The 59,039-nt window shown below is 41.1% G+C and overlaps 4 protein-coding genes across 4 annotated transcripts; all 4 read right to left on the minus strand.

Moving 5' to 3' along the window:
- Positions 1–19,250: 19,250 nt before the first annotated feature.
- LOC115978168 lies at positions 19,251–21,456 on the minus strand. Its single transcript, XM_031100191.1, has 5 exons — positions 21,375–21,456; positions 21,189–21,251; positions 20,501–21,053; positions 20,117–20,329; positions 19,251–20,018 (listed from the first exon to the last, which is right to left on the minus strand). Exons 3-5 carry the CDS (start codon positions 20,502–20,504, stop codon positions 19,414–19,416), a joined length of 822 nt encoding a protein of 273 aa, XP_030956051.1. The 5' UTR covers positions 20,505–21,053; positions 21,189–21,251; positions 21,375–21,456; the 3' UTR covers positions 19,251–19,413.
- Positions 21,457–26,413: 4,957 nt separating this feature from the next.
- LOC115974935 (ATP synthase subunit b', chloroplastic) lies at positions 26,414–27,456 on the minus strand. The gene has a single exon (XM_031095515.1). It carries the CDS (start codon positions 27,192–27,194, stop codon positions 26,529–26,531), a length of 666 nt encoding a protein of 221 aa, XP_030951375.1. The 5' UTR covers positions 27,195–27,456; the 3' UTR covers positions 26,414–26,528.
- LOC115974933 lies at positions 27,232–33,615 on the minus strand. The gene is made up of 5 exons (XM_031095514.1): positions 33,060–33,615; positions 32,676–32,775; positions 31,516–31,615; positions 29,495–29,583; positions 27,232–28,229 (listed from the first exon to the last, which is right to left on the minus strand). The coding sequence occupies exons 1-5, from the start codon at positions 33,289–33,291 to the stop codon at positions 27,908–27,910; spliced, it is 843 nt and encodes a 280-aa protein (XP_030951374.1). The 5' UTR covers positions 33,292–33,615; the 3' UTR covers positions 27,232–27,907.
- A 1,734-nt stretch (positions 33,616–35,349) lies between these two features.
- Positions 35,350–43,896, minus strand: LOC115974936 (UDP-N-acetylglucosamine transporter UGNT1). The gene is made up of 10 exons (XM_031095516.1): positions 43,452–43,896; positions 39,873–39,949; positions 39,076–39,237; positions 38,838–38,971; positions 37,022–37,152; positions 36,867–36,911; positions 36,686–36,783; positions 36,345–36,452; positions 35,949–36,005; positions 35,350–35,823 (listed from the first exon to the last, which is right to left on the minus strand). Exons 1-10 carry the CDS (start codon positions 43,615–43,617, stop codon positions 35,749–35,751), a joined length of 1,053 nt encoding a protein of 350 aa, XP_030951376.1. The 5' UTR covers positions 43,618–43,896; the 3' UTR covers positions 35,350–35,748.
- Between the last annotated feature and the right edge of the window lie 15,143 nt (positions 43,897–59,039).

A 59,039-nucleotide genomic window follows, 5' to 3' on the forward strand; every position in this document is an offset into this window, starting at 1 on the left:
AACGTCGTCACTCTTGAGGAGCTGAAGGGTCTGAATTGTATTCCTTCTCATAAGCTTGTGATTCGTCATGTCCATAAGCTCATCCAGGTACACTCTTGAACTTTACCGTTGTCACTAAAATATCTTTTCTTGTGGTGATTTCTATTCTGTCCCTTATTGTAGTTGTATTTTTGTTTAAGGTCCTGGAAGAAGCTATCCATCTTACCATTGAGTACCTGACTAGTGAGGAGAAGGTCGTCATGGCCAACTCCAAAGTTAACGCCCTAGAAGCTAAGGGTTCCACCTTGAGGAAGGAGCTGATAGCAGCGATGGACGGCGGGAACCAGATGAAGGAAAAGATCAAGGCCCTGATAGACGAGTTGAAGGCCGAGAAGCTACTGATGGAGCAAAAGGACGAATAGCTCCAGGCAGCTAAGCGTAAGGTTTCTGAATTTGTCATTAGACATAAATCCTTCGAGAGACTTATGTTATTGACTTTGTCGTTAGACTTATATCCTTTGAGGGATTTATGTCTTTGGCTTCGTCGATAGACTTATATCCTTTGAAGGATTTATGTCTTGGCCTCGTCAATAGACTTATATCTTTTGGAGAATTTATGTCTTTGGCCTCGTCAATAGACTTATATCATTTGGAGAATTTATGTCTTTGTAAGCTGTTAGTGCTTTGGAGGAGACTTTTATGGGTTGAATAACTTTTGAATGATTCCTTTATTACATTCCTTAAAAATAAAACAAAGATTTTATCAACGATTACAAGTGATTATCCTCTTACTGGTGATACCTCTTTAAGTGTTCAACATTCCAAGGACAAGGTAACTTGTTGCCGTCCAAAGATTCCAGGTGATAGCTTCCTTGTCTTGAATAGTGGGTGACTTTGTAGGGGCCCTCCCAGGTAGGGCCAAGCTTTCCATGAGCTGCGTTCTTCGTTGCAGACGTAACTTTCCTTAGGACGAGGTCTCCTATGTTGAATTTCCTAAACTTTACTCTATGGTTGTAGTATCCTAACATCTTTTGTTGGTATCTTACCATTTTTCTGGATGCACCTTCTCTTATCTTGTCTAGGCAATCCAGGTTCTTCCTCAGCTATTCCTTGTTGGTTTCTTCATCGAAGAATTCTCTCCTTATGCTGGTGACCCCTACTTCAACGGGGATTACAGCTTCCGTGTCGTACGTAAGGTTGAACAACGTCTCTCCCGTTGGGGTTCTAGTCGTGGTTCTTTAGGCCCAAAGGACACTTGGCAATTCTTCAGGTCATGCACCCTTTGCCCCCTCCAGTCGAACTTTGATGGCCTTCAGTAAGGTTCGATTGGTCACTTCTGTTTATCCATTGGCCTGTGGGTGTCCTGGTGATGAGAAGTGGTTTTTGATCTTGAGTCCCGAGTAGAAAGATCTGAATGCCTAGTTCTTCCACACAAAACCTTGTACTTTTGTCTCCGTGATTGTTGCCAGAGCCTCTGCTTCTACCCACTTTATGAAATAGTCAATTGTTATGAGTAAGAATTTTACTTGCTTTTTACCTTGGGGTAGGGGGCCTACTATGTTGATCCCCCACTGCGCGAATGGCCGTGGAAAGGTTATGACCGTCATCTTTTCTCCTGGGGTTCTGTGGATGTTCCCATACTTTTGGCACTTGTTACACCTTTTGATGAAATTCTTTGCTTCCTTTCACATTGTTGGCCAGCAGTAGCCCATCCTGGTAATCTTGGATATAGATCTTGGTCCTGCGTGATCTTCGCAAATGCCTTCGTGAACTTCTTCTAGGATGTACCTCGCTTCGTCCTCTTCGACACACTTTAGGTAGGAGAGAGAAAATCCTCTTTTGTAGACAGCATCATTTAGAAGTGTGAATCTGGTAGCTCATTTTTATATCTTCCTTGTCTCATCTGGATTTGATGGTAGGTGGCCATCCTTTAGGTAGGAGATAATAGGTGTTGCCCAGCTCGTGCTCCCTTGTATCGCAAATGTATGAAACTCTTCTATACTGGGGAATTTTTGTACCTCTATCCTGATCCCCAGTAGGTCGTCTATAGCTTTTGACGATGCTTGTCTCGCCACTTCATTTGCTTCAATGTTCAAACTCCGTGAAACTTGTATAAACTCCACTTGTTCCAGATCTCTGACAAGCTGGTGCATCAACTTCAAGTACTTCTGCATCCTCTGCTCTTTTGCTTCATACTCCCCTTTGATCTGCCTGACCACTAGCCTAGAGTCACTTTTTAGGCGTACTTTTTTGGCCTCCATGGACTTAGCTAATCTCAGTCCCGTTAGTATGGTTTCATATTCAGCCTCGTTGTTGGTGGTTGGGAACTAGAGCTGGACCCCATACTTCAAGGTGTCCCCTTTAGGAGAGGTTATGATGACTCTGACTCTACCCATGCCTTTGGCTGACGACCCATCGGTTTTCCCCGTCCATGATTCTGTTATGTCTGTCGGGCTGTCTTCAAGCATTGTGAATTCGACGATGAAATTTGTTAGTACTTGGGCCTTTATTGCTATTCATGGTCTGTATTCAACGTCGAATTAGCTTAGTTCAATTGCCCATTACACCATTCCTCCTATGGCATTTGGTTTGTTCATTGCCTTTTTGATGGGTTGGCCCGTCATAATGAGGATGGGGTTTGCTTGGAAGTATGGACGAAGCTTCTGAGAGGCATCGATCAAAGAAAAAGTGATCTTCTCAATGCTTGGGTACTTCGCCTTTGCTCCTTGAAAGGCTTGGCTTACATAGTACACGGGGCGTTGGATCCTTGATTCTTCTCAAATGAGGGTAGCACTTATTGCCGTGGCGGAGACAACTAGATAGAGGAACAGGTCTTCTCCTTCTACTGACGGGCTCACTAATGGCGGGTTGCTCAAATAGCGTTTTAGCTCCTAGAATGCCGCTTCACATTCGTCGGTCCACGTGAAGGCCTATTTGAGGGTCTTGAAGAACGGAAGACATTTATCCGTTGCCCTTGAGATGAAGCGGTTCAATGCTGCTACTCTTCTTGTCAACCTTTGTACCTCCTTGACGTTCCTTGGTGAGGTCATCTCCAGTATAACTTTCACTTTCTTCGGATTAGCTTATATGCCCCATTGTGACACCATAAAGCCGAGGAACCTCCTCGAGGAGACTCCAAATGCACATTTAGCTAGGATCAACTTCATTTGGTACCGTCTTAGAGTTTCGAAGGTTTCCTCAAGGTCGTCCAAATGGCTTTCCACTTCTCTACTCTTAATCAGCATATCGACTACGTATACCTTCATATTTCTCCCAACTTGTTTGTTGAACATCTGGTTTATTAACCTTTGGTAGGTAGCTCCTGCGTTCTTCAACCCGAATGGCATGACTCTATAACAATAGAGTCCTTGACTGGTGATGAAGGCCGTCTTCTCTTGATCTTCTTCCGACATCTGGATCTGATTGTACCTCGAGAATGCATCCATAAATGTTAATAACTTATGCCCTGCTGTGGAATCAATGAGCTAGTCAATCCGTGGCAACGGGAAGCTGTCTTTTGGGTAGGCTTGATTTAGATCCGTGAAATCAACGCACATCCTTCATTTCCCATTCGCTTTTTTCACCATGACGACGTTGGCCAACCACTTTGGTTAGTACACTTCACTGATGAACTTGGCGACCAGGAGCTTGTTTACTTCGTCCATGATGGCCTTGTTCCTCTCGGGTGCAAAGACTTTTCTTCTTTGTTGGATGGGCTTTTTCCCTAGATCCACGTTCAGCTAGTGTTGGATGACATTCTCTAAGATGCCGGGCATGTCCTCATAGCTCCACGCAAATACGTCCAGGTTTCCTTTCAAGAACTCCACTACCCCTTTCTTCATACCTAGACTAAGATTTGCCTTAATATTTGTTACCTTCGTAGGCTCTCCTTCTACCAATTCTACCATCTCCAATGCTTCTATTATCTCGGGGCTCTTTTCTTCGATGATCCATGTGTGGTTTTCTTTTGACGCCAATACTGCCTGAACACTATGGGCCAAAACCTAGTCCCCCTTGATTACTCCCACTCCATTTTCTGTAGGGAATTTTACCTTTAAATAGTATGTCAAGGTCACAACTTTCCAACGTGTTAAGTGTGGGTCATCCCCTTGATTACTCCCACTCCATTTTCTGTATGGGAATTTTACCTTTAAATAGTATGTCAAGGTCACAACTTTCCAACGTGTTAAGTGTGGGTCATCCAATGATGACATTATAGGATGAAGGACAGTCCACCAACAGGAAATTAAGTTGCTTCGTTATTTGCTGGGGGTATGCGCCTGCTGTCACTGTTAAGGTCACTATTCCTTTTGGGTACACCTTATCCCCATTGAAACTGATGAGGGGGGATTCAAATGGACGAAGCCTACTCGAGTCCACTTTCAACTACTAGAAGGCGGAGAGGTAAATGATGTCGGCGGAGCTCCCATTGTCTAATAGAATTCTTCTGCCCTTCTATCATTAGCATGATGACCAGGGGGTTATCATGTGGTTGCTTTACTCCTCTGGCATCTTCCTCCGAGAAGACCATGTCTGTAGATTCTCTTCTTCAGTGTTTTGTTGGTAGTATCATATGGACGTTGTTGACCTACCTTTGCTGCGACTTCTTGAGGGATTTGAAGGAACCCCCCCATCGTTGGACCACCATTGATCATCCTTATCTCACCTATTGCATCCTTTGGCCCTTCTCGTGGTTTGTCATCATCCTTTGGCTTTTCTCCTGACCTAGTTTGGTATTCTTGCTTTGGTCGTCCATACGTGTTTTTCTTGACGAACTTCTGTAGTTTCCCTTTCTGGATCAACTCCTCTATCTGCTCCTTGAGGTCCTTACATTCGTCAGTATAATGCCCGTGGTCTCAGTGGAAGTGGTAGTACTTTTCTTATTTTGGGCACTAAGTGAACCATTAAACGGCTTCGGCCATTTCAGCTGGCGATTGTCCTTAATTTGCATTAAGATCTGGTCAATGGGCATTACCAGGGGTGTGAAATTTACCATTTTACGAGCCTTGTCATCCCTCCGCTTGCCTTTGTCGTTATTGGAAGGATGATTTCTCTTTTCCCTTTTTTGCCCCTTATCGTCGTCTCGGGGGCCCGTCTTTAATGTTCAAGGTCCGCCTACTTCTACTGCTGCCAGAGCGTCCTCCGCGCTCATGTATTTTTGAGCCTTCATGAGCAAATTTGTCATTGACACTAGGGGACTCCTAGGAAGTGTCACTACGAATTCTTTGGACCTCAATCCTGCTTTGAACATCGTTAGCTGCACTTGATCCTCTGCCTCGTCCACTTCCAGCACTTCCCTATTAAATCGCTTCACATAGGATCTTAAGGACTTTCATTTCTCCTTGTCTGATCGTCAGTAAATGATTTGCTAGTCTTTTCTGATGTTGTCCTCCAAAGAAGTGACGCACAAACAAGCTGCTGAACTGGTCAAAATCGTCAATGGAAGACTGCGCCAACTTACTGAACCACACTCAGGCTGCTCCTTTGAGGGTAGTTGGAAAGGATCGACACACTATTTCATTCGGGGTCTGCTGCAGGCTTAAGGTCATCTTAAAGGTGGTGATGTGATCCAGTGGATGTTTCAACCTGTTATACGACTCTAGCTGTGAAAGTCAGAATTTCGGCGAGGGTGGGTGATCGAGTACCCACTGTGTGAACGGAGAATCTGTCATTCTCACCATCCTGTCTAAGTTCTTGGCTGTTTTTCCCTTCATTGCATTCTTGAGTTTATCCATCTCTTTTCTCATACTTCTAAGGAGGTCGTTGCTAGCCCCATCGGACTGCTCTGTCCTCCTTGAGCCATCTCTCCCTTGGCTCCCTTTTGGATCTTGCACTTCGTCTTCATTCCTGTTGTTTTCGACCCTTCTCGATGAACTGTTTTCTTCCTGTTGCAGTCGCTGCCTCATCTCCTGGTTTTGCTTTGTTAGCTCTTCCACAATGGCCATGAGAGCTTGGACTTGCAATGCTAGGGCGGCTGACTTTGGTTGTGCATTGGACTCCATCTGTATAACAGTAAGGGTAGAGCAGCATTTCTGTCCTTAGGATTAGGAGAAAGAAAACTGTTTCCCACAGACGGCGCCAAACTGATGAAGCTAAAGTCGTCAATCGTTCAGGTCATCCAGATAGCCTCGGTGCAACTTGCAAGAACACAAGGGAAGATAACAAGAATGGGTCACCGGTGTGGTGCCTGCCGGCGAGCCTCTGATGATGAAGTCAGAATGAGAGAGAGAATAAGATTGAATATCTTTAGCTGGTAAGAATAACTTAGTTTTTCGTACCCTTTACCTTTGGTGGAGCGTGGTATTTATAGGTCCTTCTTTTTCTAGCCATTGGAACCACTATTAATGGTTGTTTAATTCTGGGTAACGTTTTTAGTATTCAATGTGGTGGAAGGGGAATCTCTTGATATTTAATGTGTGAGTATAGGAGCCTCTGAGCTGTCGCCTTGCTTTGTCAAAACTGTAACGGTTTTGGTAATAATGTCAGACTTTATTGCTATACCCTCGTCCTTAGTTGTATCTGGATGAACTATTTCATCGGGCTCATTAGAAATTGTTCAGACTTGATCCTTTCAGTGGGCTTGTTTTAGATGGACTTTAGCTTCGTGTGCTTGAGCCATGCTTGGAAACCTTAGGCCTTCTAACTTTGGTAAGAGCATTCACATAAGTGCTTGTATAATACAAAAAGTACCACATTTTAGCTAATCAAGTCCAAAATTCATCCGCATCAAGTTATGCAGAATTATATAAAAATACATGATTGTTACAGTTACTGTGTAAATTTATACTGACACTATTCATTTTGCATTTAGTTTTATATTTTTTTCTTTACGTATCCCAAGGATGAAGCAAAAGAGTGGATGATGGTTGTGTGTGAAGATAGAAAAACAATTTTAAAAAAATCAAGAAATTTTGATATTTTAGTGAAATGTAATGTAAAATAGATAATTTGATGTATGATGTTTTAAAAAGTGAGTATGTAAAAAAAAAAAAGGTTCTTATATTAAATAGACATGAATTTTTATATGAATTGACATGAATACTCTTAAATTGCATGCGCCAACAAGCGATAGATTTTTCATGGTCAATGGGTTAAGTTTGAGCGTTTAAGACTTCTTAATTTTTAAACGACAGTTGGATTACATGTGTTCTTTTAAGGCCTTGGGTTTCTTACCTGTTTATTATGGACTAAATTCAACCAATGGCTTTTGTAGTCATAATGGGCCCAAGTGTTGGGCTTGGATTTATTAGCAAACAAGGTTTAAAAAATTATGATGGACGTAAGTGTTGGATTTGGATTCATCATGGTTCAAAAAATAACCAAACAAATATTGATGCACATTATAGGTTGGACTGATCTAATAGTGGGTTCTAATGGGCTTCTACATGTAGGTAGAAGGTATGTTACTCGAACATGGTGACGTGGAGCTCTCTTCTCGCATTCATGGTGGGATCCACAATGAATATGAGAGGAGAAAGTACCATGTCACTGTGCTCCGAGAGCACCCAATAATTTTCCAATTGAGAGAGTTCATACTCATATTAATGAGTGGAACAACTTTAGGCTAGGATTTTTGACAGGTAAAATGAGAGGGCTAGAAGAGCATATTTTAGGGTGAAGAAAGCCAAGCCTAAAAGGCAAAAATTTTAATATTGATTACCATCAACAATAGTGGCCCAATTATACTTAACTCATGATGTTTTAAGACATTATACCTAATTAAATAAGTCAAATAAACTTTTTGATTTTTATGGGAGTCAAATAAACTTAAAAATAAGTGACATGTGGTTGATGCTCATTTTGTGAAGCCCAATAGAAGGAAGAAACCCAAAAATATGGGCAAAGAAGAGTTAGAGAGTGGATAAAAAAATCATTAAGCTCAAATGGCAGGAATAATGAATCATAAACCCGTAAAATAAACAAATGGGCCTTGAGGAAGCAAACAAGCCTAAAGGAGCCCAGAAAGGAAGTAGCAAACCCATGGACAGTATGTGATGTAGAAAAGTGAGAATGTGCCACATCAAGCCCGAAGTAATGCAAGTAAAGAAAGTAAGAGGTTGATGGAAAGCCCATGAGTCCCAAGGATGAAGGATAAGATAATTGGGCCAGGAAAGCCCAAAGGAGTTAGTAAAAGCCCATGGGAAAGCAGAATTAGAAAAAGGGCCAAGGATGCCCAAGGAAATCAAATGGGCCAAGGATGCCCAAGAAGAAATAAATGAGACAAAGGAGCCCACAAGCAATGTAATAAAAAAGCCCAAAATAGCATGAGTATGAATCCAATGACCATATTGAGTCATTGAGAGATAAATAAGCAATAGGCCCAAAGAGGCCCAGCAGGCCTGGGTCAAATAACATCACAGCGAGAGTGACAAAGTGGTACGGCAGGAAATTGTAGCAAGAATATGGAAGGAGTAAAAGAATAGGCTGAAGGAAGAAAAGCCCATAAATCAGGCAAAGCCTAGCCCTTAAAGGGAGCAGGCCATAAAGAATGGGAAATCAGAAAATAACTCACGTCATAAGAAGTCAAGGATGGGCGGCAGAATGTGCAGATGAGCCTCAAGAACATAGCAAACGCATGAGCAGTGGACAAGTTTCGGACATACACAGAAGTGGAGCACGCGTAAGGCCCAGACATCACCATCCTGTACTCAGCCAATACAGGAAGTGGTGGGTCATGAGTCTGAGGTAAGAGGGGATATGGTATGGCGGTGGGGAGAGGGAAAAGCCTATTCTGGGGTTCTCGCTCAAGTTCTTATAGGGGAAATGTCCTGCTGGGATGACATACTACCCAAAAGAAGTAAGGATGAGCTGGAAACACTAGGTACATGCCATGAGGGATAGGGAGAGAGAGAGCACCCATACCATAGCAGGTAGGAATGCCACGGCAAACAAGCAAACAAAGTAGTCTTTTTTGTCTGGTGATGGAGAGTGACATAGACAGCACAGGTAAGTGATGGTGGCTGGACAACTAACAAATCAGTGGTGGTCGGTAAGGACACCCAGATCAGACAAAGGTGGTTAAAGGCTAAAATGGTAAAAACCAGTCATGGCAAGCAGTATATAAAGGACCCTTATTGTGCACAAGAAAAGAGGGGAGGGGGGACGGCAATATAGGAACTAGGAAGAGAAAATCACAACCTACTAGATGGGTAAGTACTAAGAAAAGAAAAGAAGGGAGAAAAGAATCAGACATAACAAAAAACAAGAAGAAAAGAGAGAATTAGTAAGAGAAAACGGAGAGTGTAGAATGACAGGCATGCACCAATAAGTTAATCCCTTCTCTCCCTCTAAAGGCATACTTTCTGCCAGAGGCAAATGATTTTTTTTGGCACAAGCCATTTAGGCTCGTTTCCTTTAAAGTGATTAATTTCTATGATAAGATCTTCCTGAAAGATTATTCACATTGAGAAAAATGGTTCCCTCGTTGGTCTTGGTCCTGCAACATAACTTGGCATGACGGATTGATCTTTTTTTCTTTGATAACTCATTTCTTCCTCATTTACTTCCGCCATTTTCTTTATAAGGTGTTTCTTATCATTGTGGTCCTCATTTTAATTGGGGATCCTTTGTTTATTCTATCTAATGGCAAAAGTACTTTCTTTTATTACTATTATTACATTTGCTTGCCATAACCCTTCCATAGCAGCTCCGCCTACCATGGGCATGTAACCAAAGTTTTGGCAAACGGGGCATAGTTTGTGCACAAGCCGGACTAAAGTGGGTTACAGTTAGACCGGTCTTAACTCCCTTATCCAGAACTCTTGGGTCCAGTACAACAGGAGGTAGCCTAGCCCAAAATCATAAAAAGGTCCACCACATTTAAATTGACGACTTCATTGGGGAGTTAGGAAGCAGATAGGGACAGAAGCCCTCATAAACAAATGCCCCCAAAATCCAGAACACCGCAAAACATGAGCATCATGCCTTTGTAGGCAGAGTCCAAGCCAACAACGCCTCACCAACAGTAGCCTAACCAGACAGAAGTTGTAAATAGAATGGGGGCTGAGCCTCAACCACAACTAAGAATCCCCACTGACAATGCCAACGTCTTCATTGAAGTGTTGCAGTCATTGCAGCACTTGCAGCAGCAAATGATGGAAGAAATTCGTCAACTGAAAATAGAAAAAACAAAGGAGAAAGGGAGCCAGCATGACTCGAAGCATGCAGCAGACAAAGAGAAGACACCAGCAAGAGGTGTTCCACAGAATGCGGAACAACGTTTCATCACTATGGCTGAAGTAGTAGCCCCCCTGGAGCAGGAGACGGCCAGAGCATCTAAGGAGTGATTCTATGCACAAAGACCTCTTTATCCATTAAAGATACTCAGCAAACCATACCCCAAAAGGTACGAACCACAGGTCTTTGTGCAGTACGATGATAGGAAGGGAAGTGCTGTTGAATATGTGAGCAAGTTCATTGATACTCTTGGCCTTTGTGCGGCAGACGATGACTTATGCCTTCGGGAATTCTCTAAATCACTATGTGACCGAGCATACACTTGGTACATCGGCCTAAAGCCAGGATCAATCCCAACTTGGGATGACATGGTGGATGTATTTTGCACCAAATACTTCCATGGAGAAGAAACAGTAACACTTGCAACCCTACAAGCAACCAAGCAAAGAAATGGTAAGGATTTAATGGAATACATCAAAAAGGTTTAAGGATATAGCACTTGATTGCAATGATCATTGTGAAGAAAGGACATTAGTGGAAATGTGTATGAAAAATATGATCAAGGAGTACAGAGTTGTCTTGGAAAACTTGGAAATCTCCTAGTTTGTGCAGTTGTTACAAAAGGCTAGAAGGACTACCCAGTCAGTAAAGCCAAGTTCCGACAAAAGAAACGCTCCACAAGCTATGGCAGTATCCACTGGCGAACAAAAGAGGAAGATTGATAGAAGGGAATATGATACTCCTCCACCAATACCATGTACCCCAAAGGAGCTAGATGTGCTTCTAGACAAATGGATAGTAGACGAAGTCTTTAAGCCTAATCAAGTTTCCAGAGAGCTCACAGAGAAAGAGCGGAGGGACCCACGCTTCTGCCGTTTGCACAATTACGTGCAACATCCTATCGCAGAGTGTTGTGTGCTTTGCAGATTGGTGCACTGCAGGATCAAAGAAGGGACTCTAGAATTATCCCAGTTGAAAGTTCAAAGAAATCCACTCCTAAACCACAAAGGGAAGGGTATAGCAGCAGTTGTGATTTGTGCGGATCCAGGGGAGGACGAAGAAGGGAATCCAGCCCTGCTTGCCGCAGCAATTACCACATTGCAGAAACCTCCAAGTTTAAGAATCTATTCGACCAATTGGGGCTCATGACAAAGGAGCAAAGGATAGCCACAGAGGCCCTGGTAAGCATTGCCTCTAGAGTAGGAATAGAATGTTTAACGGCAAAGGTAGCAGATGACAGAGCCCTCTTACAGGAATCAAGTGAGATCACTTTTAGTGATGAGGATATGGAGGTGGGGTGCTTAAACCACAAGAGGCCCCTTTATTTAGCAGCATCTATAAACCAAATCCCTATCAAGAGAGCCTTGGTGGATACAGGCCCTTCCGTAAATCTCATTCCATTAAGCACTTTATAAGCGGCAAGAATTTCAGAAAGAAAGATTCATGGGTGCTCAATGGAAGTAATAGGGTTTGGAAGAAGGGGTGAATACATCGCAGGCCATATTTAGCTGTGGTTAAAGGTGGGCCCCAGAGCCTCCCTAGCTCAGTTCCATGTGGTAAAAACGGAAGTCTCATATCATGTGCTTTTGCGGAGGCCATGGTTGCATAAGCACCAACTAATCCCATCCACCTATCACCAGTGCGTGAATGGAAGATTGAATGGCAGAATGATATGCATAGTAGCAAATCAATCGCCATTTGAGCAAGCAAAAGTTCATCTAGTAGAAACTATGTTCTACGACCAATGGGCACCATCTGAAGAGAACTCAGTATCAAAACCGTGAGGCACCTTCGTACCAAGGTGGGAAGACGTCTAGAGCAACCTCGAACCTGATCTAAGGGAGTTACTATCACAGAAGAAGAAAAGGAAGGAAGCACTCATTGCAAAGTCAGACGACACACCGCAATGTGTCAGGGTCCGAGGACCTAATGGCAAGATTGTATACAAATTATGAAGGTGTGTGGGGCCCACGTGTGAAATGCAAGTGGGCCCCAGACAAAAGTGGTAGCACAAAAGCATGGTATGCTGCATGGCTTAGGAAGGTTTGGTGGAAGAAACTGGCAAAGAAAAAGATAGGGAATTTGTGGCAGAAAAAGATGCATAAGTTGTGGCAGAAGAAAAGTTGGAGGAAATTAACCTGGGACTTAACCCACAGGAACCAAGACTCATCTTGATTAGTTTGAGAATGTCAAGAAAGGAGAAATCAGAATTGATACTGTTGTTGAAAGAATTCAAAGATGTCTTTGCGTGGGATTACAGTGAAATGCCATGATTGGATCTTGGGCTAGTAGTGCACGCATTGAATGTGGACCCCAAGGCCAAGCTGGTGGCCTAGCCTGCTAGGATATTCCACACCGAGATAGAAGGACAAATAGTTAAGGAGGTACAGAAATTGTTGGCAGCAGGATTCATTAAGCCTATTCAACACTCGCGCTGGTTATCCAACATAGTACCAGTGAAGAAGAAGAACTGGCAAATAAGGTGTTGTGTAGATTTCAGAAATCTCAATAGAGTTTGCCCAAAGGCTGAATTCCCATTGCCAAACATGGATTTACTAATAGATTTTGCGGCAGGAAGCGCCATGTTTTCATTCATGGACAAATTCAGTGGGTACAATCAGATCAAAATGGCGCCAAGGGATGCAGAGAAAACTGCTTTCAAAACACCCATAGGCAACTTCTACTACACTGTGATGCCTTTTGGGTTGAAAAATGTAGGTGCAACTTATCAACGAAAAATGATTGCTATATTCCACGATATGATGCATCAGGAATTAGAGGACTATGTGGATGACATAGTGGTAAAATCAAAGAAGCGAGAAGAACACGTCCAAGTGTTGAGAAAGGTATTTGAGAGGTGTAAAGCTTTCAAACTGAGGATGAACCCCCTCAAGTGCGCATTTGGAGTGTCCTCTGGGAAATTCTTGGATTTCCTGGTTCACAGTAGAGGAATAGACGTGGACCCGGCCAAAGCTACGGCCATAGCAACCATGAAACCTCCAGCCACATTAAAGGAGTTGAAGAGTTTCTTGGGGAATGTCTCATATATTCGAAGATTCATCCTTGGATTGGCATCAATTACTTCTGCTTTTGGCAAATTACTCAAGAAAGGGCAAAGCTTTTAGTGGGGAGAAGTACAGCAGATGGCTTTCAAAAGGCTACAGCAGATTATGATGAACCTCCCTATTGTGCAAGCCCTAATCCGCAAGAAGCCATTGTTGCTCTACCTAGCCACCAACCTATATGCCATAGGTGCATTGATTGCCCAAAGGATGGAGGTGGCATTGAGCAACCAGTTTACTACATCAGCCGTGCTCTAAAAGATACAAAAACTCGTTACCCAAGGGTAGAAAGGGCATGCCTGGCTATTGTATGTGCCTTGCGAAGGCTACGCCATTATTTCTTAGCTTACAAGGTGTGGCTGATGACTAAGTCTCACGTAATCAAAGCTTTGTTGCGGTAACCGATTATCTTTGGCAGAATATCCTAGTGGTTATTACAATTGTCATAATACAACTTGAAATTGAGAACGCCCAAGGCAGTAAAGAGCTAGGCTATATCAAATTTGTTAGCGTGGTTTCCAGGAGAAAAAGAATTCTCGCTGGATGATGAAGTCCCAGGAGAAGTAGTCATGGTAGAAGAAGTCAGAAAGTAATGGGTAATAAAATTTGATGGGTCGTCTACCACCCAATTAGGAGGAGTGGGAGTAGTTTTGTATCATGACGAAGACAAGGCTGTGGCACTATTATTCAAATTAGAATTCCTTTGTTCAAACAACACGGCATAATATGAAGCCTATCTAACTGGGCTAGCCATGGCCCTCGAAATGGGAATCAAGCATTTAAGAGTAATGGGTGATTCGAACCTAGTGGTCTGCCAGACCAAAGAGAGCTTCTCCTTAAAGGAACCTAGCCTAGCCCCGTACAGAGCAATGACCCAGAAGATGGAGGAACAGTTTTCAACTTTTGGAATAGAGCATACTCCAAGGAACGAAAACCAGTTTGCGGATGTGTTGGCCGCATTAGACTCACAAATAATTTTTGAAGGGGATAGCACCAAGATAGAGTCATCAAAAGGAAAAAGTCTATTATTGAGATGTTGAAGGAAAGGTTCTAGGAGGAACAGTGTGAAGGAGATTGGAGGATTCCCATAAGGGAGGCCTTGATGAAGGAAGAAGATGCTGCAGAACTAAAGGTGCTAAAAGATTATGCCCTGATAAGAGGAGAATTGTACCACAGGATGCCAGGTGGGGTCTTGTCTAGATGCGTAAGGTAGAAAGAGGCCCAAAGAAAGTTGAAGGAAGTGCATGACAAGACTTGCGGATCCTACGGAAAGGTCAACCTTTATTGCAGACTTCAACGGGTAGGTTTCTATTGGCTAAGTATGGGTAAAGACGGAGATCAAGTCCAAACCCAATGCGAGATTTGCTAGCTTGCAGCAAACAGAGAGGAAAGGTACGTTGTGTTCGTCAGTGAAGACTGGAGAAGTCCATTCATGCAGTACTTAACAGAAGGTATCCTGCCACAAAAGTACAGTGAAAGATACAAGCTTAAGAGGTTGGCAACACATTACTTTTTGCATAACACAATCCTTTTCAAGAAAGGGTATGATGGGGATCCCTTAAGATGTCTAGGTCTTGAGGAAGCAAAAGGGATGATAAAGAAGTGCACTCAGGAGAGTGTGGGGAACACCAGGGGAATAAAAAGCTGTACAAATGCCTGCTACAAATGGGTTACTATTGGCCCACTATGAAGAAAGATACAACATAATTTGTAAAAAAATGCCATAGCTACCAAGTACAAGCCAACCTGATTCACACTCATCCGCAGAACTTACACAACATGGTCACCCCATGACCCTTCCATACTTGGGGGCTTGATTTGGTGGGACTAGTTAACCCACCATCACGTGGATACATATGGATCCTGGTGGCGACGGAATACTTAACCAAATGGGCAGAGACAGTGCCACTCCTTAAAGCCAAAGGAGGAGCAGTAGCAAACTTCATCAAAGAAAACATAATTGTGAGGTTTGGGGTACCCCATAGGATTATCGGTGACAAGGGCACACCCTTTGTCAACAGTGATGTGAGGAAGATGCTGGAATTCTACCAAGTCAAGCACTATCATTCATCGCCCTACCCTCAAGGAAATGGACAGGCAGTGGCGACAAACAAGACCCTCATAAAGATCATCAGCAAAATGAGCTAAAAGTATACAGGAGGATGGGCAATGCACTTTCTAGACGCTCTTTGGGCTTATAGAAATTTGCCAAAGTCAGCCACAGGGTTTCCACCCTTTTCCTTAGTCTACGGGACAGAATCAATGAGCTCGGCAGAAGTGATGACTCTGTCTTTAAGAGTTATGTAGATGCGAGAGAAGGAAAATGAGAAAGGGGTTTTAGTGGCAGAAAGGTTTGAAGACCTAGAAGGGCTTGATGAAAGAAGGGAAAAGACCTAAGAGTGTAACCGCAGATATAGACAAAGGATGATTGAAGCCTATGGCAGAATGACTAAAGAGAGAGTGTTCACGGAATGAAAACTCGTGTTAAAGGTAGCAAGCTATGTCAGGCGAGGCATGGCAGGACCGTTTAAGTTTGCACCAAAATAGGAGGGACTCCTTATGATAAATGAGGCACATCTAAGTGGGTATTACTGTTTGGCCTAGATGGATGGCAAAGACCTGATGGATCCCATCAATGGGAAGTGGCTGAAACGTTATTATGCTTAAGAGAAAAAGTTATGTAGTTCTCCCTTTTGTTTAATGTTTTTTTTATGTTTCCATCAAGTGACAATGTCACAAGACATGATTGTAACATGCTTTTAATAGTATGTAATGAAAGAAGTATGAAGCATTACAAAAGCATACCATGTCATAGCAATAGCCAAAAGTAGTAGTAGAGTGTAGCATCATAGTTACAAACCTAAATTGTGGTAGTCATATTATGGAGGGCCTTTTTGTAATGTTGGGTTGGGCTGCCTCCTGCCGTACTAGACCCAAGTATTTTGGATTAGAGAGTTGAGACCGGTTCAACTGCAACTTACTTTGGTCCGGTTTGTGCAAAAACTATACCTCGTTTGCCAAGAACATGCCCATGGCAAGCAGAGATGATTTGGATGGGTTATAGCAAGCAGACATGATAGTAATAATAAAAGAAAGTGTTTTTGCCTTTAGATAAAGTGAACAAATAATCCCCAATTAAAATGATAATCACAATAATAAGGAACATCTTGTAAAGAAAATAGTGGGAATAAATGGGTGAGGCACGAGTTAGCAAAAGAAATAAAAAATAGAAAAGATTAATCTGATGTGCCAAGTTATGTCACAGGACCAAGACTAAAAAGGGAAAATTGTTTTTCCTCAATGCAAACAATCTCCTAGGGAAAATCCTATCGTGGAAATTAATCACTTTGAGGGAAACGGGCCTAAATGGCTTGTGCCCAAAAGAATCCTTAGCTTTTGGTAGAGAGCAGGACTGTTAAAGGGAGAGAGAGGACAACTTATTGATGCATGCTTGCCATTCTATACTCCCCTTTTTCTATTCTTTCTAGTTTTTCCTTTCTTTCTTTTCTTTTCCTTTTCTTTCTCAGTGTTTACTTATTTGTTGCAATTCTCTCTTAGAGGTTGCTATTACCGTGTTCGTGATGGTGATCGTGATGACTCCCTCCCTTTTTGTTGTGCACAGTAAATGTCCTTTATATAGTGTCTGTCGTGACCGAATTTTACCATTTTAGCCTTTAACAACCTTTGTTTGATCAGGGTGTCCATGCCGACCACTTACTGGTTTGCTAGTCGCTCAGCCATCATCACTTACCTATGCTAGTCGTGCCACCAGACAAAGAAGACTATTTTGTTTGTTTGCTTGCTGTGGCACTCTTATCTGCTACGATGTGGGTGCTCTCTCTCTTCTTATCTCTCATGGCATGCACCTAGTGGTCCCAACACATCATTACTTTCTTTGGTTGGTATGTCATCCCAGCAGGACATTTCCCCCAAAAGAGCTTGAGCAAGAACCCTAGAATAGCTTTTCCCCTCTCCTCATTGCTAGACCATGCCCTCTTACCTCTGACCCATGACCTCACCACCTCCTGTATTGGTTGGGTACAGGTTGGGGATGTCTGGGTCTTGTGTGTGCTTCACTTCCATGTATGTCTAAATTCTGCCTGCTGCTCATGTGTTTGCTGTAGTTTGGAGACTTGTCTTCACATTCTACCATCCATTCTTGGCTTTTTATGGCGTGAACCATTTTCTGGCTTCTCATTCTTTAGGGCCCGCTCCCTTCGGGGGCTGGGCTTTTGCTTGATTGTGGGATTTTCCTCCTTCATCCCATTCTCTTACTCTTTTCTATAGTCTTTGCATTTCCTGTCGTATTGCTCTGCTGTTCTTGCTATGGTATTATTTGACCCAAGCTTGTCGGGCCTCTTTGGGCTTGTTGCTTATTCTTCTTTAAATGACTCGGTGTAGTCACTTGGGCTTTTTCGTTACATTGCTTGCGGGCTCCTATGTCCCATTTTCCTTTTGGGCATCTTTGGCCCATTTACTTTCCTTGGGCATTCTCGACCCTTTCTAATCCTGTGTTCCCATGGGCTTTTATTACTAACTCCCTTGGGTTTTCCTGACCCAATTACTTTATCCTTCATCCTTGGTGTTCATGAACTTTCCATTAACCCCTTACTTTCTTTATTTTCATTACTTCGGGCCTGCTATGACCCATTCTCACTTTTCTACATAATATACTACCCATAGGTTTGCTACTTCTCTCTTTCTGAGCTCCTTTAGGCCCGTTTGCTTTCTCAAGGCCCATTTGTTTATTTTATGGTCTTATGATCCATTATTCCTGCCGCTTGAGCTTAATGGCTTTTCTATCCAATTACTAACTCATTTCTGCCCATGTTGCTGGGCTTCTTCTTTCTATTGGGCACTTAGGAGAGTGTGGGGAACATCAAGGGAAGAAAAAGCTGTACAGATGTCTGCTACAAATGGGTTACTACTGGTCCACTATAAAGAAAGATACAGCAGAATTTGTAAAAAAATGCTACAGCTGCCAAGTACAAGCCAACCTAATTCACACTTATCCGCAGAACTTACACAGCATAGTCACCCCATGACCCTTCCACACTTAGGGGCTTGATTTGGTGGGACCAGTTAACCCACCATTGCGTGGATACATATGAATCTTGGTGGCTACAGAATACTTCACCAAATGGGCAAAGGCAGTGCCACTCCATAAAGCCATAGGGGGAGTAGTAGCAAACTTCATAAAAAAAAAACATAACTGTGAGGTTTGGGGTACCCCACAGGATTATTGGTGACAATGGCACACCTTTTTTCAACAGTGATGTGAGGAAGATGTTGGAATTCTACTAAGTCAAGCACCATCATTCATCACCCTATTACCCTCAAGGAAATGGGCAGGCGTAGGCGACAAACAAGACCCTCATAAAGATCATCAGCAAAATGAGCCAAGAGTATACAGAAGGATGGGTAATGCACCTACCAGACGCTCTTTGGGTTTATAAAAATTCGCCAAAGTCAACCACAGGGTTTTCACCCTTTTCCTTAGTCTACGGGACAGAGGTAATAAGCCCGACAGAAGTGATGACTCTGTCTTTAAGAGTTATGCAGATGCGGGAGAAGGAAAACGAGAAAGGGGTTTTTGTAGCAAAAAGGTATGAAGACCTAGAAGGGCTTGATAAAAGAAGGGAAGAGGCCTAAGAGCATAGCCACAGATATAGACAAAGGATGACTGAAGCTGATGGCAAAATGACTAAAGAGAGAGTGTTCGTGGAAGGACAACTTGTGTTAAAGCGGACTACGTCAGGCGAGACATGGTAGGATTGTCTAAGTTTGCACCAAAATAGAATGGCAAATTATCGTTTGCACCAGATGGATGGCAAAATCCTGATGGATCCCATCAATGGGAAATGGCTGAAACGTTATTATGCTTAAGAGAAAAAGTCATGTAGTTCTCCCTTTTTATTTATTTATTTTTTATGTTTCCATCAAGTGACTATGTCACAAGACATGATTGTAACATGCTTTTAATAGTATGTAATGAAAGAAGTATGAAGCATTACAAAAGTATACCATGTCATAGCAATAGCCAAAAGTAGTAGTAGAGTGCAGCATCATAGTGACAAACCTAAACTGTGGCAGTCATATCAAACTTGCCAAATAAGCGTTATAGGAAACATAAAGTGTACTAGATGGGGTAGTAAGAGAAGGAAAAGAAAAAAGAAAAAAGGGAACTACATCATCATCAACGAAGCCTAGAAATAAGAGGCTGATCTCCAAAGCGGCTGGATCCACCAATGCTGGAAAGAAGGCGCTCACGACGACCTTCCAAGTCTGCCACCTCCTTCCTCAGAGCCTCGATACGTGTATCAATGGCATCAACAGTAGGCTGAACCTTCCTCATAAAGAAGGCTCGGGCAATCTCACGAAGATGGTCTAGAATGAACTCCACAGCAAAGCCCACATTAACAAGCTCTTGAACCGCAGCCCTCCACTGCAGGATCCTCTTAGTGGAGATAGTGTCAACAAGGTTATGTTCAATGTCATTCATCACACTCCCTAGCAGCTTCAAAAAGTGCTCCCTGGCAGAACGGCCAAGGCGGAATCCTTGCATGAAGTCACCACGGCTACTATAGATCGCCTCCAAATGAAAAGCACAATCCTCGGGAACTTTGAAGCCATGGAAGTCTACATAAGGAGGCCCAGAACCCCAGAAGTCTGCAGGATCAAGGTCATTAACCTCAGGCTGATCAAAACGAGCAAAGATGGCGGCGGCCTCACTCATTGGGTTTGGAACTGTGGCAGAACTATTGCCCACCTCAAACGGATAAGAGGCAGTAGGGAGTGGACCTAACAAGAAACATAAAGTGTGGTATGAGAAACCATGAGCTAAGAAGTATGAACTCACAATGAAGAAGTGAAGAAAGAGATGAGGAAGAGAAAAACACCAGGACCCGTAAGAATAGGGGCTGTGGAGATAGCAAGAACTGGTGTTGGGAGAGTGGTAGAAACTGATACTGTAGGTACTGCAGAAACTGATACTGTAGATATGGTAGAAACTGGTGTTGAAAACATGGCAGAAACAGGTGTTACAGGTGCAGCAGGAGAAGTGGCGGTGGGCATCTCTGTGTTTGTTGCAACTCTTGGCTCCTCAAAAGTCTCTGTAATCAGAGGAATGGACATGCAAAATAAAGGGAGACTACATCAAAGGGTTACATAGATATATGTGTATAAAGAGGAGAAAGAAAAAAGAAAAAAGAAAAAAAGAGAGGGCAATAATAAAAGAAAAAAAGGGGGAAGGAAGGAACTTAACAAGATAAGGAGACACATACCCATGAATTCGGCCTCATGGTCGGCACTCTCCTCTTCATTAGAATCAGAAACTCTCTTCTTTATGGTGGGTTCGTCATTAGGATCCTCAAGAACATCCTCGGATCCCTCAAAGGACAGGTCTGCATCAGGTCCATGTGTAGCAAAGCTTGGAATGGAAGAAGGGGTAACCACCAAAGAAGAGCCATCCTTCACGGCCTAAGATAGAGCCGTAAAGGGATCACTAGTAGAGATAACGAGAGGTGTGGCAAGAGAAGTAACCTCGGTTTGAGCAACAACAAGAGGAATGGCTCCCTCTTGGGGAGTAAGTGTCTCGGTAGGAATGGGAGCAGTCTCACTAACCCTCTTCGTATGAGTACCTTCATCTATGGGTATCGGCTCAGTGGAAGGGACAGGAGCCTCAGCAGAAACTCTCGGTGCAACAACAGGTGTGGCAGGAGTCGCGGCCTCAAACACCACATTAGCCCCATCGTAGAAACCTTCCATAGGTGTGCCCATGGAGGAAGAAATCTCCTCAGCTGTGGGGTGATATATGAAGATAGGCTCAGGCTCGACCTGGGAAACAAAAAAAATAAATAAATAAATAAAAAAATGAGGAAGAAAGGAATGCATAACTGTTGATGATGTAGAAAGGGAGATAAAAAAAAAGATAAAAAAAAAAAAAGGAAGAAAGAAAGGAATGAGATATACCTCGAACTCGGGCTCATAAAGTAATATAGGACGAGTGGCAGATGCATCCTCCTTATGCTTAGACTGCAAAAGAAAAGAAAAAAGAAGACAAGGATGAAGAGATGAGTCAACAAGAATATAAGGGTTAGCTGCAGGAAGCACTATAAAAAACATAAAGAAGATAAAGCAAAATTAGAGATAACATACTCTCCTCTCAATAGTGGTGGATGCAAGAGGGGGTGATATCTTTCTCTTGCTGCCTCGGGTCCTACTAGAAGGGGGAGCATCAGTAGATGGCTGCAGGGCAGTAGGCTTAGACTTGTTGGCTGTAGGGCGCCTACTAGAACGGGTACAGGTGGAAGGAGGAGGAGAGCTCTTTAAAACTATGTTGCCTATGGGAGGGAGGTTATTCTCAAAAGGTACAATGTCTGAACAAGCCTCAGAAGAATCACTACCCTTCTTGGCAGACTTAGACTTGGTAGAACTCTTCTTACTTGGCACAGAAATTTTGTCACCTTTACTTTCTTCTCCCAACCCGTGGGATAGTCATTGGCATGCCAGAACCACCTTCTATCCTTCTTAACCCATTCAAATATGGCAGATCGACTCTGCTTCCTAGCGTATGCCAACACAGACTTAAAGGGTAGAAGCAGCCGAGGGTTGGCATAAATAATTGCACTAAGTCCATCAGGAGGAATAAGAGAAAATCCACGGCTGCCCAACAACTCCTTCTCAAATGAGGTCATCACAGCCTGCCAATATCTGTGCATGGCAGGAGTACAAATACCCTCTCTCTATGAACCTGGGACAGTGATTGCAGTAAAACAATTTCTAGTATCAACAAACAGACCCATAACATAATCAACACATGTGTAACCTGTACCTAAGTCCCTATATGCTCTCCAAGAAAACCCAATTCCTTTATCAAAAAACTCAATAGCAGGATGACCAATTGGCTTCAAACCAACCCAACGAAAAGCCAATGGAAAATCAAACTTGAATCAGCCATAGAAATAAGTGATAACTCTCGGACATGACTGGTACCTCTCCTTGGCGAAGCGAACAAGCCTACACTTTGCCAAATGTCTAGCACAACGCTCATACAACAGATGCTGCAGAATAGTACTGTGAACGGAAGAAGTAACAATATGGCAGGAACCCGCCTGATCCTCATCACTCTGCAGGATGTCTAACTGAACATACAGATGCCCCAGAAACATGGGCGCCAATGGCAGACTAAACCTAGCAGATATCTTAATAGCTAATCGAAAATACAAAGGCTTCACAGCATAGTGGGGATGGGAGCCAAAGACAAACTTACAAAGCTAGATCGCGACAAAGGCTGCACGATGAGCAGCAATAGAGAACTTAGAGGAGGAACCAACCCAATACGACAACTTCACGTTGCCATTTATCCTCTTCTTTAACTCGACTTCCACGACCTCTTCTTCTAGAAAAAGCTCTAAAGTGCCAGGGTCAACATTACCAAGGATGGGCAAAAGCAATTGGTTTGCCACATCTTCTAGAGTCACGGTGATCTCATTGCAGGAGAAAAAAAAAGTGTGAGTGGTGGTACACCATCGGTGGACCAAATGGCGAAGGTTGAAGAGGTCCCTATAGTTAGATAAGCAGCGGGAGGAAACAATTGCCTTCAATACGCTGGCCCGCTATAGCAATCCCATAAAACCCATGTCAGACAACTCCTTATCCACCCATTCCTTCCAACCCAAAGCGATACCCGATCCAAACTTGAAAAGGATGGGCACGGGGAGTGAAGTACCTTGGCGGATGACAAGGTCTGGAATCGAAGAAACCAACGAAGCCGTATTGCGACGGCAGAGGGCAAGCCACACACGGCCCGGCGGCAGCGGCAACATGTAATCATCAGGAACTTTTGGGAAGTGGCCATGGGTATCATACCAAGGGTCTATGAGAGGAGTGCACTCGCTATCGGAATCGTGTTGTGCCCCCTCCTCCTCGAAATGGTCTGATTCGAAATAGATGGCCTCTTCGCCTACATCTCGCACAACAGGATCGTCGGAGACAACCTCTTTCCCCTTACGGCGGGAAGAACCTTGGCCTTTTGCCGGTGTCATAGTGTAGCGGTTGATCGGAGTAAATGGATGGTAGTGTTTGAGAGAGAGAACACAGTGAAGAAAGGGAAGAGGAGAAGGTGTTTGCGTTTGGAATATGAAGGGAATCTCTCTTAAGTATCAACGTCATTAAAGATGACGCGAAAGGATGTGATGGGTCAGCCATCGAATAAGGGATGGAATTAATGAAGTGGATGCCGTGTTTCAGAATAACTGCTAAACTAAGAAATTCGAAGAGATAACACTGTTCATGGCAAGAAATGAAAAAAAAAAAATACATATATGTATATATATAAGCTGGGGTCCACTGTTCGAAAAAGCCTGCGAAGAAAAAAAAGAAGGAAAGACAAAAAGAACAGGGAAGTCTTTTATTTGCATATGAACCGCAAGAACACTTCATATGCTCAGGGGATTAAATGTTGATGCTCATTTTGGGAAGCCCGGTAGAAGGAAGAAGCCCAACAATATGGGCAAAGAAGAGTTAGAGAGTGGATAGAAAAACCATTAAACTCAAGCGGCAGGAATAATGAATCATAGGCCCGTAAAATAAACAAATGGGCCTTTAGGAAGCAAACGGGCCTAAAAGAGTCCAAAGAGAGAAGTTGCAAACTATGGGTAGTATGTGATGTAGAAAAGTGAGAATGGGTCATAGCAAGCCCGAAGTAATGTAAGTAAAGAAAGTAAGGGGTTGATGGAAAGCCCATGAGCCCTAAGGATGAAGGATAAGATAATTGGGTTAGAGAAGCCCAAATGAGTTAGTAAAAGCTCATGAGAAAGCAAAATTAGAAAAAGGGCCAAGAATGCTCAAGGAAAGCAAATGGGCCAAGAATGCCCAAGAAGAAATAAATGGGACAAAGGAGCCCACAAGCAATGTAATAAAAAAACCTAAAGTAGCATGAGTATGAATCCAATGACCATATTGAATCATTGAGAGAAGAATAAGCAATAGGCCTAAAAAGGCCCAACAGGCCTGAGTCAAATAGCATCACAGCAGGAGTGATAGAGTGGTATGGTAGGAAATGGTAGCAAGACTACGGAAGGAGTAAAAGAATTGGCTAAAGGAAGAAAAGCCTACAAATCAGGCAAAGCCCAGCCCCTAAAGGGAGCAGGCCATAAAGAATGGAAAATCAAAAAATAGCTCACACCATAAGAAATCAAGGATGGGTGGCAGAATGTGCAGACGAGCCTCCAGAACATGATAAACGCATGAGTAGCGGACAAGTTTCAGACATACACATAAGTGGAGCACGCATAAGGCCTTGATATCATCAGCCTGTACCCAGTCAATACAGAAAGTGGTGGGTCATGGGTCTGAGGTAAGAGAGGGTATGATCTGGCGGTGAGGAGAGGAGAAAACCTATTCTATGTTCTTACTTAGGTTCTTTTAGGGGAAATGTCCTGTTGGGATGACATACTATCTAAAAGAAGTAAGGATGAGCTAGAACCACTAGGTGCATGCCATGAGGGATAGGAAGAGAGAAAGCACCCACACCGTAGCAGGTAGGAATGCCATGGTAAACAAGCAAACAAAATAGTCTTCTTTGTCTGGTGATGGAGAGTGGCACAGTCAGCACAGGTAAGTGGTGGTGATTGGACAATTGACAAATCAGTGGTGGTCGGCAAGGACACCTAGATCAGATAAAGGTGGTTAAAGGCTAAAATGGTAAAAACCAGTCACAACAGGCAGTATATAAATGACCCTTGCCGTGCACAAGAAAAGGAGGGGGGGGGGGAGGTGGCAGTATAGGAACTAGGAAGAGAGAATCACAACCTACTAGATGGGTAAGCACTAAGAAAAGACAATAAGGGAGAAAAGAATCAGACATAACAAAAAACAAGGAGAAAAGAGAGAATCAGTAAGAAAAAACGAAGAGTGTAGAATGACAGGCATACACTAATAGGTTAATCCCTTCTCTCCCTCTAAATGCATACTCTCTACCAGAGGCAAATGATTCTTTTGGGCATAAGCCATTCAGGCTCGTTTCCCTCAAAGTGATTAATTTCTACGGTAAGATCTTCCTGAGAGATTATTCACATTGAGAAAAATGGTTCCCTCCTTGATCTTGGTCTTGCAACATAACTTGGCATGACGGATTGATCTTTTTTTTCTTGATAACTCATTTCTTCCTCATTTACTTCCGCCATTTTCTTTACAAGGTGTTTCTTATCATTGTGGTCCTCATTTTAATTGGAGATTCTTTCTTTATTCTGTCTAATGGCAAAAATACTTTCTTTTATTACTATTATTACATCTGCTTGCCATAACCCTTCCATTGCAGCGGAGCTGCTATGGGCATGTGACCAAAACTTTGGCAAATGAGGCATCGTTTGTACACAAGTCGGATTAAAGTGGATTACAGTTGGATCGGTCCCGACTCTCTTATCCAGAACTCTTAGGCCTAGTACAGCAAGAGACAACCTAGCCCAAAATCATAAAAAGGCCCACCACACATGTAAAATTCATTGATCATTGTTTATAAAGGGTAATCAATAATCACTCGTTTTATAGGTGTTATTACATTGCACAGCATCGATCATCAAAGATAGGTGTCCATAAGAGGCTATTATTGAATCATTTTATTTTAAAGGACATTTAATCATGGTTTAAAAAACAGATAAATATATCCAAACCAATTTAAAGGAATCCCAATTGTATATGTCATATCAAACGAAGCTTTGCATATGTTCTAAATGTCATATTATACAGTTTACAGGTGAGGAAATACCGATTGTAAAATTCGTAAATGAAAGCAAACAAGAAGAAAAATTGGGAAGCTCATTTTTCATTGATCACTGAGTTTCAATAAGAGGCTATACACAGTGATTTCCATTCTCTCTGTTTCTCCTATACAATGAAAAATATGAAGTCATGAACCCAAGCGTAGAGAAGACTAGAAACTCTGTAAGTATTGATTTGTTTCATATTCACTGTTTTGCTCAAACAGCTCAAACAAACACTTTCTTTTGACAATGTTTCTTTCATAAAGGACATCAAATATCGACTCAAATTCTCAATAGATAAGGGCTACAAATTTAAAGTGATTGCAAGTTTGCAACTCCTCAAACTAAAACTAATTTTTTCCCATTTGCCGACAGAAGCTGCTGATATGAATTGAAATCTATAAGCAAAAATTGCAAATTTCATAGGCACAATCAAAGAAAAAGAAAAAGGGGATGAATTAAGTACACAGAGAGTTTACTGTTTACAAAACTAACAACATTGATTCATTAAAGATGATGTGAATACAATACAAACCCAAAAATTTAATTAGACAGTAGGAAGGACCTTCTTGACAATTTCCTGGCTTAGAGCAGCAATCTGAGAATCAAGTGCCTTAAGAGTTTCTTCCTTCTGCAGCTCCAAACTGGCCAAGGCTTCTTGCAATTCTGCCTCCACTTTCTTCCTTCCCTCCGCCAGCTTCTGCTCCACCTCTTCCTGTGTTTCCTTCTTCATCTTGCTTAGCGCCGCCGCTATCTCGGCCCTGGCAGCCTTCATCACCGCTGCGGCCTGCTCTTCCAACTGCTTCACCTCTCCAGAAGTGTCCTTCACGTCGTTGAGCTTGGCCCTTATGGCAGCATCTCTTTCGTCCATGAATTTGCCAACTGGGGTGTAGTAGATCTTGTCTAGAGCGACCATGAGGAACAAGAATTCTGCCACGATGATTGGGAGGGTGAGGTTGAAGTCGAAGAGTGCTGCTTTTTCCATCTCTACAGATAGGGAAGGTGGGGCCAGGGTGAGTGAGGTGGCGGCTACTAGGGACAGGGATTTGAGTGTGGAGGTTGAGAGTTTGAGGAGTTGGTGTTTTGTGATTTTTGGGGTTGGGAGTTTGGGGAGTGTGATTTGGGACATTGAGAGTTTGGGTTTTGGAGTGGTGGAGAGTGAGGGAGTCGGTGGGGTTAAGGTTCTGGTAGAGGCCATGATCATGTTGGCCATGCCTGCTTACTGCTTTACTGTCACTGATATGAGCTTGTTTGTTCTTCTGGGAGAGAGGGAGTTGTTCTTCTGGGAGAGAGGGAGTGTGTGTGTGTGTGTATTGCGTGATATGGCTGGTTTCTGAGAAGGATGTGTGGGGTGAGAGGGGAGTGGAGGGCTATCTCATTCTTTGCCACACAAATTGATAAATTTTGTGGTCGAGGAGGGGAGCCAGTTGGGTGGAAGTGTTTCTCACGTGCTGTGGGGTGCGTGACATCTCAAATTCTTCATATCTCCAATTGGCCGTATAAAATCAGAAACTATTAAGCAGGGAGGAAAATTCATGGATAAAATCTTAAAATTATATTTTTAGTCAAGTAACCAATTTAATGAGAGGTTGAACCGGGTAACCAAGGTTTTGAAACCTCGTGGCTTAATAGAGAGGTCCTCTATTACGGTTCAATGAACAAAACCTTACGGGTAAGTCCCTAGGAGTGAGATATACGGGACGTTATAATCTTGTTCATGTATGACACCTTTAGGCCACAGGAATAAAATGTATACTAGTTGTTTGAACTTTTCATTGGTGCAATCAAGCATTGAATGATCTTTTGTTGCCTATGTACGCATCTGCGTTTCAAAATTTTTAGAACGCAAATCTCAGCTTGTTAAGAACAGAAGAACATTATGGATTTGAAAATAAGAATCCTCTCTAACCTATACAAGCATTAGCATCAATCCTCTCTCCATTTATCCCTCCGAGAATTGCGTTTCTTCCTGCAAAACCATATGATCTTTCTAAAACCACCCACTAAACCAGTGCCCATTCCTGAAGGACAAGCCAAGCCTACAACTTTCTTCCTCTTAACAGTTGCTTGTCTGGTGCATAAGAACCACCCTCCCAATAGGTGAGCAATCCTGGCCTTGCGGGGTTTAATCAAACAACGATCTTTTTTGTCATAATGCTGGAGCTTCCCCTTCTCTATATCACTACAATTGTCGTCTTCCTTGTCTTTTTGTTCTCCTTCCTCGCAGCTATTTGATTGCGATAATGACCTGCATATTTCCAATTAAATGTACATTATCAACAAAAGTAAAGGAAGCACTAGATTTAGTGGACATGCACGGTTTAAGCATATGAACTCAATTACAGAGCAAAATACATCTTTAATGTTATCCACATTAGCTTATACGCATGCCACCAAAGTCCAACCTTCTAATGATGATTTTACTTAACAAACACTAACATTTTTTTTTTCAAACGATATTGTATAGAACATATTAGCTTAGAGAGGTTGCAAATCACTTTTGATCCCCTAATGCTTGCTGCATAAAGACATCTGCCTTCCAGTTCTGCCAACCATGTGATTAGTTGACCAGTAAATAGGGTAAGGGGCTTTCTAACCAAGAGCCCTAAAAATAAAAACGACAAAAAAGAAGAAAGACCAGGGCTTTTTAGAGCAATGCCTCCTGTGATTTTATAGATACAAGAGCCTGCACTGCAAGGAACTTCCAATATATTTCCAATCAGCATAGAGTCCCAACCCATATTTTACAGGTTCTATAGTCACTCCCTGAACAGAGGGACAAACTTTGTTGCTTTCAATAAAGCAAGGATATTCCAAACTCTTAGTGAAGCAAGGGTGAACTTTAATCTTGCAGAAATGCACTATGTTTAAAAACGGTAGGGCAGGAAAATGTGGAACTTGTCCACTCAGAACATAGAATATCTTACAACCAGAAGGAAACATCTTTTTGCATAACAATAACATGAAGCCATTGCTTAATTACAGTGGATTGTGAAACACTCTCTTGCCGGCTATCACAAATGAAACCACCTAGTGGGTAACATATCTGATTACCTGTGGCAAATATCAACCTTGATCCTTGCACTAATCAATTTAATTTAATTTTTTTTAACGAAAGTATTAAACATGATCGACTATTAGATATCTCACCATACTTGCACATCAGTAATATCAATCTCATTATGCCCAAGCTTCTTAAACTCAAGGAAAAACATAAAATCCTGTTTAGCTAATTTTTTTAGTAATTATGTAATCATATTGTTGAACTATACTGCAGTATGTAAACCCAGAAGCTTTGTCTGTTGCTACACTTGATACCTGGGTAATTTTAAACACAAGCAAGATGGCCATTCTAATGCAGCATTGCTTGGTAACAATGTCAGTCCTGATCTGTCTAGACAAGTGCAGCTTGTGCAAGTTTTGTTTTAGATTTTTTTATGCGAAAGTTTTTTTTTTGATGTTAATTTTAAGAGACAGTTATTAGAAGATAAAAGGACATAGAGAGAGCTTTACATTTTTCTTTGCTTTGAACCAACATCCCGTTTCTTTGGTCGTTTCTTTCTCAAGTTGTAGCTGATTGAGATGTGCCGGATAAAATGAAGCTGAACTTATCAAAACAAGGACAATAAACATTAAGAAAGAAGTTGAAAGCAATTAACTTCAAATAAAACACTATTTAATTTCATGGACAACAAAAAAAAAAGTTACCAATGATTACGAGATATACAGTCAAAAATAAGAAAAAACAACAAAAGAAAAAATTCAATCTAATGCCAATGTCAAACAATGCACAATGAGCTGAAGTAAGAGGAACACAATGAAAAGATCAGTGAGGGTGACAATTAGTTGAGTTATATCTAAAGAAGAGCAGGACATGCAGACACTGTACTAAGTCACTTGTTAATTGACATTGATTCTTGATAAACAAGAAAGGCAATAGACATGCCATATCACTAAGAATATCAGGCCGATCATAGCCATCTACACTAGCAATGAAATTCACTCAAAGTCGCTTATTAACTGACTTTGCTTCTTGATGGACAAGAGAAGCAACAGACAGGCACTAGCACTAGGAACATCAGACTGATCATAACCATCTACACTAGGAATGAAAATCTCCATCTCTAAACAAATAGTGTTATTGCCCTAATTGAGAATTCAATTGCATTGGTGGTCAGCAAACTGTACCTACACTATGACCAATTGAAACAAAAATAATCATTATAGGGCTATTCTAAACTAGTTCAGATTGGGTCCTGCATCCTCTCTTTGTGTGTTTGAATATACTTAATTGCTCATGCAAGTGCTTGTGTATGTGTGTGTTTGCATTGATAGAATTTATAAATTGGTTTTCAAAGTTTCACAAGCATTCCGCTTCTTTTTTTTTTTTTTCCTTTTTCCTGTCTATGCTTAAGTTTTCATAATATGAAAACAACAGAATATCCTCAGCTACAAAATCGGGCTATTATCTATCTTGGAGCTCTATGCCAATGTGAATTGCACCTGGATTCCCAATAAGGTAATGAAACATCTTAAAGTAAGCATATTAATACACTCTTTATTCCAAACCATCTCATTATACCACAATAAGAAGGTCTTAACTATAACAACATCATCAAAAAGTTATGACCGATAGTTCTCTGTAGCAGATTATGATAAGCACTTTTTCCATAAATCTGGCAAACACTGCATCCAATTATAACTCAATGGGTGCGTTAGTGTATTGAACTGAGTTCCTTTTTATATCTAAAGAGTACTGTCATGAGGTGAGGACACACATACGCACATATGCTAGCCATTAATCTGTGTCCTAAATTCATTTTCAAGCAATCTTTTGGAACAGATTATTTGGCATCATATTTAGCATTAGTAACTTGCATCATAGAACAATCAAATGATGATTAATCATATCTTTATAACATAGACATAAATAAGAGCTGAAGTGCATCAACGAATTGATTTCTCTTACTAAAAAAGTATATTATGTGAAAAGAATTCTGTCATACTGAATTTGTTAATTTCATTTAGGGACAGCCCTCTCTTTTCATTCAATTCATTTGCACACCATTTAACCTTACCCTAGCTCTATTATCACAGTACTGATGTTAATAAAATAAATTCATTGAAAGTTTTTGTATTTTTTCTCCCAGCATAAAGCCTAAGAAAAAAAAGAAATCCTACCAAGCAAAGTCAAATTTATTTAACTGCATCCTTTGAAATAAAAGCACCATTAATAATAATTTTTTTTTTTTTTTAAAGGAAAAGAAAAGAGCAGACTTTCAAATTTGTTTCCATTCATTTTTCTTCTCAACCATAGTAAGGGGTAGAGGAAGATCTCAGAAAATCCATTTTGCACTTCCCAGTTTTACCAAATCAACCAATTCATGGCAAACCCAAGAACAAAGTAAATTTCAACTGGTTAATGGATTCCCATATGGTGGTCTAATACAATTTTAGGGATACTGCATAAAGATCCAAATGGCAAACTTTGCAACAAAATATTTTCTAACAACTAAAGGAAGGCTGCCACAAACCTGATCACCGTCCTTGATGCCATAATTTCTGATAGGGTCAGCTTCAGTGACTAGCTTCTGACCATCATAGCATAAGCAGAAATGCCCCCAAAGATGTGGCCTTCATGAACCAGATTCAAACAAGTAATTCAATGTTAACAATGCAGAATAATTATCCCCAGGTGCTGAGTTTGATGACTGAGAAACTGTGGGAAATGAAAAAAAAAAAAAAAAAAAAAATCTTGAAATATGTAAGATTTGACTCCTGGGTGAAGCAAAAGCCTAGAGCATGTTTGGTTAGAGGGTGAGGAGGGAAAGGGATGGGGACAGTTTAATGAACCTTGTTTGGATGTTGCTGTGAAGGATTTGAGGGGATTTGGAGGGTATCTTACCAATTCAAACCCCTCATTTTTATTTCTCCCAAACTAAGGAATTTAGAGGGGAAGGGGTTCACTTGTATTAAAATTTTAAATTGTCAATTTATATCCAATTCATTAAAATTAGAAAAAGTGGGTTACAGTTAACTTAACTTGTAAAATTTTTTGTCATAAAATAAAGGACATAGGTTTGAATCCCACCTACACCAAAAATAAATCGGTGTCTTAACCTGATGATAAAGAGCAATCATTATGAAGCGGATACCATAGGTTCAAATCCTATCATATCTTTAAAAAAATAATTATAAATAAAATAAAATAAAATATAAAAAAGCAAAAGAGGGCCATAATTATCACTTTATATGACCATTCCCCTCTCTCCTTCCCCTAATTAAATTTTAATGTATCCAAACAAAGTGGAGGGATATCTCAAATCTATTCCACTTCCTCCTACTTAATTTTTAGAACAACCAAATAAGGGAAGGAGTAATCATTCCCCTCCTCTGTCCTCTCCTTCCACCCTTTACCCTCTCCTCTCCTCTCCCTTCAAAACTTCTAATACACTGGTAAAGTGAGCCAAACTAAAAATCCTTTTGAGCAATAACCCTCATATCCTTAAAATCCTTAGATTTGTTAAGAACCAATGTGGCATTTAAAAAAAGAAAAAAGAAAAAAGAACAAAAAAGAAACCATTTAACTTTTCATGGAATAAATAGATTTTGAATCTCATACCCAACTCTAGGCTAAACTGAAAATCTGATTACTCTACTTTTACAAAATGAAAGTGTGTAAAAAGGAAAATACCATGAAATTTTTCCTGGTCCCTTCTGAGGCATGTGATCAAACACTGCCTCCACTGCCTCCTTGAGTTCAGCAATAGTGGCTGTCTTTGTAACTTCAATATCTGTAACCAAAAACCTCAATTACTTCAAAATCCATGAGAGAAAACTTGAAATGTGTTTTGGATTTCAACTTCAAGTCCAGCATATATAAACCCTAACCGCATTGTAGGAAAAGAATTGGAAAAATAAGTTCAAATCCTGAATCAGAAAACTTCACAATCCATTAACTTGATACGTAGTTGTTGTGAGTTTATTCCAAATTTAGAAACCAAAAAAAGCACATTTTCCACACTCATCGATTTTCTCGGTAACCAAACAAACTCGTAGAAGAAAAAGAGAGAATTACCGAAGGAAGAGCCGTCCAATTTGAGGACAGAGAGGTTGAGAGGCTGAGAGGGAAGCTTCGTATACAGAGATTTAGACTTGGGAGAAAGTCCATCGGCTATGAATGAGAAGGACAACTTCATAGACCGCCGATTCCTCTCCACCGAAACCCTAGGCTTCGAGCTGAAACCGCCGCCGTCTTCTTCTTCGTCGTCTTCGTCCTCATCGTCGATTCGTAACCTGTTATCAACCATCGCTTCCACTCGCACCAAACCTCTCTCAACAATCCATAGTCTTATAGAGAGAGAGAGAGAGAGAGAGAGAAGAGAGATTCTTAGGAGAGAAGAACACGCATTGAAGTTGGTAAGAGATGGAGTTAGGGTTAGGATTTTCGCTTTATTGATTTGAGACTCACTGTAACGGAGCTTGTGTCGGAGAGATTCTTTGTTTTGTTTTCAACTCTTTTTTAGAGAGAGAAAGAAAGAATTTACTTTTGTAGGGGGTTTGGCGGGGAAAACTGTTAGAATATGAGAACTTGGAGGGGTAACCGTTTCGCGCGCAAATTCTCCAATTCTGTTTTGGGTACAGGAGATAATTTAGGAAATGTGGTGCACATATTGCCACATTTGGCAGTTCGCACCTTTTTTATTTTTATTTATCCAAACAATGGATTTCTGATATGGTTATGAAAAATAAGGTTATTTGAGGAATTTTTACTAAATAATCTGAATTTTTTTTTTCAAAGTTTTTCAGTGTCATAACTTAGTTAACTTAATTTCCAGTGTGGGTTTCAGTTAGCTCAACTGGTAAAGTCTCTGATGGTTGTATAAGAGATATGGGGTTCAATCCCCGCTTACACAAAAAACTGATTGGTGTTTCGGTCTGATGATAAAGAGCAATCATCAGGAGCGGACGTCATAAGTCAAAACTCTCTCTCAAAAAAAAAAAAAAAAAAACTTAATTTCTAGTTAACTAGGTTATATGATCTTTCTTTACTATTTTTACATAGAATAAATCCATGAAAATATAAAAAATAAAAATCTTTGACCACAAATTAAGCTACAACTTTTCATCTAGTAGACTGTAACTAATGAGTCTATGTAAAATTAACAAACTATCACAATCTCATACTGAGGATAGTTGTAGCAAAAGTTGGTTTTGTTGTTTTAGATCAATTTTAACATTTAGTATTATGTTATTGTTGGACTTTCGATAATAAAAGAAATCGAAAAAATAAAAAGAATTAAATGAATAGATTTAATCAATTATACATACTACACTTTTTTTTCAATATAAGATAAAAATTCTACTCAAACTTAATTTAAGTATATATGTATGTGAAACTCCCTCCTAAAGATTTAAACCCCGGCCCTTACCCTCACACCCCACAAGCACTTATACTTATAGAGTGACTATTACATCAAAAGTGTGTGGTGGTAGTTATACCTACCCTACTGATTATTTGCTTTTTGATTTTTGTCTCAACATTTTTTTTGGGTGCAAATATCTAACTTTAGGTCTTTGGAAATAAGTTACTTTTTTATTTATTTTTTTTTCACACATTTTAACATATAGTTAATAGTTATTAAAAACTATATCTTTTAATAAATACTAACAAATAAACTATTATATATAAAAGAGTTGGCTTGAGTTCAGTACTCTTATCGAGATTTAGACACGTGTTAAATAATTGTCACGTGCACATAACTCAATACATACCCAATCCTTGCCCTATATTTAAAATATTCATGATTTGCCATTTGTATTGTACGTTCCAACAAACCGATTGGGTTCAATCAAATCAATTTAGCTTGATTCTCCATGCGCCATTCCTTCATTGAGGGTTAATCGTTAATGGAAGGAATTTGCATGAAGCTTTAAGCCAGAACATTATTAAGCAAAAAAACATGCCAGAACATTTTTTTTTCTTCAATAATAGGACACCAGGTTGATAACCGTCGCCAAATTTGGCATTGTTATTTTCAAATTTTTTTGGTCATAGTTGTTGATTTCAATTAGTCGAGTAAAAAAAACTGAATTAGTTCAACCACAATGTTGAGTGTGAGTCATAGCCCATATGGACCGGTGTTCTTCTTTTAGTACCATAGTGCATTTTGGCAGCTAGACAAAGACTCGAACCTAGATAAGAAAACATGAACTCAAACCTGTAACAAAATAGAAAGCTGATCTCTGAGTTTGGCAATAAGAGAATTGATATTCTCATTGTTCTTAGACCAAGTATTGTATTCCACGCATGCTGTTATAGGAAGTTATAAGAAGTTAAGAACATTATTAAATGAATCCAGCTTGGATGGTACACAATATTAAATTTGATTATACTGGAAGTATCATCTAATTAATTGAATTTAGTACAATTTGTAGTCAGACTCATATATTAACCACCTAAATCTTCAAAATTTTCTGCCAATTTGATGTTACGGGGATCAAAATAAAAGACCCAGGAAGCAGGATTAATTGAGAATCATCATATACAATGTGTAAACTCAGACACATCAAATTAGCAAAAGGGGTTGCCACTATACGCTAAATTGCTTTTCTTTTCCAACACCCACCCATCAGCAAAATATGACTTGATACCAGTATATCTCACTTTCCAAGAACCCCTTGATCATTAAACCAGAATTGGAGGAACACAATAAAGCAACTCATTTTCTCCAATGAAGAAAAATAGCCATGAAACAGTTAAGAATTTACTTCCCAATGAGCTTATAGTAGGCATACAAACCAGAGCCAATAAAACCGAGAAGTTGCCCAATAACATTGAACTGCAAACAGAACGCATCAGAACATCAGATTCTATCAGAAAAGCAATTATGGGAAACAATGAAATATTTATCATAATGTGCATATGAATGAAGGCATTTTAATTAGGAGAATAATTGGCACTCACAATATCAAATGGAAGCCCACCAAAAAGAATCCAGCCAAACCCAATGGTAAAAAGATCCTATGAGAACCCAAAAACCAGCAAATTTCAGAAAAGCAAACAATACAAGCTGTACATAAATAGAAATTATGTCCACAAGTATGTCAAGTAATATATATTAACAGCATAACAATAAAAGCTGTACAAAGTGAAATTGCCGTGTATGAGTCAGATCATCAGATACTTCACAATCTTTTGACACATTTGATATGTTGGAACCTCCCAAGACAGCCTTGGGCAGTACAAACAGTTTAAAAATTACTAATGCACCACTGAAGGTTACAGTACCATACAGCACTTAATACATTAAGCTGCAAAACAGTTTAATTGCAAGATGCAGAAGGAAGCTGGTAAACAAACCTTCAGATTACCACAAATTGTCTGGGTCAGTGCTGAATTGAGAGTCGTGTTCAAAAATATACTGTAGTTCAAGAAGAACGCCAGTACACATGAACAAAACAACACAGCCTGCCCAAAGAAAAAGAATACATAATGCATCAAAATTGTCAAAATCTACCAAAAAGGAAACAGCACAAATAAGTATCATAGTGATTAATGTTGGTGTAAACATTGAATGTACAATAACCACAGTAAAATCTTAAAACACTTACGACATTAAACATTGAGACTTAAGATAGTTTTCCTAGCATGAAGTTTATATATATAACATTGAAGACCTTCTGCTGATGAGAAAAAATTACCAAAAACCCAGGAGAAAACATATATGGGAAATTAATTGTCATCTCTAAGTCACCCCGAATAAATGTCCATAACAGCAGAATCGGTCCACACAAGATTCCTGTTATTGAAAAGCAATATAATTTTGTGTCACTGATAGAATTGAAACAAATGGCAAATTCAGGTTAGGAACTATTAGCTTACCATTGCACCACATAAGGCCAAAGCTATTCAGGCCACTGGATTTCCCTGCAAAAAATGAAAATAATAGTGAATACTCAAGAAAGATGCTACACTTGTGAAGAGAAATGCCATTTGAAGATTTCCAAGAGAGAGAGAGAGAAAGGTTATAGTACTACCAATACGGGCTATGGTTGCCAGATATATTGCTGTAGTGATGTTGGACAAGAAAACAATAGCATAGCCATAGGCATCAAATGATAAGTCCCGAGCTCCCGCAATAAAAGCACCAAGAACGATCAATGCAACACTGATAACACCCTTAAATTTTCAGTTATATGAGGGAATTAGGAACTTGGGAATTCTAGTAAATGTCTACTAACACAAAGTGACCAAATATTTTATATAACACCATGCTGCCATGGTCACAAAATTTGACACCTGTCTAGCCAGAGGAAAGTTGGAATACAAATAATAGCAGATAGAAAAGGGAAAGTGGAAGAGAGGTTGGGGGGGGGGGGGGTCATACAGAATTTGTCTGCACTCTGCACAAGACTGATCCAATTCTGGCATCATGAACTGTGCAGGTACCACTCATGATATGGGAATGCAGCTAACATCTTTCTCACTCTCTGATAAATGTTTTTTTTTTTTTTTTTTTGATAAGTAAGAAGAAAATATTATTAAAAAGAAGGAATAGCAAGAAAATACGAGTTCACGATAGTGAACAAAAAGACACAAGCAGCCACAAACAGCCACTAAGCTATTCTAATAGACGAAAGGAAATCCATAAGGGTAAAACAATCCAAGAGACCCCATCACCGAGACCAATCAAAGAGGGTCCATTGGCATAAGTCTAATAATTGAACCACAGTTTTCCCCTCATCCTCAAAAGAACGCCGATTCCATTTAGTCCAAATAGTTCACATTAAACAGCTGGGGACCAAATTCCAAATCTCGGAGTTATGCTTCCCAAGCCAATGATGCCAACAAAATAATAAGTCCCCTACTGAACCTAGCATGACCCAATCGATCCAAAACAACTGAAGCATATACGTCCACAAAGAATGAGTTATCGGACAAAAAAGTAATAGGTGATCTACAGATTCCATATTACAACAGCACATACAACAATGATTCGCCAAAGGACGACCACGAAACATAAGGTTATCCAAAGTTAGAATCTGACCATGAGCTACTGTCCACATAAAAAATGCCACCCTTTTAGGAACCTTGACTTTCCATATGCCCTTCCAAGGGAAAGTGGAAGGAGTTGCATTTCGAATCTTATGATAAAAAGACCGAATGTCAAACTTCTCACTTCCATTAAGACCCCCAACAAAGCTTGTCACACCCTTCACCCCTAGGAATTCAGATTTGGATGAAATGAAGAAAAGAATATGAAGCCGCTAACTCCCAATCATTAAATTCCCTATAAAATCTTAAACTCCACATTCTATCATTATCACACACTGGAGTGCTTAACACTTCAGTGGGTGATAATGACAGAGTAATATTTGCTTGCCCAAATACTTTCTTTTTTATCTAACATTTCACAATTCTATTGGTTTTATATATATATATATATATATATATATAATTTTAAACCATATTAAAAAAAAATGGTTTTATATATTTTTTATTTATTTTATGCCCCACTAACTTTGAACCATCATTTAACAAGAGGATGTTAATAAATTGAATGTGGAACCGGTCATCTCATCTCCTGATCATGTCTTTCTTTAGTCATCTTCAAATTTAGCATTTTACCTGATCTTTAATTAAATATTTTAATAGCATATAATTCCAACAGAATATTTACAGATTATGCTAGGCTACCCTTGATAATCAAGTAAAGTGGGTTATGCAGTTAAATAATTGTGACGAAGCCTTCACAAAGACATTAACGCATGATTTGTACTCAAAACAGCAGCTACAACTCATCTTTTAATTACCAACAATAATTGAAAACAGCTGTACAAAACAGCTATTTACCTTCCAACAATAGAAGATGTGTACTTCTGCCCAGCTAGAATATACTCCACAACCATTGTAAATACCACAGTAGTCCGCCTGAGGGTGGTGTACATGGGAACATTTACTCCACGTACAGACTCCATAGTGGCTAGCTTTCAAGTAGAAATTGAGGAATAATAGACATTAATAACAATTGACAAATGCTGTACTTCTAATGTACCCAAGAGGAATGTCTTCAACATTGCAAAATACTTACCATGTAAAGCAAATAGGCTCCTGCAAGAGGAAGAGTGTGCCTCAATGTCTTCAAAGGTACAAGTGTTGTGACATTATCAGATACAGTCAAAGATTCACCTACCGTAAAAGAAATCATCTTCAAGTGTCTCATTACATAGAGAAAACAACATGAACATATCATCTGCAGTGAAAACAACATGAACATATCATGAATAAAAAATTCTTCCATTGGCATTCAACTGAAAGGCCAAGCCAGTAAATTTGAAAGCACAGAAGCATAAAGCAGATAACATTTTTTTGGGGGGGTGGGGGGAGAGGAAAGAAAGCATACTGATAACAACCAGAAACAGAACAAATGGAGTAAAAACGTATCAATACTCGAGCTTCAAAGTTTTTATTATAGCCCAGACTTGCAGCATTGGCAGTGCAAATCAGCGCATTAATTAGTCAGGTGAGCATAAAAGTTTTGCATAAAATTTTGGTGGGAACGGAGGGAATCATAGTTGGCAGAGAAGATGACGAACCATGAAAAATTTTGACTGCATCATTCTAAAAGGCAAGATTTCGAATAGTGGCTCAATGAGTCAAGATAAGCAAACTAGTGGGATGTCTAAACAAACTAGCAGCCTAAACACTCAGAGTACATGACAGAGTTTATTAAGTATGAAGTCCATAAAGAAATAAAATTAAAAATTTATTCCAAAAGAAAAAAAGGCTTGTAAGACTTAGGAAACTTCAGAAACAATGTTCCTTTTCATTACTCATACCCATGCAATAAATAAAGAAAGACTAATGATTGCAAGAAAACGAATATACCTGAAAGAGTGTGATGACATTTGCAGACGGGAAGCTATAGGATGAAAGAGCAGCTTTGTTGAACAATATCAAGAGCACTGCAGAGCACATGGGAAGAAAATTAAAAGTCAAGTGTAAAATTAGACGGGTCTCAGAAAATTTTCAATGCTGGATATATTCATGATATCATATTATTAAAATAAGCAAAATCTATTACTAGAGGATTACACCTAATGGCTTTTCGATACATCCAAATTTCCTTCACCAAGTATAACTGAACAGGGACTCCAGGCTCTTCTTACTCCAAACTAAAAGCTCTCTCTCTCTCTCTCTCTCTCTCTCATCAAATATAATTGAAAGGGACTCAAGACTCTTCTTACATGAGTGGGAAACCAACATATATGAGTGCACTTTAATTTTTATTTTTATAAGAGTAACACTTTTATTGAAATCAAAAAATAGACCACAAACTCAGGATGTGTATGCAGTATACAAATCTAAACAGTAAATGAACAAGAATCAAGCATCAGCGCATGAACTTAAGCTTATTCTACTCAAATCTTTATTTGAGTGAATGAATGCATCCAATCTATGCTCCTTTGATGCTACCCTTGAGATAAGTAACTTAACTTTAATAATGAAAAAAAGTAACCCAAGTACACAGGGTATACTGTGGGTACAACACAATCAAGCTCTTAAGTCACAATGATCAATCAGATCTAAAACAGAAGTAAAAGAAAATGAGCCCAAAGCTAGAATACAAAAAAACAAATATTTAAAGAAAAACAACTTAAAATTTTGAGTAGTCTGCTCACAGCCCTCAAAACTTGTAAAATTTTGTTCCTGCCAAATATACTACATTAAACAATGTGGCACTACATTTCAAATGGTGATGTTCTGATGATGGTCAAACTGACCCTATCAAAAAGCTAGCATATCCAGAACTCACTGCGGCATAACCCATTGGACACCAAACAATTTAAATACCATATTTCACAACTCAACAGCTATAAGGCAGTGAAGAAGTGAATGGTCCACAGTCCCCCCACTACATTACACATAATATCAATCTAACACAATAATTGGTCTCTTCTGTAAATTATCAATAATCAAAATCCTCCCTAAAGCAGCAGTCCACGAAAAAAGAGTGACTCTAGGTAATACCTCTGATCTCCAAATAATTTTCCAAGGAAAATACATACTGGTAGTAGTACCCTTTAACTTCAAAGCCCCAACCCTTCACTAGCTTCTTCCTTCTTCTTCTTCTTCTTCTTATTTTTCTTTTTTGGTGATAAGTTTACCCTTGCTAGCTTCCATCAAAGTTTGTCTTCCTCGCTCCCCCTCAAAGAAGTAGAATAAAGAGATCCACAAAAAATCGATGAAGGCTCCGACTCTCCATTCTACACTGAACGTGAGAAATGTAGATCCTAGTGAAGAACACCATTATAGAATTACGTAATATTCACAAAAGAGGAGTCCCTATAACAACTGATTCCGAATAATTCCAGTTAGGCCTAGGCCTTTAGCGAACAATCATCACACCACAAATCATGCCAAAACTTCACTCTAGTTCTATCTCCCACCTCATACTGAAGATACCAAGAAAAAGTCACCCACTCCTGTCTTATAGAATTCCAAACACTAACACTGAAGGGACCCAGCACCACTTTAGTACAACAACCTCCTCATGAACTCCCATACTTGACCCTATCAGCCTCCTCCAAAGTAGCTCTATCTCAGTACCATATCTCCCCAGTCACTTCCCTAATAGAGCTTAATTAAATCTTCTCAAATTTTGGACACCTAGACCCCCATCCTCAATAGGTGCACACATCTGAATCTAGTTCACCAAGTGGAACTTGGGCTTCTGACCTAAACCACTTCGTAAGAATTCTCTCTGTAAATTCTCAATACAGGTGCACTATAATTAATTGACATTTCCTTAGTAAGTTGTCAATCGTTTTATTATTTGGATAAATATAGTATTAAAGATTATGATATTACGTGGTGTCAAGGATGACCGACTAAGCATAACGTATAGACTCATGGATCATGTGCAATCCAGATTTTGAGGCTAAATTGGTAGGACAAAGCTAGTTACAAATGTAGCCAGTGGAAACAAAATTCTAGACAACTATTATTATGAATATTGATAAATTTTCCATGAGACATACTCTCAGGAAGCATTCTATGTTAATTTCTGGTGCTAAATACTTCAGAAACTTTTAAGAAAGGTTTTGAAGCACCAAGTGCAGCGAGTTGAGGTGGGAAACTTTTTTAAAAAACTCAAAACAACACTTTCAAAGGAGTTTCCATGTGCACAACAACGGAACACAAGGAGTGAGTGATGCTTGTGGGGAAATGTATTCAAGGAAATATGCAGCAAAATCTCAGCTGAGAACAAATAAGCCGGGCTTATGACGCAGGGAATTTCAAGTAGCTACATCCTAAACCTCTTGTAACTAATTAGTTAGTTAGTTAGTTAGTTAGTTAGATGATTGCTTAAACATTGGCCAATAGGATTTAGAAACTTGTCAACCATCTAGAAGGCTGCCAATACCAAACAGCCGGTATAAGTACCACGCTGTAGATACTTTGTAACCAGTTTTGTTTGTTAATGAAAATACTTAGCCTTGAGTGCCATTTTAGAGAACTGAGTGTTCTTTGCAGAGGTGCTATCCACCTATAAGTTCCTCTAAGAAACTCACATTCTTATTCATCAAACAAGCCTAAACAACCACCCTACTTAGCTTGCATCAGCTTATCTCTCAATGGCAGTATATCAATTGAGCAACACAAGCACACATAGCTTCCAACACAAGAAAGGGAATAATGAAAAGGATCATTATTCGTGATTTGAGTGTGAAAAATCAGCATCATGAACACAATAACTAATGTGATGTTGATTACGCCATTGACCCACGGATGTTGATCAAATGAGAAGATATGGGCTGCCAGTACTACTCATAGATTAATGGCAGTTAGAGAACAACCAAGTAATACCCACAATGTGAGTACCAAATGGAAATGAGAACCTCGAACGCTATTTTAGAAAATTTTATTTTCTCCCATATTCCAAAGAATTCCACCTATGTTTGTGCTTATTGTCATATATTTTATTCACAACCGATCCCAAGCACGGGAAAAGGAGGTGGGTTGCCATAAGTTGACGGCCAGCATAAAATTTAGTCACTCTAATATGAATGGATCCACTACAAATACACGTTGTGACGTTGTTGTTGTTGTTGTTGTTGATGTTGTATGCCTAATGGTACTTGACAAGGCCAGGTGAATTCAAGCATATGAAAATATAGCATAAACTAAACCCAAGTGCCCAATCATGGATACTCAACATGACATGTGGAAGTGCAATTTCTCACAGAATTTCGCACATCCAACTCTATCTTAACGCAGATTCAGATGGACAAAAGGGCAGCCAAATTAGAGACAAAATTAAATACAGTTATAAGCCAACATAGAAATTTCGTAAACAAGCAAATCTAAAATCACATTTTGAAGAACCGTAATACTATAAATTGACAATTGAAAAAGACATACAAATGTAATAATAATTATCAAGATCGTACTGATAATTTTTACCTGCGCAAGACATGTACGAGATTGCCGCATAGGCTCCTCGTTTGGTCATGGCAGAACCTTTGAAAAGCTTCTCTTCGCCTCTGAGAGGTTTGTCTCTGTCTTCGTCTCCGGGAGGATCGGATATCGGCAACATCGGATTCGACGAGCTCGAAGCCTTCAAAGACATCTCTCTCTCTCTCTCTCAAATTCTCAATGTTCTTCGCGAAATGGAGGTGTTCTTCTTCGCCTGCGAAATTTCCACCTTATTTCAAAGCTCTGGCTCGGAACATCCGTCCAAGTCAACGGCTTCCTAATGCTGTGCGTTTAGTGCTCCTATGAGTCAGTCCTGGCAGGCAAACGGGTCGGATCCAATTGGGTTCAGGTCCGAAACGGTGATCCTAAACGTATTGTATAAATACAGATCGGGTCAATCCGGCTGGGCGACCCAATCAGGTTCGTGTGGACTAGTATGAGCCTGTTTGGCCAACCATTTTTCATCACTCAATTTCCATTACTTAATTTTCATCACTCATCACTCATCACTCATAACTCATAACTTATCACTCATCACTCATCACTCAATTTTTCACACTCGTTTGACATCATCACCCAATTTCCATTACTCAATATTTTTCACACTATTTGTGGGCCCATACCTATCAGCCGATGCAGTTTTTTTTTTTTTTTTTTTTTTTCAGTACCCAAACTCACCGAAGCTAAAAAAAAAAAAAAAAAAAAAAAAAAAAAAAAAAAAAAAAAAACTGAAGACGAACAAGTGAAAAAAAAAAAAAAAAAAAAAAAAAAAAAAAAACCAGAACTGAAGACCGAATAAGTGAAAAAAAAAAAGTCAAAAAGTGGTCAAAAGTTGCGGCTGTGGGTCCCTCATGTGTGTTTATTTACGGAAATATCATTGAGTTATGAGTTATGGAAACTAAAAACAGACTTTGGTTGTTTTCAATTTCCATAACTCATAACTCAAAAATCAGAGAATTGAGTGATGGAAACAGAGTTATGGAAACAGAGTTATCATTTGGCCAAACAACCTTTTTGCTATGGATCCCACCATTTTTGAGTTATGAGTTATAGAAACTGAGAATTGAGTTACGGAAATAGCTAAACCAAACAGGCTCTATATTTTCAAATGCAAAATAATAAAAGTTGAATGAGACGAAAATTCTTGGAGGATATTTGGTTTTAGAAATAAATAGGTATTTTTTGTGTGTAAGGACAGAGTTTGGTTCCTAAGCCCAATGGGTGAAAGGATTTAGATCCAAAAAACCCAATACAATGAATTTGTAAAGAGTGGATTAGAAAACTAGACTCTAAATTAGATAACAGTAACTCACTTGACCCGATACATAGAAGTGGTTTTAATGAAAATGAGCCCACATACATTTAACCACATGATGCAAAATTCAACTTCAATTTCAGATTCTAGACACATGGCACAAAATTAGAGTTCTAATTTAGAATTCAATTTCACACTCTCTCTGCTTCACCTATTATTTTATATATAGATTATAGTTGGCCCAGATGACGAGAAAGCAAAGATAAACTAGTTTAATATAAAGAAAATTGTTCTCAACACAATTCGAAGAGATCAGTTCTTTTATATATCTCTTTTGAATTTGGTTACAAGTTATGTTCTTGTTCTTACAGTGTTTTTCTCTTTCTTCCCCGATTCCTATTCTCAGTGCATTCTTTCTCTTTTATACTACCTCACTTCTTTCATCTCCACCTTCTTTGTGTAGATCAGATCGCTAGTGTTAATCCTTGTCCCATCAGCACCTTCCTAAAGTCTTTGGGAGTAGCTGTAAGGCTGAAAATTATTCTTCAAGTATCATTTCCTCATTAATACAGTCAGAGAGTTAGCTACAAAGTATTCAATGTGGTGGTAGCAGTTTTCTCTTAGATATTTCATAGCTCCCCTTTGTCCCATGCTTCTATGATGTACATCCTTATCAATAGAATCTCCCAGAATGTTGTTCTAGATGGCAGACCACACCTTTTGACCTCATGGCCAAATCCCTTCCTTTATTCATTAATGCCGACCTCCATAACAACGTTTACCCGTCGTTAGACTTTTAGGCATCCTCGAACCGGGCCCACAGCCCAATACATACTACTAGGCCTATCATCCCTACATTTTGTATTCATTTTCATTTTTTGTTGAGACCCACCATTAAAAAATTTGTTTGATTTGAAAATTTGTTCTTACTTTTTGTAGGGGCCTTTTTTGTGTATTGCGTTGGGCTGGGCTGCCTCCTGCGGTAATGTGCCCGAATGTTTCTAAGTAAGGGAGTTGAGACCGGTCCAACTGTAACTCAACTTGGGCCGACTTGAGCACAAACTATGCCTCGTCTGCCAGGAGTATGCTTACAGCAAGCAGAATTGTTTCAGATGAGTTATGGCAGGCAGATATAATAATAATAACAAAACAGAGTACTCTGACTATTTAATGAAAAATGGCCAAGTAATCCCTACTTATAAAACATAATTACAGTCGTAACAATGTCATTTACAAAGAAAGTAAAGGAGAAAGAAAGTAATATGAACTAATCAAGAATGGGCATAAAGTCAAGTTTAAGTTTGGTCCGCAGAAGCAAAACCAAAGAGAGGAGAACGCCTCCTCTCAATGCAAATAATCTCCCAGGAAAAGATGCTGCCGTGGGGATTAATGGCTTTGAGGGAGTCGGACCTGAATGGTTAATGCCCAAAAGGAATCCTTGTTATGTTTTAGAAGAGAGCAGGATTTGAAAGGGGAGAGAGGGAAATCGACCTACTGGTGCATGCCCATTGTATTATCTTTCTATTTTCCTCTGTTTTCTCTCTTATCTTTTTCTTTTCTTTCTCTTGTTTTCTTTTATTCTGTTTTCTTTTTACTCCGTAACACCCCTTGTTTTTTCGATCCTTTTTCAGGGCACGACAAAGGTCCTTTTATAGTGCCTGCCGTGACCAGTTTTTTACCACTTTGCCCCTTAACCACCTTTGTCTGGTCTGGGCGTACTTGCCGACCACCAAAGGGTTCGTCTGTGTGCCACTTACCCTTGCCAGACAAAGGCAGGTTTATTTCATTCGTCAGTCCATCGTAACACTCTTACCTGCCACGGCATAAATGCTTTCTCTCTCTTTTCCTCAAGGCATGCACCTAACGATTCCCCTCTCAACCTTGCCTCTTTTGGGTGGTCTGTCATCCCAGCAGGTCGTACCTCCCAAAAGGGCTTGGGCAGGAGCCGCAAAATAGGTATTTTCCCCTCTCCCTACCACCAAACCATACCCCCTTTACCTCTTACGTCTGACCCATGACTCCACCACGTCCCATATTGGTTGGGTACAAGCTGGTGGTGCCTGGGCCTTGTGCGCACTTTCCTTTCAAATATGTCCAAAAAATCTACCTGCTGCTCATGCTTTTGCTATGCTCTAGAGGCTCGCCGTCCGTGTTTTTTGACCTCTTATGTGGGCTTCTCTTTGTTTTCCCGCTTCATTCAAGAGATAGACTTTATCTGATGATGGGCCTTACATTCTTTTGGCCTACTTCCTGGTTTTCTTTATTTTTTGCAATGTTGTATTGTTATTCCTGCCGTAATAACTTAATCCTACTGGACCTCTTTTTAGGCCAGCCATTTATTCCTTCTCTCAGTGGCTTGACATGGCCACTGTTTTGCTTTTGCTTTTACTTATGGGTTCCTATGTCCCTTTGGGTTTCCTCAGCCCTTTTGCTAATTCCACACTCCCATGGGTTTTTTGCTAACTTCATTGGGCTGCCTTGGCCCAATAATCTTATTCTTATCCTTGGGGTTCATGGGCCTACCATAAACCCTTTATTCTCTTAGTTTGCATTGCCTTGGGCCTACGATGGTCCTTCCTCGCTTTTCTACCTCATACTCTGCCCATGAGATGCTACTTCTTTCTTTTCGGGCTTCTTTGAGCCCACTTGCCTCTTCAAGACCCATTTTTTTATTTCTTAGACCTGTGATCCATTATTCCTATCGCTTGGGCTTAATGGTTTTTTGCTGTCTATTTTGTCAATTCTTTGTTGCCCTCGTTATTGGGCTTTCTTTCTCACAAATGGCCCTCAACATTTAGCCCCCAGAACATATGAAACGTTCCTGCGGTTCATATGTGAATGAAAAGGCGTTTCTGCCTTTCTCTCTTCTCATTTTTTTTTCTTCTTCTCTTTTTCGCGGGTCTTTTTTAAGCTGTGGACCCCTTCTTATATATATATATATATATATATATGTATATATATATATATATATATATATATATTTTCCTTCCTACCACGAACAGGGTTGTCTCTTCGAATTTCCCAGTTTGGCAATTATTTTCTAAACAGAGTCGCCGCTTCATTAATTTCATCTCATTCTAATGATTGACCCGTCGCCTTCTTTCGTGCCGTTATTAATGACCTGGGTATTTAAGGAGGAATCCTTCTGTACTTTAAACACAAACTCCTTCTTTTCCAAGAACATACACTCTTCGTCTCTTACTCTTCTTTTTTCTTTTCAAACACCCATACCCATCTTCTTCGATTGAGTCTTCTCACCATGTCGCTGGTGAAAAGCCAAGGCTCTTCCTGCTGCAAAGGGAAGGCAATCGCTTCCGATTCTCCCGCCGTTCCTGATGTAGGCGAAAAGATGGAACATTCTGATTCGGAGCAGTTCGCCGAGGAAGAGACGCAGCGCAACCCCAACAGTGAATGCGCTCCTTTAATCGACCCGTGGTATAAAGTCCATTCTCACTTTCCAAAAGTTCCTGGTGACTATGCGCCGCCACCGTCAGGTCGTGAATGGCTTGCCCTTGTCCGGCAAAACCCCGACGTCTCTTGGGCTCCTTTAGCCTCTTCAATCCCTGATCTGGCCATTCGCTAAGGTATCTCACTTCCCATACCCCTTCATTTCGAATTTGGGTCCGGCACTGCCTTGGGTTGGAGGGAATGGGTTGACAGTGAGCTTTCCGATACGAGCTTTATGGGGTTATTGCAACGAGCCGGCGTCTTGAAAGCTATAGTCTCATCTCGCTGCCTGTCGAACTTTCGGGACCTCTATAACCTCCGTCATTTGGTCCGACGGTGGTGTACCACCACCCACACCTTCTTTTTCTCATGCGGCGAACTCACTGTGACCTTTGAAGATGTGGCTAATCAGTTACTCCTACCCATTCTTGGTGATGCCGATCCTGCCACCCTAGAGTTTTCTACGGAGGAAGACGCCATTGAGGCTGAATTGAGGAAAAAGATGGCCGGAAACGCCAAGTTGTCATACTGGGTTAGTTCCTCCTCTAAGTTTTTTGTTGCTGCTCGTCGTGCGGCTTTTATTGCATTTTGGCTTTGCAATTTTTTTTTTTGGGTCCCACGCCCACTATGCCATAAAGCCTTTGTACTTTTGTTTGGCCATTAAAATATCTGCTGGGGTGAGCTTGCCGCTGGCCCTCATGTTCCTAGGACATCTGTATGTTCAATTAGACATTCTTCGTAGTGATGAGAGTCAAGCTGGGTCCTGCCACATTGTTACCTCTTCCGTTCATTGTACCATACTTTAGCAGTTGTTGTTTGAGCGTTGTGCTCAGTACTTGACAAAGTGTAGATCTGCTCAGTTTGCCAAAGAGAAGTACTGGGCATGTCTGAGAGTGATTATTGACTTTTGCGGTAGGTTTGAGTCCAATTTTCCGCTTGCTTTTCGTTGGTCTGGTTTGAAGCCGATTGGCTATTCTGTGGTTGAATCTTTTGATGAGGGCGTCGGTTTTTCTTGGAGAACCTATAGAAACTTGGGTACAAATTACACTTGTATGGATTCTGCCATGGGTTCGTTTGTTGACACCATTGGAACCACTACCCCCGTGGTTAATTTTGATGAAACAGGGATCACCTATCTTGCTGCTACTAATGCCGGATGGCTGCCTTACCTAGCCAATGAAGGTATTAGGTTTGTTCACTATCCTGTCAACTGGGTGAGAAGGCAGTTTGGGTTGGATCAAAATATCCCCGATGACATTTCTTTCCTCATGGAATCTCCTACTTCAATCTGTCCTTTCCTGCGGCACACTGCCTTTGAGTTTTGGAGGCAGCGTTTCAACGCCGTTACAGTTCCCGGTTCACTAAGGGAGGGTCTCTGTACCTACCTCCTATGCACGGTTATTGGCACGCGGTGATGACTACATTTGTGGATGAGCTAGTGGGTAGCCGTGGCTTCTCCCTTATTCCCCTTGATGGGCTAGGTATGGTTGTCTCGGTTAACCCTCGCTTGCTTCTTCCTTCTAAGTCTATTTTGACGTATGCTAGAAAACAAAACCAGTCAGCCATCTTTGAGTGGGACGCAGAGAAGAAAGGATGATACTGGCATGCTGGTGATTATCCTCCCGGTTGGGAGAAAAAAGTCAAAGTAACAAACATCTCTGTATCGAGCAAGAAAACTCCTGCCAAGCTTAAGTTTGCCGGCAAAACCAAGCCTGCCACCCCACTACCTCCTACAGGTGCTCTTTTGGCTAGCAGAACTTGCGGTAGCAAAAGGAAGACTACCCCTCACCCCGTATTTGCTGCTGAACGGAGGGTAAGTTATCTCCCCTCTTTTCTTTTTGACAAAAATTCTTAACTTTCTTGCGGCTAACCTTGCTAATTTCCTCTGCCTCTTTTCTTTTAGTCTAAGCATAAGGAAGACTCGTTAGTTACCCGTCCTATTTTGCTTGATGAGCCTGAATCTGAGTTTCCTTTTTCGCACGCGCTTCTTCTGCCACGTGTCTTTTGTTTTTTGCTTAATAATTCCTTCGGTCTTCACGTTGGTATTTGTATTCACCCTCTTCCCCTTTTTTTTTTTTTTTTTTCTTTAGAAGGAGCCTGAACCTCTATCCTTATATCGCCCTATTGCCGAGGAGATTTCCGCCTCCACGGGTGTACCCATGGAAGGCTTTTTTGATGGGGCCAATGTAGTATTCGCAACGCCCGCTCCCTCTATTGCTGCACATAAGGCTCCTGCCAAAACTCCCACCCCTTCCGTCGAGTCGATACCTAGAGAGAGTACTCATGTCGAAGGGGTTGGTGAGACTGCACCTTTGTCTGTCGAGAGACCCACTCCTCTAGAGGGAGCCATTCCTCCTACCGCTGTTCAAACCAAGATTGCTCCTTCTGTTCTGCCGCTTGTTATTTCGACCAGTGACCTTTTTGCAGCTATCTCCCAGGCTATAAAGGGCGTGCCTCCCTTATTGTTACTCCTTCCTCCATTCCCGGCTCCGCTACCCGTGGTTCTAATACGGACTTATCCTTAGAGGGATCCGATGACATTCTTGAGGATCCCGATGATGCGTCTATCCTGAAGAAGAGGATTTCCGATTTCGATGAAGAGGAGAGTGCTTCGCCCGAGCCTGACTTCATGGGTATGTATCTTTCCTCCCCTTCTTTTTTTTTTCTTCATTTTTTTTGTTGTACTTGCGTTTCATTTGCACACCTATCTCCCTGCTTGCAGAGACTTTTGAGGGGCCAGGAATTGCAACAGGCATGGGAATGACCGCTCCTGCCACATCCGTAGTGCCTATTCCTGCCGCACCTTCAGCACCATTTTCAGCCATACCTACTACTCCTACTTCTGCTGTGCCTACAATACTTGTTTCTGCTACACCCACAGCCCCTATTCCTGGTAGCTTTGGCAAGTTTCCTTTTCCTTTTATTTCATCCTCTTTTTCTGTAAGTCTTCTCTTCCCATGCCATGGCTTCTCATTTTTTATTTATTTATTTTTATTTATTTATTTATTTATTTTATATATATAGGTCCATTTCCTACTATCCCTTATCAGTTTGAGGTGGGTAGTAGTTCTGCTGCCGTCCTGGATGATGCTGCCACCTTCTTTGCCCGCTTTGACCAGCCGAAGGTTAACGACCTTGGTCCGACAGACTTCTGGGCTTCTGGTCCTCCTTACATAGATTTTTATGGCTTCCGAGTCCCTGAGGATTGCGTTTCTCACTTGGTGATGATCTACAGCAGTCGTGGCAACTTTATGCAGGAATTTCGTCTTGGCCGTTCTACTAGGGAGCATTTCTTGAAGATGTTAGGGTGCGTGCTGAACGATATTGAGCATAATTTCATTGACTTTGTTTCTGCTGAGAGAATCCTGCAGTAGAGGGCCGTGATTCAAGAACTTATCAGCATGGGTTTTGCTGTTGAGTTTGTTCTTGATCATCTTCGTGAAGTTGCCTGAGCCCTTTTTATGAGGAGAGTTCAGCCAGCCGTTGATGCCATAGATGCCCGTATCAAGCTTTTGAAGAAAGAGGTGGTGGATTTGGAGGGTCGTCGTGAGCAGCTTCTTTCCAGCGTTAGTGGGCCTAGTCATTTTGGAGATCAGAGTCTCATTTCCGGACTCCATTGATGATGGTGTGGTTCCTTTTCCTTTTCTCTGCTTTCCTGTTTTTGTTATGTCGCACAGAACACTTATATGTTTCCTACAGTAGTTATTTGGCGTGTGTTTGCCACAGTTTGGGTTTGTAATGATGCTACACTTTGCTACTTCTTTTACTATTGCTATGATATGATGCTAATATTTCATACTTTTTCATTACATTCTCATGAAAGTACGTTATAACTTTTTCTTCTGTGACATAGTCACTTGGAGGAATAAAAGAAAAAGTGAAGGAAAAATAAAAGTTTTTTTTATTCTTAAAACAAAAGAAAGGGACAACCACATAACTTTTTTTTCTCTAAGCAAAATAACGTTTCAGCCATTTTCCATTGATGGGATCCATTAAGTCCCTGTCATCCATTTGAGTTAGGCGATAATACCCACTTTGATGCGCTTCCCTTATCACAAGGGGTCCCTCCCACTTTGGTGCAAATTTAGATGGTCTTGCCAGGCCTCGCCTGACATAGTCTGCCACCTTTAACACTAGTTTTCCTTCCGCAAACACTCTTTCCTTGGTCATCCTGACGTAGGCTTCAGTCATCTTTTGCCTGTATCTTCGGTTGCGTTCCTGAACTTCTTCTCTATTTTCATCAAGCTCTTCTAGGTCCTCGAACCTTTCTGCCGCGAAGACTTCTCCCTCTTTTTCTTTTTCTCGCATCTGCATGACCCTCAGGGACGGTGTCATTATTTATGTTGGACTCACTACTTCAGTTCCGTAAACTAAGGAAAAGGGTGAAAAGCCTGTGGCTGACTTTGGTGATTTTCTGTAAGCCCAAAGAGCATCCGGTAGGTGCATCACCCATCCTCCCGTATACTCTTGGCTCATTTTGCTGATGATCTTTATGAGAGTTTTGTTTGTTACCTCTACTTGCCATTCCCTTGAGGGTAATAAGGTGATGACCTGTGGTGCTTGACTTGGTAGAACTCTAGCATTCTCCTTACATCACTGTTGACAAATGGTGTGCCGTTGTCACTGATGATCCTATGGGGCACCCCAAACCTCACAATTATATTTTCTTTGATAAAGTTTGCCACTGCTCCCCTTGTGGCCTTACGGAGTGGCACTGCTTCTGCCCACTTAGTAAAATACTCTGTAGCCACTAATATCCATATGTATCCACGTGATGGTGGGTTGATTGGCCCTACCAAATCTAGCCCCTAAGTGTGGAAGGGCCATGGGGTGACCATGCTGTGCAAGCCCTGTGGATGGGTATGAATCAAGTTGGCTTGTACTTGACAACTATGATACTTTTTTCCAAATTCTGCCGCATCTCTCTTCATGGTTGGCCAGTAGTAGCCCATCTGCAGCAGGCATTTGTAAAGTTTTTTCTTCCCATGGTGTTCACCACATTCCCTTGAATGTACTTCTTTTATCATTTCTTTTGTCTCTTCAGGGCCCAAACACCTCAAAGGGTCTCCATCATATCCTTTTTTGAAAAGGACCATGTTATGCAAGAAGTAACGTGTTGCCAACCTCTTAAGCTTATATCTTTCATTGTGCTTTTGTGGCAAGATGTCTTCTGTTAGGTACTGTATGAAAGGGCTTCTCCAATCGTCGCTGATGAATACAGCGTAACTTTCCTCCCTTTTTGCCGCAAGCTGGTAGGTCCCACACTGGGTTTGGACTTGATCTGCATCTTTACCCATACTTGGCCAATAGAAGCCTGCTCTCTGAAGTCTGTGGTAAAGATTGACTTCTTCGCAAGACTTGCAAGTCTTGTCATGTATTTCTTTTAATTTTCTCTAGGCTTCTTCCTGCCCCACGCATCTGGATAAGACCCCATCTGGCATCTTGCGGTACAATTCTTCTTTTAACGAGGCATAGTCTTTTAACATCTTTAATTCTGCTGCATCGTCTCCCTTCACCAAGGTTTCCTTTATGGGGATCCGCCAATCCCCTTCGCCCTTTTCCTCCCGAAACTTTTCCTTCAACACCTCAATGATAGATTCTTCCCTCTTGCTGACTTCTATCCTGGTGCTACTTCCTTCGAAGATTATTTGCGAACCCAGTGCAGCTAATGCGTCCGCAAACCGATTTTCGTTTCTCAGAGCATGCTCTATTTCAAAGGTTAAGAATTTTTTTTCCATTCTCTGGGCCATCGCTCTGTACGGGGCTAGGCTAGGCTCCTTTAAGGAAAAGCTTCCTTTGGCTTGGCAGAAAACCAAGTTCGAATCTCCTAGTACTCTCAAATATTTGACTCCCATTTCAAGCGCCGTGGCAAGCCCGGTTAGATAGGCCTCGTACTCCGCCGTGTTGTTTGAATAGGGGAATTCCAACTTAAATGACAGCGCCACTGCCTTGTCTTCTTCATGATACAGAACTACTCCCACCCCTCCGGAATGGATGGTAGAAAACCCATCAAATTTCATTACCCAGTGTTCCCTGGCTTCTTCTGCCATGGCTACTTCCCCTGGAACTTCATCATTCAGTGGGAATTCTTCCTCTCCTGGAAACTGTGCCAATAAATCTGCTATAGCCTAACCTTTTACTGCCCTAGGTGTCCCCATTCTCAAGTCGTATTGTGATAACTGTAGCAACCATTGGGATATCCTACCGGAAAGGATCGGCTGTTGTAACAGAGCCTTAATGGCATGGGACTTAGTCATCAGCCATACCTCGTAGGCCAAGAAATAGTGACGCAACCTTTGCGAAGCGTATATGATGGCTAGGCATGCTCTCTCTACCCTTGGGTAACGAGTTTCTGCATCTTTTAAGGTGCAACTGATATAGTATATTGGCTGCTCAAAGCCACCTCTATCTTCCTGAGTGATTAGTGCACCGATGGTGTATGAGTTGGTGGTCAAATAAAGTAGCAATGGTTTTTTATGGATAGGAGCCTGCACCGTGGGGAGGTTCATCATTATCTGTTGTAGCCTTTTGAAGGTCGTCTGCTGCGCTTCCCCCCACTCAAAACTTTGCCCCTTCTTGAGCAATTTGGTGAAGGCGGAGGTGATTGATGCCAATCCAGGGATGAATCTCCAGATATATGAGACTTTTCCTAAGAAGCTCTTCAACTCTTTTACTGTGGCCGAAGGTCTCATAGTTGCTATGGCAGTGGCTTTGGCCGGGTCCACATCTATACCTCTGCTATGAACCAGGAAACCCAAGAATTTCCCAGAGGATACTCCGAATGCGCATTTGAGGGGATTCATTCTTAACTTAAAAACTCTGCATCTTTCGAATACCCTTTTTAACATACAAAAGTGCTCTTCTCTCCTTTTTGATTTAACCATTATGTCATCCACATAGTCTTTTAGCTCCTGGTGCATCATATCGTGAAATATGGCCGTCATTGCTCGTTGATAAGTTGCGCCTGCATTTTTTAACCCGAAGGGCATCACGGTGTAGTAGAAATTGCACATGGGTGTTCTGAAAGCAGTTTTCTCTGCATCCTTTGGTGCCATTCTGACTTGATTGTACCCGCTGAAACCATCCATGAATGAAAACATGGCGCTTCCTACTGCAGAATCTATTAGTAAATCCATGTTTGACAAAGGGAATTCATCCTTTGGACAGGCTTTATTGAGATTTCTGAAATCCACACAGCATCTTATTTGGCCGTTCTTCTTCTTCACTGGTACTATGTTGGATAGCCAGCGAGGATGCTGAATAGGCTTGATGAATCTTACGGCTAGCAACTTCTGCACTTCTTTGACTATCTGCCATTCTATTTCCGTGTGGAATATCCTGGCAGGCTGGGCCACCGGCTTGGCCTCTGGGTCTACATTTAATGTATGCGCAACTAGCTCGGGATCCAATCCTGGCATTTCACTGTAGTCTTAAGCAAAAACGTCTTTGAATTCTTTCAACAACAGTATGAGTTCTGACTTCTCCTTTTCTGTCAGGCTTGCACTAATTGAGATAGGCCTTGGCTCCCGTGAATCAGACCCCAAGTTAACTTCTTCCAACTCTTCCTCTGTCATAACCTGGGTTTCCTTTTCTGCCGCAACTGCCTCATCTTTTTCTTCTTCTTTTCCCAAACTTTCTTTAACGATGCAACACGCCAAACTCTTGTGTTGCCCTTTTTGGGTGGGACCCACTTGCATCTCACTCGTGGGCCCCACGCACTTTCATAATTTATACACAATCCTGCCATTAAGGTCTTGGACCCTGATGCACTGAGGTGTTTCGTCTGGCTCTGCGGTAGGCGTTTCTTTTCTTTTCTTCTTTCGCGCTAGTAGTTCTCTTAAATCGAGTTCTGGGTCGTCTTGAACATCTTCCCACTTAAGCACGATTGTGCCTCGTGGCTTTGAAACCGAGTTTTCCCCAGATGGAGCCCATTGGTCATAAAACATGGTTTCCATCAAATGGGCTTCTGCCTACTCGAATGGCGAGGGGTTTGTAGCTTTGCGTATCATCCTGCCATTCAATCTTCCTTTCACACATTGGTGGTAGGTGGATGGGACTAGTCGGTGTTTGTGTAACCAGGGCCTTCCCAAAAACATATGATAGGATACTTCCGTTCTGACCACATGAAAACGAGCTAAAAAGGCTATAGGACCTACTTTCAACCACAACTGAATGTGGCCTGCGGTGTACTCACCTTTTCCACCGAACCCCGTTACTTCCATCGAGCATCCTTGGATCTTTCTTTCTGAAATTCCTGCGGCTTGTAAGGTGCTCAACGGAATGAGGTTTATGGAAGCACCTGTATCCACCAGGGCCCTCTTGATGGGGATTTGATTTATAGATGCTGCTAAATAGAGAGGCCTCCTATGATCTGGGTGTCCTACCTCTATATCCTCACTACTGAACGTGATTTCTGTTGATTCTTGTAGGAGGACTTTGTCTTCTGGCATTTCTGCTGACAGTCACTCTACCCCTGCCCCGGAGGCGATGCTTACCAAAGCCTTTGTGGCTATTTTTCTTTCTTTTGCTGTAAGTCCCAACTGGTCAAATAGATTTTTGAACTTGGCACTTTGCTGAAGAGTGGTAATCGCCGCGGCAGGCAGGGCCAAGTTTTTTTCCTCGTCTTCTCCCGGGTCTGCACATATTACTACTGCTGCTACACCCTTTCCCTTGTGGTTTGGGAGTGGGTTTCTTTGGACTTCCTGCTGGGTTAGCTTCAATGTGCCTTCTTTAATCCTGCGGTGCACCAACCTGCGAAACGCCTAACATTCTGCGGTGGGATGTTGTACATAGTTGTGCAAGCGGCAGAAGCGAGGATCCCTCCTTTCTTCCTCCGTGGGCTCTCTAGAAACCTGATTGGGTTTAAAGATCCCGTTTGATATCCATTTGTCAAGTAGCACATCTAGCTCCTTAGGAGTACATGGTAAGGGTGGGGGCATATCATACTCCCTTCCCTCTATTTTCCTTTCTCGCTCTCCAGTGGACACTGCCATAGCTTACGGGGCATTTCTTTTGTCTGAACTGGGCTTTACAGACTGAGCCGTCTTTCTCGCTTTTTGCAATAGTTGTGCGAACTGGGAAATCTCTAGATTTTACAGGACAGCTCTGAATTCCCAAATCATGTTGGTCATGCACATTTCCACTAACGTCCTTTCTTCACAGTGGTCGTAGCAATCAAGTGCTATGTCCCTGAACCGTTTGATGTATTCCATCAAATCCTTGCCATTCCTTTACTTGGTCGCTTGCAGAGTTACGAGCGTTACCGTTTCTTCTCCTTGGAAGTACTTAGTGCAAAATACATCCACCATGTCATCCCAAGTTGGGATCGATCCTGGTTTTAAGCCAATGTACCAGGTGTATGCCCAGTCGCACAGTGACTTAGAAAACTCCCGCAGACATAAGTCTTTGCCTGCTGCGTAAGGGCCAAGGGTATCAATAAATTTGCTCACATGCTCTACTACACTTCCTTTCCTACCATCGTACTGTGCAAAGGTCTTTGGTTCATACCTATCGGGGTACGGTTTGCTGAGTACTTTTAGAGGATAAGGAGGTCTTCGTGCGTAAAACCTCTCCTTTGGTGTTCTGGCTCTCTCTTGCTCCAAGAGAGCCGTTACTTCAGCCATGGTAATGAAACGCTGTTCTGCATTCTGTAGGACACCTTTTGCCAGTGTCTCCTTTCTGTCTGCCGCATGATCTGGGTCATGCTGGCTGTCTTTCTCTTTTGTTTTGTCTGCCTTCAGTTGACGGATCTCTTCCATCATTTGTTGCTACGAGTGCTGTAATGATTGCAATACTTGGATGAAGGTGTTGACATTGTCCGCGGGGACTCTTGTCTGAGGCTGAGGATCAGCCCCTGCTCTATTGGTACCTTCTGTTTGGTTAAGTTGCTGTTGGTGAGGCATCGTTGGCCTGGATTCTGCTTGTGAGGGTACGACACTCATATTCCATGTCGTCCTGGACTTTGGTGGCATTGTTTGCGAGGGGCTCTATTTTCTTTTCTTTTTGCCCCTATCTACTTCCCAACTTCCCCAACGGAGTCGCCAATTTAATGTAGGGGCCCTTTTTGTGTATTGCGTTGGGCTGGGTTGCCTCCTACGGTAATGGACCCGAATGTTTCTGAGTAAGGGAGTTGAGACCGGTCCAACTGTAACTCGACTTGGGCCGACTTGTGCACAAACTATACCTCGTCTGCCAGGAGTATGCTTACGGCAAGTAGAATTGTTTCAGATGAGTTACGGTAGACAGATATAATAATAATAACAAAACAGAGTACTCTGACTATTTAATGAAAAATGGCCAAGTAATCCCTACTTATAAAACATAATTACAGTCGTAACAATGTCATTTACAAAGAAAGTAAAGGAGAAAGAAAGTAATATGAACTAATCAAGAATGGGCATAAAGTCAAGTTTAAGTTTGGTTCGCAGAAGCAAAACCAAAAAGGGGAGAACGCCTCCTCTCAATGCAAATAATCTCCCAGGAAAAGATCCTGTCGTGGGGATTAATAGCTTTGAGGGAGTCGGACCTGAATGGTTAATGCCCAAAAAGAATCCTTATTATGTTTTGGAAGAGAGCAGGATTTGAAGGGAGAGAGAGGGAAATCGACCTACTGGTGCATGCCCATTGTATTATCTTTCTTTTTTCCTCTGTTTTTTCTCTTATCTTTTTCTTTTCTTTCTCTTGTTTTCTTTTATTATGTTTTCTTTTTACTCCGCAACACCCCCTGTTTTTTCGATCCTTTTTCAGGGCACGACAAGGGTCCTTTTATAGTGCTTGCCGTGACCAGTTTTTTACCACTTTGCCCCTTAACCGCTTTTGTTTGGTCTGGGCGTACTTGCCAACCACCAAAGGGTTCGTCTGTGTGCCACTCACCC

The sequence above is a fragment of the Quercus lobata genome, chromosome 2 (assembly GCF_001633185.2).
Source record: "Quercus lobata isolate SW786 chromosome 2, ValleyOak3.0 Primary Assembly, whole genome shotgun sequence".
Taxonomy (NCBI): Eukaryota; Viridiplantae; Streptophyta; class Magnoliopsida; order Fagales; family Fagaceae; genus Quercus; species Quercus lobata.

Bases quoted from the DNA above. Each gene is read 5' to 3' on its own strand.
- LOC115974935 (XM_031095515.1), bottom strand. From the start codon at position 27,194: ATGGCCAACATGATCATGGCCTCTACCAGAACCTTAACCCCACCGACT.
- LOC115978168 (XM_031100191.1), bottom strand. The intron at 20,019-20,116 runs GTGTTTTTCTCT...GTTTCTTGTTAG, and splicing joins CCCTATTCTTACGGGTCCTG to GTCCACTCCCTACTGCCTCT.
- LOC115974936 (XM_031095516.1), bottom strand. From the start codon at position 43,617: ATGTCTTTGAAGGCTTCGAGCTCGTCGAATCCGATGTTGCCGATATCC. The intron at 39,238-39,872 runs GTATATTCGTTT...TTTTCACTGCAG, and splicing joins ATGTCATCACACTCTTTCAG to ATGATATGTTCATGTTGTTT. The intron at 36,784-36,866 runs GTAAGCTAATAG...TTTCAATAACAG, and splicing joins TGGCCTTATGTGGTGCAATG to GAATCTTGTGTGGACCGATT.
- LOC115974933 (XM_031095514.1), bottom strand. From the start codon at position 33,291: ATGGTTGATAACAGGTTACGAATCGACGATGAGGACGAAGACGACGAA. The intron at 29,584-31,515 runs GTTTGTGGCAGC...TGATAAGTTCAG, and splicing joins GCATCAAGGACGGTGATCAG to CTTCATTTTATCCGGCACAT. The intron at 28,230-29,494 runs GTAAAGCTCTCT...GGAAATATGCAG, and splicing joins GGTTCAAAGCAAAGAAAAAT to GTCATTATCGCAATCAAATA.